The sequence below is a fragment of the Rhinoderma darwinii genome, chromosome 2 (genome assembly GCF_050947455.1).
Source record: "Rhinoderma darwinii isolate aRhiDar2 chromosome 2, aRhiDar2.hap1, whole genome shotgun sequence".
NCBI lineage: Eukaryota > Metazoa > Chordata > Amphibia > Anura > Rhinodermatidae > Rhinoderma > Rhinoderma darwinii.
The window spans coordinates 252139759-252211847 of record NC_134688.1 but is presented as its reverse complement, the minus strand read 5'-3'; the positions used below and the strand labels follow the sequence as shown (position 1 = coordinate 252211847).

The 72089-nt window shown below is 44.8% G+C and overlaps 2 protein-coding genes across 2 annotated transcripts; one reads left to right on the top strand and one right to left on the bottom strand.

Moving 5' to 3' along the window:
• The first annotated feature begins 25657 nt into the window (after positions 1–25657).
• HDAC1 (histone deacetylase 1) lies at positions 25658–53688 on the top strand. The gene is made up of 14 exons (XM_075853133.1): positions 25658–25793; positions 33999–34111; positions 42216–42333; positions 42429–42503; positions 43682–43820; positions 43942–44083; positions 46200–46292; positions 46380–46488; positions 48360–48500; positions 51692–51800; positions 51887–52017; positions 52096–52239; positions 52672–52720; positions 52866–53688. Exons 1-14 carry the CDS (start codon positions 25745–25747, stop codon positions 52891–52893), a joined length of 1440 nt encoding a protein of 479 aa, XP_075709248.1. The 5' UTR covers positions 25658–25744; the 3' UTR covers positions 52894–53688.
• Positions 53689–69188: 15500 nt separating this feature from the next.
• Positions 69189–70727, bottom strand: MARCKSL1 (MARCKS like 1). The gene is made up of 2 exons (XM_075850483.1): positions 70547–70727; positions 69189–70190 (listed from the first exon to the last, which is right to left on the bottom strand). Exons 1-2 carry the CDS (start codon positions 70610–70612, stop codon positions 69684–69686), a joined length of 573 nt encoding a protein of 190 aa, XP_075706598.1. The 5' UTR covers positions 70613–70727; the 3' UTR covers positions 69189–69683.
• Positions 70728–72089: the final 1362 nt, after the last annotated feature.

Genomic DNA, 72089 nt, shown 5'->3' with positions numbered 1-72089 from the left:
CATACTTACTCTCCTAATTTCTGAGTCGGTTCTTCTTCATCTCCAGCATTGTGCGGGTCCTGACGCCTTTTAGCGCCGCAACGTTGTGCGCGGTGGCCTGGTCTGATGAATCACGTTTTCTTTTTCCTCATGTGAACGGCTGGGTGCTGTCACGTGCGGAGTATGGGCCAACTGGGCCATACCGCGTAGCCAGGGGCGTAACTAGGAAAGACTGGGCCCCATAGCAAACTTTTGACTGGGGCCCCCCCCCTCCCCTGGGTGTCACACAACCCCCCCCCTTGTAGATAGTGCCTTTTTTACAGCCCCCCCCTGTAGATAACGCCATACAGCCCCCCCTCTGTAGATAGTGCCATACATCCCCCTGTAGAGAACGCCATACAGCCCCCCTGTAGAGAACGCCATACAGCCCCCCCTGTAGAGAACGCCATACAGCCCCCCCGTAGATAACGCCATACAGCCCCCCTGCAGAGAATGCCATACAGCCCCCCCTGTAGAGAACGCCATACAGCCCCCCCTGTAGGGAACGCCATACAGCCCCCCCCCCCTGTAGAGAACGCCATACAGTCCCCCCCCCCTGTAGGGAACGCCATACAGCTCACCCCCTGTAGGGAACGCCATACAGCCACCCCCCCCCTTGTAGGGAACGCCATACAGCCACCCCCCCCCTGTAGGGAATGCCATACAGCGTCCCCCCTCCCAAAAAAATGCGACCTCCAGTGTGTCCTACAAAATACATGTATCCCCTATCCACAGGATAGGGGATACATGAGTGATCGCTGGCAGCGATAGGGAGAACGGGGGACTGAAAGTTCCCTGAAGTTCTCCATGACTAACCTCTGACTTCCGGCGTCTGCGCAGCTCAATAAAAATGAAAGGAGCGCTGGTCACGCATGCGCACAAGCACGACCGGCGCTCCATTAATTTCTCCGGAGCTGCCGACACAGACCCCGGAAGTCCGAGGTTTGTGATGGAGAACTTCGGGGGACTTTCAGTCCGCCGTTCTCCCTATCCCTGCCAGCGATCACTCATGTATCCCCTGTCCTGCAGATATCCTGTGGAGAGGGGATACATGTCCTGTGGAGAGGGGGATACATGTCCTGTGGAGAGGGGATACATGTCCTGTGGAGAGGGGATACATGTATTTTGCTCTATTTTGCGCCTTCAGGACCAGACACCATTTAGCCATTTTTAGCACGTGTTAGTTAAATGGCTATAACTTTTTTATTTGTTGGGCTAACGACGTGATTTTTGCGATGTTTTTTTCCGTAGACAATGCAGGTTTCATTTTTTATCGTTTTTATACACACCTTTTTTGCTATTTTAGAATTTTTATTCATAAAGTTTGAAAATAATAGTAAAAAAATAAGCTTTTTTACATTTCAGCTATTTTTTTTTTGGTAATAACATCGTTTTACCCTACAATAGACCTTTTATTTGTGATCGCCATTGTCTACCGTAAATCTTTATATATTACATGTCTATATTAGGGTAATTGGGTCAGCGCTAGCGTTACAACAATGATTGGCGGGGGAGGAACGTTTTTTTTTTTGGGGTGGGTATTTTATGTGTATTTATTATTTAATTTTTTTTTGCACTTTAATTTATTATTTTTTTATTACTATGGTCTGTCCCTCAAAGGTCAAAGAAGACCTTTGGGGAACTTTATATATATTTTTTTCTTTCTTTTACACCATGTTTTTCCACTGTAACTGGAGCTGCACAGCAGCCCCAGTTACAGGGGAAATCAGCCCTCTCATAGTGACGATTGTCACTAATAGGGCTGTGCTGGGTCTCGTAAGACCCAGCAGCAGTCTGTCACTAACAGCACCCGGCGATCATGTGACCTGACACATGATCACCGGGAGGAATAGAGACAGCGCCGCTGCTGCTGTCTCTATTCCTATACACAGCGTTCATTGAACGCTGTGTAAGAAGACATCGGAGAAGACAGAAGCAGAATAGCTGCTTCTGTCTTCTCCTCAGGGTCCCCGGCAGTCACTGACAGCCGGAGACCCGACATTAAGCTGCCCGATCGCGCGGGCAGCAAGTTAAAACCCGAGCCGTAGAAAGTCTATGGCTCGGGTTTTAAGGACCCTGACCGCTGGCCGTAAAAATACAGCCAGCGGTCGGGAACCAGTTAATGGCAGAGCGGGGAGATACCTCCCTGCTCTGCCGTAGTGTTCTGTGGCGTCCCGCAGTAGCAGCCATAGCGGCTGCTAGCGGAGCCTCCGGCCATGGTGGGGGCCGTGCCGGCGGGCGACACGGGCCCCCTCATGCCCCCGGGCCCCGTAGCAGCCGCTACTGCTGCTACGGCGGTAGTTACGCCACTGCGCGTAGCGGAAAGGCAGCTGGCCAACCAGGTACAATACAATGTCTATAGTCCAGAAAGGGTACCTGTGGCAATGTAGACAGTAGCGGTGATTCAGGCTTAAGATGAGGCTCCGGTAACAGGCAGACACCCAGTGGGTGTAACACAGTAGATGCAGCGGAAGACACAATTCGACTTCAACTCTAGACGGCACAGAGGCACGGTGGCACAGGATAGAGGGTACAGGCAGCAGGAACGGGTAACACTGGGAACTGGAAAACACTAGGAGACCATTTGCAAGACAAACTAAGGTAATACAACAACGCTCAGGCAATGTTCAAAAGAGGGCAGAGCCCTTTTTATAGTCCAGCAGCATTCTGGGCTGATTGCAAATTCACTGCAACTGGACGCGTACTGGTCCTTTAAGACCATGCATGCGCAAGCGTGCGCGCCCTGCGGGAGACAATCACTGAACCAGGAAGTGAGGAAGATGCCGCCGAGAGCTCACACGTCCATGGCCGCGGCCGTCAGAGGTTAAGTCAGAACGACGGTCCACGGCCATAGACGTTACAGTATCCCCCAATTACGCACCCTCCTCTTCGGGCCAGAGCGGGAGAGAAACGTCTTCAAGAGGACAGGGGCATCGATGTTCTCCTCTGGCTCCCAAGACCTCTCTTCTGGACCAAATCTTCTCCAATCCACCAAATAAAACGTCCTTCCTCTCACTTTCATGGTGGCCAGGATCTCCCTCACTTCGAAAGTCCCTGACGAGCCGCCAGGAGCCACTGCGGAACTAGGAGTCCTGGAGTAACAGTTCAGGACCACAGGCTTCAGCAGGGAGACATGGAAGGAGTTAGCGATCTTGAGGGTAGGAGGTAGCCTAAGCTTATAAGACATAAGATTAATTGGCAGCAGAATTTCAAAGGGTCCGAGGAACATGGGAGCAAATTTGCAAGGCGGAACCCCCAGCCGGATATTCCTGGAAGACAGCCAGACCTTTGTACCTGGGAGAAACTGGGGAGGTTCTCGCCTTCTAGTGTCTGCCTTTCTCTTCATGCGGTCCACCGCCAGCAGAATAGAGGATCGGGTCTGTTGCCATATCTGCAGAGTCCCTGAAGGTAGAGTCAGCGGCAGGTACCTGGGACATAGTAGACACACAGAAAGAGGTATTCGACGATGTTGGTCGTAGACAATGAAGAACGGACTGGAGGTGGTGGACTCACTAGTATGTTTATTATAGGAGAACTCAGCCCACGGGAGCAGCCGCACCCAGTCATCATGCCGCCTGGAGACAAAGTGCTGCAGATAGTTTTCCATAATCTGGTTAACCCTTTCGACTTGACCATTGGACTGAGGATGATAGGCCGAGGAGAAGTCCAACTTTACACCGAGGAGACCACAGAGTGCTCTCCAGAACTTCGAGGTGAACAGGACCCCTCGATCCGAGACAATATGCAAAGGCAAGCCGTGCAGACAGAAGATGTGTTGAACGAAGAAATCAGCCAGTCGAGCAGCAGAAGGCAGACCAGTCAGAGGAACAAAATGAGCTATTTTAGAAAATCGATCCACCACTACCCAGACCACACTGCATCCAGCAGAGAGAGGCAGATCAGTGAAAAAGTCCATTGCAATATGTCGCCAGGGGGCATCAGGCACAGCCAGTGGTTGGAGCAGACCAGCTGGTCTGGAGTGAGCAACTTTATTTGCTGCGCATACCGTACAGGAGGAGACAAAGTCTGTGACGTCTTTCGGCAGCATGGGCCACTAGAGCTCATGGGCAATTAGGTCTTGGGTCTTACAGGCATCCGCGTGACCTGCCAGCTTGAAACTGTGACCCCAGAGAAGGATTCTTCCTCTGTCTGCCAGACATACAAAAGTCCTTCCCGGAGGAATATCTCTAACTAGCAGAGGGTTGACAAAGGAGATGCAAAAAGGGTCAATAATATTTTGTGGGGAGTCGACAGTGTCCTCTGTATCAAAGGACCTAGACATGGCATCGGCCCCCACATTCTTGTCAGCAGGTCGGTAGTGGAGCTCAAACTGGAACCGAGCAAAGAACAATGACCACCTGGCTTGACGAGGATTCAGCCGTTGAGCCGTCTGTAGATAGGTCAGGTTCTTGTGGTCCGTGATTACCAGGATTGGATGAGCTGCGCCTTCTAGTAGGTGTCTCCATTCTTGCAGAGCCAGCTTGATGGCCAGTAACTCTCGATCCCCAATCAAGTAGTTGCGCTCTGTGGGAGAAAAAATCTTGGAGTAGTAGCCACATACCACAGTCTTGCCTTTTGAACCTCTCTGGAACAAAAGTGCGCCAGCACCAACAGAGGAGGCGTCCACCTCCAACGAAAACTGTAGGGATACATCAGGATGATGAAAGATAGAGGCTGAGGTGAAGGCCTTTTTTAAGGTTTTGAACACGGCTTCTGCTTCTGGAGTCCACTCCTTGGCATTCATGCCGTTTTTGGTGAGATTAGTGATGGGAGCTGTCAAAGAAGAGAAGTTGGGAATGAATGGCTGGTAGAAGTTGGCGAATCCCAGGAAGCGTTGGCCATTCCAAGACAGCCTTTACCTTCTCAGGATCTATCTTGAAGCCCTGATTGGAGATGATATAGCCCAGGAAGGGTAGAGACTTTCTTTCAAACGCGCACTTCTCCAGTTTGGCATAAAGATGATTCTCCCTTAAACGAAGCAAAACCTGGCGGACATGTTTCTGATGAGTTACTTCATCTGGGAAAAAAATCAAAATGTCATAGAGATACACCACAACACAGACATAGAGGAGATCACGAAAAATGTAATTGACAAATTCTTGAAACACCGAGGGGGTGTTACATAGGCCAAAGGGAATACCCAGGTATTCGTAGTGCCCAGCACGTGTATTAAATGCAGTCTTCCACTCGTCACCCTAACGAATCCGGATTAGATTGTAGGCCTCCCGCAGGTCCAGTTTAGAAAAAAAAATTGCCCCCCATAAGCGATCAAACTGTACCGAGATCAAAGGCAATGGGTATCTGTTCTTTACCGTGATCTGGTTGAGACCCCGGTAGTCAATGCAGGGTTAGAGAGATCCATCTTTTTTATTGACAAAGAAAAACCGGGCTCCGGCCGGGGATGAGGATTTACGTATGAAGCCCCCCTCAAAATTCTCCTTAATGTAGGTAGACATAGACTGGATCTCCGGTAAAGAGAGAGGGTGGACTCTACCGCGAGGAGGGGATGAATCTGGAATCAAGTCGATAGGACAATCACTCGCTCGATGTGGAGGCAGGGTCTCTGCTTCCTTCTTGTCGAAGACATCTGCAAACTGAGAGTAACAAGGAGGCAAGCCTGCCAATGACTGATGCGGAGGAGGCTGAAGCGGATGTATATTCTCCAGACAGCGGTTGAGACACTTGGGAGCCCACTGGAGAACCTCTCCGGAATTCCAATCCAGGACTGGGGAGTGCAGACGGAGCCAAGGCAAACCTAGCAGCACGGGGTTGACGGCCTTGGGCAGGACAAACAGGGAGATGAGCTTGGAGTGAAGGGCTCCCACTTGAAGCCTCAGCGGCTTGGTCACGGACAAAATTGGATCAGGCAGTGGCAGTCCATCTACCGAGGCAACGGTCAATGGCCTTTCCAGCAGAACAGTGGGCAAATGAAGCAGGTCCACAAGGTCTTGGCAAATGAAATTAGCTGCAGAGCCAGAGTCCAGGTAGGCAGAGACCCAATGGGACATCTCCCCTGCGACAATGGTCACAGGAATGAACAGTTTGTAGGAGAGTTCTCTATTAAATGCTGTATCGCCCAGGGTTGTCACCCCAACCAATTGTAATGACAGGAAGGAGGTGAAGAGAACAAGTGAGCCCTAATCTACCCACCGCCCTGTCCCTGCCTACTTGCAACGACCCGCCCTAGGCGACGGGGTACAACTTGGCGGCGGTCCCTACTCTGTCTAAGTGCAAGGGAGTACAAACAGGGAACATGCAAGGGAAGGGGCAGTAGCCCACGGAACGCCGCGAGGAAACGGAGCGGTGAATGAGTCAGTCAGGATCAGGATGTAGTGGAGTATACCAACGAGAGCACGGAGCAGGAAGCAAGCCAGGGGCAAAGCGAAGCAGGATAAGCGGAACTGAAGCAAGGCAGAAGCACGGCAGAAGCACGGCAGAAGCAGGCTGGAGCAAGGCAGCAGTGGGCCAGGAATCCAAGAAGAATAACAAGCACTGAGGAAGAGAACACGGCAGGTATAAATGGACAGGGGGCGGAGCTAACTCCGACTGACCAGGCCGCGATAGGCTCTCCCACTCCTGAGCCTGCCACCCTGGTTGGTGGGAGCCGGTGTCAGTCTAAGAGGTCTGGCCTCAGGTGTCGACTGATTAATCCCGGGAGTATACACAGACGTAGTACCCGGCAGATCCTTTACAGTACTCCCCCTTTTATGAGGGGCCACCGGACCCTTACTAAGAGGACCCGGTTTAGTGGGGAAGAGAAGGTGGAACCTCCTGATCAATACCCCAGCGTGAACATCACGAGCAGGTACCCAAGTCCTCTCCTCCGGCCCGTATCCTCTCCAATGGACCAGGTACTGGAGGGAGCCCTGGATCATCCTACTGTCCATAATCTTGGCCACCTCGAATTCCACCCCCTCAGGGGTGAGAACGGGAACAGGAGGTTTCCTCGAGGGGGACCAGGACGGGGAGCAGCGTTTAAGGAGGGAGGCATGGAAGACGTCATGTATGCGAAAGGATGGGGGCAGTTCCAGACGGAAGGATACAGGGTTGAGGACTTCAATGATCTTATAAGGTCCAATAAATCGGGGAGCAAACTTCCTGGACGGGACCTTAAGGCGCAAGTTCCTGGACGACAACCAGACCAGATCCCAGACGACAAACCGGGGGTTAGCAGAACGTCTACTATCAGCCTGAATCTTTTGTACGCTCTGGGACGCCTCTAGGTTCTTCTGAACCTGGGCCCAGACTGTGCACAGTTCCCGATGAACGTCCTCTACCTCTGGATTATTGGAACAACCAGGAGAAACGGAGGAGAACCTTGGGTTAAACCCGAAATTACAGAAAAACGGGGAGACCCCTGACGAGTTACTGACCCGGTTATTCAGGGAAAATTCAGCGAGGGGAAGGAATGAGACCCAATCAAATTGACAGTCATAGATGAAACACCTTAAATATTGTTCGAGGGATTGGTTAGTCCTTTCCGTTTGGCCATTAGTTTCGGGATGGAAGGTGGAGGAGAAGGACAGATCAATCTCCAACTTTTTACAAAAAGCTCTCCAAAATAGGGAAACAAATTGTACCCCTCTGTCAGAAACGATATTGACTGGGGCCCCATGGAGACGCAGAATGTGTTTAACAAACAAAGAAGCTAACGTCTTGGCGTTAGGTAGTTTCTTAAGGGGCACAAAGTGGCACATCTTGCTGAAGCGGTCTGCTACCACCCACACCACCGACTTGCCCTGAGATGGAGGCAAATCTGTGATAAAATCCATGGAGATATGGGTCCAAGGTCTCTGGGGAATGGGCAAGGAACGTAGTAAGCCCGCAGGTCGGGACCTAGGGGTCTTGGACCTAGCACAAACCTCACAAGCGGCGACGTAAGCCCTAACGTCTTTAGGCAACCCAGGCCACCAATAGTTTCTGGTAATGAGGTGTTTGGTACCCAAGATGCCAGGATGACCAGATAGTGCAGAGTCATGGTTTTGCCTGAGTACCCTTAGCCGGTATTGCAGGGGGACAAACAGTTTGTCCCCAGGGAGGTTCCCGGGAGCTGAACCTTGATCAGCCGCGATGTCAGAAGCTAAATCAGAATCAGTGGCAGAAACGATTATACCAGGGGGTAAAATACAAGCAGGATCCTTCTCGGAAGGAGGATTGGCCATGAAACTACGTGACAGTGCATCAGCCTTAATATTTTTGGACCCAGCCCTATAGGTAACCAAGAAATTAAATCTGGTAAAGAATAGTGCCCAACGAGCTTGTCTAGGATTAAGCCTCCGGGCAGATTCTAGGAAAACCAGATTCTTGCGGTCAGTAAGGACCGTTACCTGGTGTCTGGCCCCCTCCAGGAAGTGACGCCACTCTTCAAAAGCCCATTTAATGGCTAAAAGTTCGCGGTTGCCAATATCATAGTTACTCTCCGTGGGCGAAAACTTCCTAGAGAAGTAAGCACAAGGGCGGAGATGGGTGAGGGAGCTGGTACCCTGGGACAAGACGGCCCCCACTCCCACCTCGGATGCGTCAACCTCCACAATAAATGGCTCCCTTTGGTTGGGCTGAACCAGCACGGGGGCCGAGATAAAGCACTTCTTGAGGGTCTCAAAAGCCTGGACGGCCTCAGGGGGCCAATGGAGGACATCAGCACCCTTGCGAGTAAGGTCCGTAAGAGGCTTAGCGACGACCGAGAAGTTGGCAATAAATCTCCTGTAATAGTTAGCGAACCCCAAAAAACACTGTAGCGCCTTCAGGGAGGCAGGTTGGACCCATTCCGCCACAGCCTGAACCTTGGCAGGGTCCATGCGGAATTCATGAGGAGTGAGGATTTGACCTAAAAATGGTATCTCCTGTACCCCAAACACACATTTTTCGGTCTTCGCAAACAGATTATTTTCCCGGAGGACCTGGAGGACCTTCCTGACATGCTCCACGTGGGAGGACCAGTCCTTGGAAAACACCAGTATGTCATCAATGTACACTACAAGAAAATTACCCAGGTAATCTCTCAGAATTTCATTAATAAAATTCTGGAAGACGGCAGGGGCATTACACAACCCAAAGGGCATGACCAGGTATTCGAAATGACCTTCGGGTGTGTTGAACGCAGTTTTCCACTCATCCCCCTCTTTGATGCGGATAAGGTTATATGCCCCCCGTAGATCGAACTTAGAAAACCATTGGGCCCCCTGAACCTGATTAAAAAGATCCGGAATTAAAGGAAGGGGATACTGGTTCCTTACGGTGACCTTATTCAGGTTCCGATAATCAATGCACGGCCTAAGACCACCATCCTTCTTCCCCACGAAGAAGAAGCCAGCACCTACAGGAGAAGTCGAGGGGCGAATGAAACCCTTGGCCAGGCATTCTTGGATATACTCCCTCATAGCTTCACGTTCAGGACATGAAAGATTAAATATCCTACCCTTAGGAAGCTTGGCACCAGGCACCAAATCGATGGCGCAATCGTAATCTCTATGAGGGGGCAACATCTCGGAGGCCTCCTTAGAAAACACATCAGCGAAGTCCTGAACAAACTCAGGAAGCGTGTTTACCTCCTCCCGGGGAGAAATAGAGTTAACCGAAAGACATGACATCAGGCATTCACTACCCCATTTGGTGAGATCCCCAGTATTCCAATCAAACGTGGGATTATGCAGCTGCAACCAGGGAAGACCTAATACCAAATCGGACGATAATCCCTGCATCACCAGTACAGAGCACAGCTCCAAATGCATGGAGCCAACAAGGAGTTCAAAAACAGGAGTATGCTGAGTAAAATAACCATTAGCAAGAGGAGTGGAGTCGATACCCACTACCGGGATAGGATAAGGCAAATCAATAAAAGGCATTTTTAGAGACATAGCAAATTCCACAGACATGATATTAGCAGATGAGCCAGAATCCACGAAGGCACTGCCAGTGGCAGACCGGCCAGCAAACGAGACCTGAAAGGGAAGAAAAATTTTATTGCGTTTCATATTAACGGGAAATACCTGTGCGCCCAAGTGACCTCCCCGATGATCACTTAGGCGCGGAAGTTTTCCGGCTGTTTATTCTTGCGCCTGGGACAGGTGTTCAGTAGATGCTTGTCATCCCCACAATAGAAGCAGAGACCATTCTTCCTGCGAAACTCTCTACGTTGTCGAGGGGACATGGAGGCCCCGAGTTGCATAGGTACCTCCGAGTCCTCCGTGGAAGAGCGAGGAGACGGGACCTCGGGGGGAATCGCAGGGAAGTCAGAGGGGAACACATTGAAACGTTCAAGCTGACGTTCCCTGAGACGTCGGTCAAGTCGTACTGCTAGGGCCATAACCTGGTCTAGGGAGTCAGAAGAGGGGTAGCTAACCAGCAGATCCTTCAGGGCGTCAGATAATCCTAACCTAAACTGGCACCTTAGGGCCGGGTCGTTCCACCGAGAAGCTACGCACCACTTTCTAAAATCAGAACAGTATTCCTCAACAGGTCTCCTACCCTGACGTAAGGTCACCAGCTGACTCTCGGCTAAGGCAGTCCTGTCAGTCTCGTCGTAAATGAGTCCGAGGGCAGAGAAAAAACGATCAACGGAGGAAAGTTCAGGGGCGTCAGGAGCCAAGGAGAAGGCCCACTCTTGGGGCCCTTCCTGGAGTCGGGATATAATGATACCCACCCGCTGGTTCTCGGAACCTTAGGAGTGAGGTTTTAGGCGGAAATAAAGTCTGCAACTCTCCCGGAAGGAGAGAAAAGTCTTACGGTCCCCTGAGAACCGGTCAGGTAACTTGAGGTCGGGTTCTAGAGGTGAGGTGAGCGGTACTACTAAGGCAGGTGGACCTGTAGGGAGAGGCCCTGCATCTGCTGGGTCAGGGTCTCAAGGGGGTCCATGATAGCGTCAGCGTAGGAGAAATGGTAGACTAGGTATGGGCTTGTTATTATGTAATGGCAGGAAGGAGGTGAAGGGAACAAGTGAGCCCTAATCTACACACCGCCCTGTCCCTGCCTACTTGCAACGACCCGCCCTAGGCGACGGGGTACAACTTGGCGGCGGTCCCTACGCTGTCTAAGTGCAAGGGAGTACAAACAGGGAACACGCAAGGGAAGGGGCAGTAGCCCACGGAACGCCGCGAGGAAACGGAGCGGTGAATGAGTCAGTCAGCATCAGGATGTAGTGGAGTATACCAACGAGAGCACGGAGCAGGAAGCAAGCCAGGGGCAAAGCGAAGCAGGATAAGCGGAACTGAAGCAAGGCAGAAGCACGGCAGAAGCACGGCAGAAGCAGGCTGGAGCAAGGCAGCAGTGGGCCAGGAATCCAAGAAGAATAACAAGCACTGAGGAAGAGAACACGGCAGGTATAAATGGACAGGGGGCGGAGCTAACTCCGACTGACCAGGCCGCGTAAGGCTCTCCCACTCCTGAGCCTGCCACCCTGGTTGGTGAGAGCAGGTGTCAGTCTAAGAGGTCTGGCCTCAGGTGTCGACTGATTAATCCCGGGAGTATACACAGACGTAGTACCCGGCAGATCCTTTACACCAATACTAGGCGTTTTTGGCTTCTGGGGACACAGACGCACGACATGGCCAGCGAGGCTGCAATATAGGCAGAGTCCAGAGGTGCGCCTGCGCTGTTTCTCCTGGACTGACAGTTTAAGCAGGTCCACCTGCATAAGGACATCGGGTGGAGCAGTAGAAGAAGGCAAGAATGGTTGTTGGAAGTTGGGCGCCAATCTAGTAAGCCGTCTCTCTTATCTTTCCTTGAGCCTTATGTCCACTCGAGTAGCAAGTAGAATCAGGTTGTCCAAGATAGATGGTAGATCCCGAGCAGCAAGTTCATCCTTGATCTCGGGTGAAAGGCCATGCCAGAAGGAAGCTACCAACCCCTCGTTGTTCCAGGACAGTTCTCCTGCCAGGGTCCAGAACTGGATGGTGAACTCGCCCACGGAGGCGTCCCCTGGCAAAGGTTCAGCATGGCAGTGGCTGCCGACGAGACCTGTCCAGGCTCCTCGAACACCATACGGAATAACCGCACGAACCCCTGGAAGTCTTGGGTCTCAGGTCCCTTTCGTTCTCAGATTGGGTTCACCCACACCGGGGCCTTACCGGCAAGTAAGGAGATAATGAAGGCAATCCTGGCTACGTCTGAAGGAAATGCTCTGGCGTGCAGGGTGTAGTGGATATGACTGGTTAAGAAATCCCCTGCACGCGCTTGCATCTCCATGGAAACAAGGTGGCAGTGAGAACCGAGGATCAGAACCGGAGCTGCCAGGAGTTGTAGCAGGAGGGTCAATCGCAAGAGCTTGAATAGGAGCAGAGACGGAAGCAGCTAGCGCCCCAAGCTGCTGTGCCATGGAATCTACTGCCACAAGAAGTTGATCCTGTCGTGCTCGCAGATCCTGCAGGTCCGCATGCATGGCTTGAGAGGGTGACAGACCTTTGAATTGACCAGCGGGGTCCATGGCCTGTGCGTACTGTCACGATGCGGGGTGTGGACCCACTGGGCCATACCGCATAGCAGAAAGGCAGCTGGCCAACCAGGTACAATACAATGTCTATAGTTCAGAAAGGGTACCTGTGGCAATGTAGACAGTAGCGGTGATTCATGCTTAAGATGAGGCTTCGGCAGATGGCAGACACCCGGTGGGTGTAACACAGTAGATGCAGCGGAAGACACAACTTGACTTAGACTCTAGACGGCACAGAGGCACGGAGGCAGAGGATATAGGTTACAGGCAGCAGGAACGGGTAACACTGGGAACTGGAAAAAACTAGGAGACCATTTGCAAGACAAACTAAGGTAACACAACAATGCTCAGGCAATGATCAAGAGGGCAGAGCCCTTTTTATAGTCCAGCAGCATTCTGGGCTGATTGCAGATTCACTGCAACTGGACGTGTACGGGCGTGCGCAACCTGCGGGAGACTGTCACTGAACCAGGAAGTGAGTGCCGGCGTCTCTCAGGAGGGAGATGCCGCCGAGAACTTACACGCCCATGGCCGGGGCCGTCAGAGGGTAAATCAGAACGACGGTCTGCAGCCATAGACGTTACAGTTAGGTGTGTGTTTCTTACCTCGTAAAAAGATGGCACCAGGATGCACTATGGGAAGAAGGAAAGCTGGCGGAGGGAGTGTTATGCACTGCTGGTAATTCTTGGGTCCTGGAATTCAGGTAAATGTTACTTTTAAATGTATCACCTACCTGAATATTGTTGCAGTCCAAGTGCACATTTTTATTTCAATGGTATTCCCGTTGCAATGAACATTTTCAGCAGAATAATACCACACAGCAAAAATTGTTCCGGAATGGTTTGAGGAACATGACAAAGAGTTTAAGGTTTTAAATTGGCCTTCAAATTCCCCAGATCTCAATCTGATCGAGCTTCTTTCGAATGTCTTTGAAAAACAAGTCCAATCCATGGAGGTCCCACCATTTAATTTATATGACTTAAAGGATCTACAGTTAACCTCTAGGTGCCAGATACCACTGAACACCTTCAGAGGTTTTGTTGAGTCCATGCCTCGATAGGTCAGAGCTATTTAAGTGGGACATGGGAGCAGTGGCGTAACTACCGCCGTAGCAGCAGTAGCGGTTGCTACGGGGCCCGCGGCATGAGGGGGCCCGTGTCGCCCGCCGGCACGGGCCCCCACCATGGCCGGAGGCTCCGCTAGCAGCCGCTATGGCTGCTACAGCGGGACGCCACTGAACACTACTGCAGAGCAGGGAGGTATCTCCCCGCTCTGCCATTAACTGGTTCCCGACCGCTGGCTGTATTTTTACGGCCAACGGTCAGGGTCCTTAAAACCCGAGCCATAGACTTTCTACGGCTCGGGTTTTAACTTGCTGCCCGCGCGATCGGGCAGCTGAATGTCGGGTCTCCGGCTGTCAGTGACTGCCGGGGACCCTGAGGAGAGGATAGAAGCAGCTTTCACTGCTTCTGTCTTCTCTGATCACTTGTACACAGCGCTGAATGCGCGCTGTGTATAGGAATAGAGACAGCAGCAGCGCCGCTGTCTCTATTCCTCCCGGTGATCATGTGACTGGTCACATGATCGCCGGGTGCCGTTAGTGGCAGACTGTTGCTGGGTCTTACTAGACCCAGCACAGCCCTATTAGTGACAATCGTCACTATGAGAGGGCTGATTTCCCCTGTAACTGGGGCTGCTGTGCAGCTCCAGTTACAGTGGAAAAACAATGTGTAAAAGAAAGAAAAAAAATATATAAAGTTCCCCAAAGGTCTTCTTTGACCTTTGGGGGACAGACCAGAGTAATAAAAAAATAATAAAGTCAAGTGCAAAAAAAAATGTAAATAATAAATACACATAAAATACCCACGCCCAAAAAAAAAAACGTTCCCCCCGCCAAACATTGTTGTAACGCAAGCGCTGACCCAATTACCCTAATATAGACATGTAATATATTAAAATTTACGGTAGACAATGACGATCACAAATAAAAGGTCTATTTTAGGGTAAAACTATGTTATTACCCAAAAAAATAGCTGAAACGTAAAAAAGCTTATTTTTTTACTATTTTCAAACTTTATGAATAAAAATTCTAAAATAGCAAAAAAGGTGCGTATAAAAACGATAAAAAATGAAACCTGCATTGTCTACGGAAAAAACATTGCAAAAATCACGTCGTTAGCCCAAGAAATAAAAAAGTTATAGCCATTTAACTAACACGTGCTATAAATGGCTAAACGGTGTCTGGTCCTGAAGGCGCAAAATAGAGCAAAAGACATGTATCCCCTATCCACAGGACATGTATCCCACTCTCCTTAGGACATGTATCCCCTCTCCCCAGACGATAAAGCTGCCGCCAACAGCTTGTGTTCTTCCAGGAATGGTTGCAGGGTGTTTGTTCTCTAATGTTTTTCGCCTGACACGACAACAGCCAGCCGTTCGATGAAGCAGAGAACGTGACTCATTGGAGAAGGCAACTATTTGCCAATCATTAGTGCTCCAATTTCGATACTGCCTTGCAAATTGAAGACTTTTTTCCAATGCACCTTTGTTAGCATAGGAGCAGTGACCATCCGTCTGCTTTGGAGTCCAATAGGCAGTAGGGTTCGCTGAACTGTTGTTTAAGTGAAAAAATTTAATTAGTGATTGTGCAACTCATAATGTTGCCTGTTGGTCATGTGACATATAACATAAAAGTACCATCAAGTCTAATAAATTTCCATCAGATAGATGGACACATTAATAGCTAACAAGTGCATAAACATACATTGGTGGTGTGTTGTATATACATCAAGAATATAAATATTGAAGTGGGAGGGGGGGATGCTACTAACCTCTGGACGACACTATTGATAATTGAATACCAAGGGAATAAATATTTAATAACTTCACCTAGGGGAATAATTGACACAATACATGTCATAACTTGGATGAAATGGATGAAACATATTGAAATCAGAGAATCTGGCTGTAATACAGTAACACCAAAGAAAACCTGTTAATAATGCAATAGCGGATAAATCCATATATCCAGGTGGAAATTACAAAAACCATGTACGACATTCAAGTCCAGTGTGAAAGGATACAACCCGTCGTAGGGACCCAATGTCATGGGGAACTCAGCTGGGGGTATAAAAGGTCGGGAGACAAGTCCCCTACTGTTACATAAGTAAACTACCCCCTACCCAGTATCCCAAATTACAACAGGTGATTGTCCCTACCGGGCCTATTTTAGCCTCTTTTGATGTTGTTAGCCTGTACACATCGATTGAACACCAGAGGGGCCTTGATACAGTAGATCAATGTTAACAGAACAGTACCTTTTCAGATAAGTGTAGATTATGTTTACTCTCTCTCCTCAGCATTATCTTACATTTCATTTACTTTTCAAGATACATTCTACATACAACAACAGGGCACTGCTATGGGCTCGAATATAGCACCCATGTATGCCAACATTTATATGGCTCTGCTTGAAACAGTACACATCTACCCATCATTACACTTCCAGCAGGTTTTAAAATGGTGGCGATATATTGACGATGTTTTTCTTATTTGGTCAGGCTCAAAGGAAGATTTATTTTCATTTCATAATTTTCTCAACACCATTGATCCTAGTGTTAAATTTACACTGGTACACGCCTGTGCATCTGTAGTGTTTTTGAACACCATGGTTTCTATATTGGAGGATCGCCTGTCCACAGATTTATTTGTCAAAGACATGGATGTCAATAACCTACTCAGGTTTGACAGTAGTCACCCAGGAGGTATGGTTCATTCCTTACTCTACAGCCAGCTCTTCAGGGTCAAAAGGATTGTCGCTGACAAACCAACCACCACATTGAGACTTAAAGAATATGGGCAAGAAATTTAGGCAGAGGGGTTACCCCAAATCGATCATAGATGCTAATATGGATAGGGCCACTGAGGTCTCTAGAGAGACACTTCTTTCCAATACTTTAGCAAACTATGTAGGAACTGGTAAGGTGAACAGGGTCCCCTTCGTGTCGACCTACCGAACAGAGCGATCATATAGCCAAAATCATCAGGAGACATTGGCCCATCCTTAACAGTAGTCTGAGACATGTCCCTGATTTTGAGATACCCCCACTTTTCTCCTATCGACGCTCGCCCAATCTTAAGGACAAACTGGTTACAGCAACTATTGAACCGTCTAAACAGACAGGACAGCGCTACCGGGCCACGCGCAAGATGGGCTGTTACCCTTGCCTGTCTTGCATCAATTGCAACTCCATGATTTAAGGCCCAGTTTTCAACCATCCCATTACCGACAGGGAAACTAAAATTAAACATTATTTAAACTGTAATTCGTCCTTTGTAATCTATCTTTTTGAATGTCCATGTTAGCTTTGGTACATTGGAGAAACCACATTAGAACTTAAAGAGAAGGTGTCATGATTTTTTTATTTTATTATTATATTGCTTTTAATATGATATTAATATAAATTTTATTTATTTGTGTTCTCATGTTCTACTTTTTACTGTGTTCTTACTTTTACTTCTCTATGGGGGCTGCCACTTTTTTTTCATCTCTGTGTGTGGCGATTAACGACACATACAGAGATGCTATACGGCACATACAACCCCATAGAGAATGCAAACGGGAGCCGTTCCATTCTCATAAGCTTGCGCTGTATGTGTGGGAATGGCGCATGCGCCGCTCCCACACAGATCAAAACGAAGCTCGTTCGTAGAGCGAAATCCGGCGACATTTTCAGTAAGATGACGACTTCCGGCCGCCGCTTCTGGCCATATGTTCAACGAAGCGAAGGCGCAAGGAAGAGGAGCGTAGACCAACGGAGGCAGGAGCAGGTAATTTATGTTCGTGTATGATGTGTGTATTATGTTCGTGTATGATGTGTGTATTATGTGCGTGTATGTTCGTGTGATACGGTCTGCTGAGCCCTTATCTAATCCTCCTAGCACTGTGCAGTCGCTCAGAAAATGGCGGCACACAGTGTAGGAGGTTTGACGACATTCAAACCCCTCCTTCTCCTGGCAATAGCCAGAAGAAGGGAGGGGGGATTGTGTGAGGACACTAGAGGAGAGTGTGTCCACCCCAAATTTGCAGCATAAATCAATGAGGTTGCTTTACCACAGTGACCATGCTGCAATTTTGGGAACTGCTCCCTCTAGTGACCAGCACATGGAAATGCTATAAATTAGAATCTAATTTATAATATTTCCTGACTTGTGAAAAAATTAAAACAATGTGTAATCACTTAAATACTAATTAACTGAAAAAAAATTAATAATTTCTAGCGACACATTCCCTTTAAAGTACGTCTAAACAATCACCGGTTTACAATTAGGAACAAAAGACTAGATCTACCTGTCTCCAAACATTTCACTGACCTTGGACACACTGACAAGCAGCTAAGGTTTAGGATAATTGATCATATTCTACCGCTGAAACGAGGTGGTGATAGAGTGGCATCACTCAAAAAAAGAGAGCTCGAGTGGATATTTAGGCTCAATACACTTAGACCTTATGGACTTAAAGAGACTCTGTCACCACATTATAAGTGCCCTGTCTCCTATATAAGGAGATCGGCGCTGTAATGTAGGTGACAGTAATGGTTTTTATTTTAAAAAACGATCTTTTTTCACAACGTTAGGAGCGATTTTGGTTTATGCTAATGAGCTTTCTTAATGCCCAAGTGGGCGTACTTTTACTTTCGACCAAGTGGGCGTTGTACAGAGGAGTGCATGATGCTGACCAATCGGCATCATGCACTCCTCTCCATTCATTTACACTGCACTAGCGATATAGTTATATCACTATGTGCAGCTACATACACAAGCCCTAACATTACTACAGTGTCCTGATAATGAATACACATGAAATCCAGCCTGGACGTCATGTGTACTCAGAATCCTGACACTTCTAAATCTTTTTTTGTGAGATTCCGGCAAGTGAAACCAAATCTCGTTTAGCTCCGTGATCTCGCGAGATTTCGTATCCGTTGCTGGAATCTCACAAAAAAGAGTCAGAAGTGTCAGGATTCTGAGTACACATGACGTCCAGGCTGGATGGTCATGTGTGTTCATTATCAGGACACTGTAGTAATGTTAGGGCTTGTGTATGTAGCTGCACATAGTGATATAACTATATCGCTAGTGCAGTGTAAATGAATGGAGAGGAGTGCATAATGCCGATTGGTCAGCGTCATGCACTCCTCTGTACAACGCCCACTTGGTCGAAAGTAAAAGTACGCCCACTTGGGCATTAAGAAAGCTCATTAGCATAAACCAAAATCGCTCCTAACGTTGTGAAAAAAGATCGCTTTTTTAAATAAAAAGTATTACTGTCACCTACATTACAGCGCCCATCTCCTTATGTAGGAGACAGGGCACTTATAATGTGATGACAGAGTCTCTTTAATGTAGATTTTAAAGGGGTTTTCCCACAAGAGACATTTATGACATATCCACAGAATGTCATATAGATGCAGGTCCCAGCTCTGGGACCTGAACCTATCTCCACAACTGGGCCCCCTAAACCCTGTTAAGCCTCTGTGTTGCAGCTGAATGAGGTGAATTTCAACCATGAAAAAAGGTTTTATGTTCGTGAGTTACGTAAACAGCGTAGCTAGCTGAGCTATGCTGTTTCCGAAAGTCTCATTGAACTGAATGGTACTTATGGAAACAGCTTAGCTCGCATGCTACGCTGCTTCAGTAACTGCCATTCACTACTATGAGTTACGGAAACAGCGTAGCTCAGCGAGCTACGCTGTTTACGTAACTCATGACCATATAACCAGGAAGTGGCCGGGTGTCTGCGAGATCAGACAAAACTAGAACGGGATTTAAGGTGCCCCATTCTAAAGATAGTTGCAGATCCCAGAGTTGGGGCCAGCATCTATCTGGCATCTATGACAAATCCTGTGGATATGTCAAAATGTCAGTCGTGGGAAAACCCCTTTATATTAGGTGGAACAGGCCTGGGATGAGCGACCCTCTGGTCTATTGCAGTATGCCCTCTTTCTCCCCCTCTGTATTAGCTTGACAAGTACTGACATTTATATGTTTTTAATTTCATTTTATGCTTTGTTCCTAGTGACTTAGGATCTCCACTCAAAATATTGGAGGATGAATTCTCACCTGTTTTGGACACGGAGCTTTTCAGTATACTTTGGTTTTGATCCTTCTTTCGGTTTGGCTACTGTACTTATCTATTGTTTTTTAACATTACACCAAGATCATGTATCATTGCCCTCTTATTCTTGATACTATGTTCTCCTCAATAGAACCAAATCGAAACAATATGGGAGCATGACAACCATAGATAAAAAATATAATATACTTTATTTAAAGGAACAGTGTCATCACAAATTTTTTTTTAATATGTTAAAGATGTTAGTGCTTTATTAAAAACGTTTGGATTAATCTGTGTTTGTGTGTTACTTTTTCTTATTTTTACACTTTTTCTTCCCTATGGGGGCTGCCATTTTTTTTTCCATTTCTGTATGTGTCGATTAACAACACATACAGACATGGAATACGGCAGCCACAGTCCCATAGGGACTGCGAACGGGTCCCGTCCCATCCACTTCTGTGTACGCCGTCTGTGTGGGAACTGCGCATGCGCCGCTCCCACACAGTCCAATTTGAAATGCGCGCCGTCCGACGCCATTTTCCTGTGGACCGGAAGTCGCGGCCGGACAGTAATATTACTACTTCCGGTCGCGGCTTCCGGACTTGTGCACATGGAGCAGCGGCAGCAGACGGAGCGGATGGGCCGGAGGGAGCCGCGGCGGCAGGAGCAGGTAAGAGATTTCTATGTATGTTCGTGTTTGTGTGTGTTTACTACTGTATGTAAACCTACTACACTATGTGTTAGCTCAAAAAATGGCGACACACAGTGTAGGAGGTTAGACCGTTCAATCCCCTCGTTTATCCCGGCACTAGCCAGGATAAAGGAGGGGGGGATTCTCAGAGCTCACTAGAGCGAGTGCTTTTTTCCAAATTTTGCAGCAAAAAGCAATGTGGTTGCTTTACCACATGCAATGCTGCAATTTTGGGAATAGCTCCATCTAGTGACCAGCACTGGGAAATATTATAAATTAGAATCTAATTTATAATATTTCCTGACTCGTGAAAAAAATAAAAAAAATTTGAACAATGTTTAATCACCTATACACTAAATGTTTAATAAAAAAAATAAAAAACATGTTTTGCTGGCAACACATTCCCTTTAACAAAAGAAGAGACATACAATGAGTTAAAAAATATGCGATCAACAAAATATACATACAACCTTCAATGTAATCAATGATGACTGCCTATTGCTCATAATGGATAAATGTTAAATATTGACAGAACATGTTTACAATGGTGTATCATTAACCCCTTCCCGTCGCAGCCATTTTTCAGATCTTAATTTTAGTTTTTTCCTCCCCACCTTCCAAAAGCCATAACTTTTTTATTTTTCCGTCTATATAGTCCCATGAGGGCTTGATTTTTGCGGGACAAGTTGTAGTTTTTCGTAGCACCATTTATTGTGCCATATAATGTACTAGTAAACGGGAAAAAAAATATTTGTGGGGTAGAAAATGAAAAAACAGTGATTCCTCCATGGTTTTTTGCACTTTGTTTTTACGAAATTCACTGTGCAATTAAAACAACATGTTAAATTTATTCTGTGGGTCAATACGATTACGGTGATAATAAATATATATAGTTTTTTCTATATTTTACTACTTTTACAAGTTAAAACCTAAGTGTAAAAAATAAAATTTATTTTGTGTCGCCAAATTCTGAGAGCCATAACTGTTTTATTTTTCTACGTCGATTAAGCGGTATGGGGCTTATTTTTTGCGGGATAAGCTGTCATTTTTAATTATACCATTTTGGTGTACATGCGACGTTTTGATCACTTTTTATTTCATTTTTTTGTGGGAGATTAGGTGACCAAAAATAGAGACTCTGGCGTTTACATTTATTTTTTTTACGGCGTTCACCGTGCGGGTTAAATAATTATATAGTTCAGACTTTTACGGATGCGGCGATACCAATTATGTTTATTTTTATTTTTTTTACTATGCTCTAGGGGGAAAATGGGAAAAGGGGGGTTTTTTGAACTTTTAATATTTTTATTTTTTTGACATAAAAATAACAACTTTATTTTACAAATTTTTACTTTTTTTTATTTGTCCCCTAGGGGACTTCAATCAGCGATCCTTAGATCGCTTACACTATATACTGCAATACTAATGTATTGCAGTATATCGTGATTCTGACAGGCTTCTATTAAGCCGTGCCGGAGGCAGGGCTTAATAGGAGAACAAAGATGACAGACCTTGGGGCCTTTATTAGGCCCCCAGGCAGCCATAGCAACCATCGCCACCCCACGATTGCATTGCGGGGGGCGCGATGAGCTGTTAGAGGGTGTCGTCCCCCTCTTTCTAACGAGTTAAATGTGCTCATTACCCTGAAGTGTCGGCTGTTACATACTCCGTGAGCCCGTTCCATATTTCCCCTACCCGACTTTGGCGTATGCATAAGTCAAATGTCAGGAAGGGGTTAAAGAAAAATGCACCAAAATACGCAGCATAAAACCGCACCTATTTCCGTATCAAAGTGCAAATTCCGCACCTAAAAACACATTAAAAAAACGCACCATTAGGTGTGGTTTTAGATGCAGAATTTTGTGCATACATCTGCGGTTTTGGTGCGGATTTTCCGCATTAAATTATGCAACTTGTGAATGTAGCCTAATGCTGGGTTCCCACATAGCGTAAAAGCTGACGAATTTCCACTACGGAATTCTGTGTGGAAATTCCAAATCATTTACAGTAGAAGTAAAGTTAATCTCATGCCCACACTGTGGGAAAAAACGCACAAAAGTCATGTGGAAAGCGTTCAAGCGTTTCAATTCCGCAGCATGTGAATTTATGCCGCGTGTTCTTTGCGGAGATGCTGCGTGTTTGGCCCATAGACTTCAACGGGGAGCAGAAATTCCACAACAGATTTATGTTGTTGCGGTTTTTAGTGTTTACGAAGCGGAAACGCAGCAAAAACGCTGGAAATCCTCAGGCGCACATATACTTCGCCATAACCAATGTTTAACACTAAATCCGCAAGTAAAACCCCGATTTACCAGCGTTTTTCTGGAGTTTCTGCTGCAGAAATACCCTAAGGGCCTGTTCATAGGAGGCCAAGTTCACACTAGCGTTTCTATACGTTTACCTCTCTTCCATCAGAGGAAGAGAGGATCAATACATTAAACGGAAAGCAACGGTTCCAATTAGAATACCATTGATATCAGTATCAGGTATCGGTTGCTTTCTGTTTGTCTCCGTTCGCTAGGTTTCCGTTTTTTTGAACGGAAGCAAAAGTGCAGTCTGCAGAACTTTTGTTTCCGTTTAAAAAAAACTAGTGAACGGAGACAAACAGAAAGCAACTGACACAAAAGAATCACCATTGAAATCAATAGTAATTCTAACGGAACCGTTGCTTTCCGTTTAATGTATCGATCCTCTCTTCCTCTGACGGAAGAGAGGTAAACTTAGGGGGAGTTCACACTAAGTTTTTTGACGCGGAAACCGCGTCAGAAAACGCGCCAAAAAACGGCCGAAAATGCCTCCCATTGATTTCAATGGGAGGCGGAGGCGTTTTTTCCCCGCGAGCGGAAAAACCGTCTCGCGGGAAAAAGAAGGGACATGCCCTATCTTCGGGCGTTTACGCCTCTGACCTCCCATTGACATCAATGGGAGGCAGAGAAAGCGTATTCTGCTGTGTTTTTTGCCCGCGGCGCTCAATGGCAGCGGGCGAAAAACGCTGCGAAAATCGGCGTGCAGGCAGAGCAAAATCTGCCTCAAAATTCCAAACGGAATTTTGAGGAAGATTTTCCGTCTGCAAAAAACTCTGTGTGAACCCACCCTTATAGTAAGGCCATATTCACACGGACGTGTCCGTTTGGAAGCACGCGCAAAAAACACTGCGTTTTGTGCGAGCAAAAGGTCTGTGTGGCATCAGCATATGGTGCGTGGCTGCGTGATTTTTGCGCAGCCGGCATCATTATGACATTCTTGTTTTATGTTGACAAACAGAAAAGCACGTGGTGCATCACGCGCGGCACCTGGAAGTGCTTCCGTGTGCCGTGCGCAATTTGCACGAACCCATTGACTTAAATGGGTGCGTGCTGCGCGAAACACGGGCAAGTATAGGACATGTCGTGAGTTTTATGCATGCGCTGCGTGAAATTCACTGACAGTCTAAACGGCCCCATTCACTAACATAGGTCCATGCGACGCGCGTGAAAATCACGCACTTAGCACGGACGTATAACACGTTCATGTGAATAAGGCCTAACGGTAGTGTGAAAGAAGCCAGATGTCTATATATCCTTTTTAAGGCCTTATTCACACGAACGTGTATTACGTCCGTGCTACGCACATGGAAATCACACGCGTCGCACAGACTTATCTAAGTCAATGGGGCCGTTCTGACAGGTCGTGATTTTCACGCAGCGTGTCCACTGAGTAAAACTCACGACATGTCCTATACTTGCCTGTGTTTCACGTAGCACACACCCATTGAAGTCAATGGGTGCGTGCAAATTGCGCACTGCACACGGAAGCACTCCCGGGTGACGCGCGTGATTCGCGCTACAGTTGTTAAAGAAGTGAAGGGAAACATAAAAGCCCCTCCTTCTTTACTGTGTCGTAACATAAAAACAGTGTCATAATGATGCCGGCTGCGCGAAAATCACGCAGCCACGCACAATATACAGATGCCACACTGAACTTTTGCGCGCGCAAAACGCACACGCTCACGTGAATCCGGCCTAATAGTGTGATTTTTGTTTTTTCAAATGAATCCATTAATGGATCCATGGGTTTTTAATGTCATGGTTAAAAGTGTTTTGTTTGTCTCCATTTGACAAGTTTATTTTAGGATCCATTTGTTCAACAGGACAGACATCAGACAAATGGAGAATCATTTTTCTTTTGAACAACAGGATCTCAACAAATCCGTTTTTTGTACAACGCAAATTTATGGCAACAGGATAGGCATCCTGTTTGACATCCGTTTTTTTTTTTCAATAAACCTGCAATCGTTTAGATACGGACACAAACAGATACAACAGATCCATCAAAAAAAGAAACTATTGTTCTTAAAAAGTTTTCTGTTTAAAAAAATAAATAAAAAAAAGGATGTTTCAATAGGATGAAAAAATGTGGCGTAAACCTATTCTAAGGGCCTGTTCACATCAGCGTTGGCTTTCCTTTGAGGGGTTCCGTTGGGAGAACCCCTCAACGGAAAGGCAAACGGAAACCTTAGCTTCCGTTTGCATCACCATTGATCTCAATGGTGACGGAAACGTTGCTAAAGGTTTCCGTTTGTCACCGCTGTGACAGGGTTCCGTTGTTTTGACTGAATCAATAGCGCAGTCTGAGCTTTCCGTCGGAAGGGGGCCCTGACTGACACAAACGGAAACCAGAGGTAGATTTCAATGGTGAAGGATCCGATGCCAATGGTTTCCATTTATCTCCGTTGTGCAAGGGTTCCGTCGTTTTGATGGAATCGGAGGTATCGATTCCGTCAAAACGGCGGAAACCTTGAAGAACGGAGATAAATGGAAACCATTGGCGCCGGATCCGTCACCATTGAAATCAATGGTGATGGAAACCTATGGTTTCCGTTTGTGTCAGTCCAGGCTTCATTCCGACGGAAAGCTCAGACTGCGCTATTGATTCAGTCAAAACAACGGAGCCCTGACCCAGATGTGAACGACGCCTTAGGTGCTTAGGAATTGAAAATAAAAAATCTCTTTCACTCTTTGTAGACAAACTGAATTTGTTGTTATCAGTTGCTCATGTGTTCGATGATAACCAGGTCGTGTCCTAGCTGCGAGACAAAGGGCGGGAGTTTAATCTCGCGATAAATTCATAGTACTCTGCAGCAGGAGGGATAAAAGGGCACACGAATAACTACCAAAAGACAACCTAACTTAACTTCAGACGGCGCCAAACTTCCGCCCATCCATTGTTCATTATAACTGCTTATTGGATGCTTAGTTGTCCATCTAAATGCCGACTCACGAAACAGTGCTCTGATTGGCTGAACCGGTATCGTGCCTCAACCTAAACCTTTTTTTCTGACCAGCGCGGAAGGCTCCGCCTTCTCATTGTTCGTTCGAATTGCTTATTGGATGGCGAGCTGTCCGTCTAATCCCGACTTTCGAAGTCGTGCTGGGATTGGGTAAAGTAAGTGTAGCACGTAGGCGGACGCTGGGTCTCAGAACAGGAGTGGATCCGGAGCCCAGGAAGGAAAATGGCGTACACCCAGGGAACAAAGAAGAAAGTGTGCTATTACTATGATGGTAAGGGATTCATTCAGGACATATAGTGAATGAAGGGGAGACCGCTTTGGTGGGGGAATAAAGGGTGATGTGGAGGCGAGAACCGTGCAAGGAATTGGCGTGGGCAGCAGGGGCTAGCAAGATCGGGGTTCAAAGTGAGGTACAGTGGGCTAGATGTGCCAGGGGTTATCGGTGTCATATTCGCTTCCTAATAGTGATTTCCCTGCGTGTCAGCCAATCGTCACGGTGAGGTAACGGGACGTCGGAATTGCGTGTCTTCCAAGGAGAGAGAGCCGGGAAAATCAGTTTACGGAAGCATCTCCATGAATCGTGTCTGCGCATCTGGCCTGCGCACGCGGTGGATTTACATCCCCGGATTGAAAGTATGAGACACTGCATCTTCTTGTTTGCAGATCTTTACTTGGACCAGAGACAGGGTGGGGGGATTTATTAGAATTGGTACACGGGTGAAATGGAGCAGTTGCTCATAGTAACCAATCAGTTTGTTGGTTTCATTTCCAGCTAAAAAAAATGTGCTTGAAGCTGATTGGTTGTTGTTGGGAGTTGCAGCACTCTTAGTTTTGATAAGCCCCTGCCAGCAAATCACAATCGAGCACAATCCCATATCTTCAATTGTGGAATGTTTGTCCACTGATCTATTTTCTCACATGTTTTGCTTATCGTCAGATTTGGAATAACTGCGGTTGTGCGTCCTCTCATCCGAAACTCTCATGTTTACTAAATGCTATGATTGTAGAAGTAATGACAATCTGGTCTACACATTTTCAATCTATAGAACATTTTTCCATTAAGTCAAACTGGCACCATAGATGAGAAAACCCATCACTGCATCAGGTGCTCCAGTGTGTTGGCTCCATCAAATGACTTTCAAATATGTTGTAAAACATCTATAAAGTAAAAAAATGCCCCGCAAACAGCTGATATTAAAGGGGTGTTCCAGAATCAACAAAAAAAAAAGGTAAAGGGAGGAGATGGCAATAAAATATAAAAGCAGAATTACTTTTTAAATCCAGTGCTCCACATCGGCTTGTTTACGGAGCTGCAGCCATGACGTCCCATCCACACATGTGACCGCTGCAGCCAATCATTGGCCTCATCGGTCACGTGTGTTGATGTGATGTCATTGCTGCAGTAAAAGATCACTGTGGTAAGCAATGGTGCTGGAAAGCAGGGGATATAGCAGGTAAATTATGCTGCTTTCATTGTTTTATTGCAAACTACCTTATCAGAATTTGGACTTGAATCTCGATTCTTAGCGTAGTATTGCGATACGATACCAAAACAATACTTTGCCAACGTTAAAAAACCCACAAAAATCCTTACATTTTCTGATGTGAGGCACATGGTGTGTGCCTCACATTAATAGTAGTTAACCAGATCATATACCTAGCACCATAGTTATCTATGATGGGAGTCACTGCCTCCCCGCGGGACAACTGTCCCGTACTGAAAACATGAAACGGTATTCCCGCAGGGAGGCAGTGACTCCTATCATCATAGATGACTATGATGCTCGGAGTCTGGCTTTCTGAACTGTTGGGTCTAGGAAAAGCGGGCGACATACGGTCCATTTCTCACGCGGCCATGTGAATTAAAGAGGCTCTGTCACCAGATTTTGCAACCCCTATCTGTTATTGCAGCAGATAGGCGCTGCAATGTAGATTACAGTAACGTTTTTATTTTAAAAAAACGAGCATTTTTGGCCAAGTTATGACCATTTTCGTATTTATGCAAATGAGGCTTGCAAAAGTCCAACTGGGCGTGTTTAAAGTAAAAGTCCAAGTGGGCGTGTTGAAAAGTACAACTGGGCGTGTATTATGTGCGTACATCGGGGCATGTTTACTTCTTTTACTAGCTGGGCTTTCTGATGAGAAGTATCATCCGCTTCTCTTCAGAACGCCCAGCTTCTGGCAGTGCAGACACAGCCGTGTTCTCGAGAGATCACGCTGTGACGTCACTCACAGGTCCTGCATCGTGTCAGACGAGCGAGGACACATTGGCACCAGAGGCTACAGTTGATTCTGCAGCAGCATCAGCGTTTGTAGGTAAGTAGCTACATCGACTTACCTGCAAACGCTGATGCTTCTGCAGAATCATCTGTAGCCTCTGGTGCCGATGTGTCCTCGCTCGTCTGACACGATGCAGGACCTGTGAGTGACGACACAGCGTGATCTCTGGAGAACACGCTGTGTCTGCACTGCCAGAAGCTGGGCGTTCTGAAGAGAAGTGGATGATACTTCTATACACAACGCCCAGCTAGTAAAAGAAGTAAACACGCCCCGATGTACGCACATAATACACGCCCAGTTGTACTTTTACTGTAAACACGCCCAGTTGTACTTTTGCAAGCCTCATTTGCATAAATACAAAAATGGTCATAACTTGGCCAAAAATGCTCGTTTTTTAAAAATAAAAACGTTACTGTAATCTACATTGCAGCGCCGATCTGCTGCAATAGCAGATAGGGGCTGCAAAATCTGGTGACAGAGCCTCTTTAACCACATCATTTCCCTCACACATTAGCTCCGTGTTGCCCATTATAATCATAGTAAGTGATCCCATAAAGTACCTTGCTCAGGCATAATGGGCAACATTGGGTTAATGTGTGAGGTATATGATGGGTTAATTGCTATTAATGTGAGGCACGTAGAGGTTCATAATACCATGTTCCTCATTAATAAGTGACAGTGACTTCACCATTTCCCTCACATAATGGCAATGTTGGGGTTAATGTGGGTAACATTAACCCCAATGTTCCTCAATGGCTGCAAAAAATACTGGTGCCAACTTGTGTGCCTTTATTTCAAGCTTTTGCTCTGCTCTAACACCTGCCTTGGGCTGGTCTGTCACTTCACTGCAGCGCGAGCGGCACAGGCACATCAGGAACCCTGTGCTGCTCGCGACAGTCTCCTCTTTCCCTCAAATACTCAGATTATCACTGGTGGTAGTGGAGGAAGGAGCGTTCCTCCATCCTACTGTGACACGTCCGGCACTAACGACGAGCGGGGAGGTCACTGAAGGAAGAGAACATTGGTTATACACGGCAGTGTTCAGAAGTGTAGGAGAGCCATTTGTAATGTATAGTGGATTCACCCCAAAAGTGACTCCATTTGGGAAACCACACCCCTTGAGGAATTAATCTACGGGTATAGTGAAAATTTCAACCCCAAAGTTTTTTTTTTTGCTGAATTAGAATCAAGCCATGAAAATTAAAAATGTTATATTTTTTCAATAAGATGTAGTTTTATATCAACATTTTTCATTTTCACAAGGAATAAAGAAAAAGCCCCCCAACATTTGTAAAGAAATGTCTCCAGAGTATGATTATACCCCATATGTGGTAATAAACTGCTGTTTTGAACATATGGGAGTTTTCAGAAGAAACGGAGTGGCATTTTACTTTTGGAGCATAGATTTTTTTTTTTCTGAAACTGTCTGCAGACGCTACGTCGCATTTGCAAAACTCCTGATGTACAAAAAAAAAAAAAAAAAGTGACCCCATTTTAGAAACAGCCCTAAAGGCATTTATCAAGGGGTGTACTGAGAATTTAGACCCCACAGGTGTGTTTTTTTTAGAAATAAATACGCAGCGGATGCTGCAAAGTGAAAATTGCAATTTTTCCACAGATTATGCCATTTCACCATACAATATGTTGTGCCACTGGAGAATCTTACCCCATAAATTGTTAAGCGGGTTTTCCTGGGTATGGCAAGGCCATACATGTGGACATAATCTGCTGTTTGGGCACGCTGTAGGGCTTAGAAGGGAAGGAGCGTCATTTGCAGCATGGATTTTGCTTAGTAGTAGTAGTTATGTTTGGAGATTTACTTGTGTTTCAGTTTATAATGCAGGGGCATATGTAATCTGTGCGGAGTACATCAGGGCATAAGAGGGTATAATAACAGGGTAAATAATAAAAATATCCATAGATGTGTGGTACCCTGTAAGGAATCCGTTATACACAGGCCAGTGTAGCACTGATAAACAGTATGCGTGCGTGCTCTTCAGCTTTCAAGATGTCACTGCTACGGACAGTGTAACAGCTGGGGAGTGCTAACACTTTCCGCAGCCGACACACTCCCCCTTGCCAGTTCGGCAGAAGGCTGATCTTGAAAGCTAAAGAATGAGAGCGTGCACTTGCTGTAACATGGTCCATATCTGATTGGACAGTGTCACAGCCATAGTAACACGCCCCCTTGCCAGTACACGCCCCGTTGACAGTTCAGGGGATTATTTCAATATCGGACGCCAAATATAATGGCACCGATATCTAAATAACGGAGGGAGATAGAATTTTTTTTTTAAAAGTGCCCCAGGGTTTGTGCAGCCCTACCCATTACATGCTGCACATGTATGGGGAGGTGAAAAGTTATCTTTAACCCGTTAGTGACCGCCAATACGCCTTTTCACAGCGGCCACTAATGGGCTTTATTCTGATGCAATAGCCTTTTTACGGCGCTGCATCAGGATAAATAAACAGTGCAGGGAGCTGTTAAATCTCCCTGCTCTCGGCTACCTCTGGTAGCTGGGGACGTCCCTTCTCGAACGTGTGAGATCGGTATTAGTATCGATTTCACCTGTTTAACCCCTCAGATGTGGCGCTCAATAGCGAGCGCTACATTAGAGTCGTTTTGGAGAGGGGGAGGGAGCTCCCTCTCATCCCACTGACACCCAGCGATAAGATCGCCAAGTGTCTGTCTCCGATGGCAGCCGGGGGCCTAATAAAGTCTCCCAGGTCTGCCTGTAGTGAATGCCTGCTAGGTCATGCCGGAGGCATATCCTAGCAGATGCCTGTCCGTTTTAAACGGACAGTTTGCAATACTTTTGTAGTGCAGTTTATTACTGTGTATTATAAAAGCGATTGGATGATCGCATATTAAAGTCGCCTAGTGGGACTAGTAAAAAAAAAAATGAAAAACCCACTTTTTCCCCTTACAAACTGCTTTACTATTAAAAAACCTAAAATAAAGTAAAAAAGTTACGCATATTTGGTATCGCCGCGTCCGTAATGACTCAGAGTATAAAGCTGTTACATTATTTAACCCGCAGGGTGAGCGCAATAAAAAATAAAATAAAAAACAATGGAAAAATTTCTGTTTTCTGTGAATCCTGACTTAAAAAAAAGTGATAAAAAGTGATCAGTCGCATCTACTCCAAAATGGTACCAATAAAAACTACAAGTCGTCCCGCAAAAAAAAAAAAGCCCTCATACAACTGCATAGGCGGAACAATAAAAAAGTTATGGCTCTTCAAATATGAAGACGCAAGAACAAATAACTTTGAAAAAAAAGCATTTTTACTGTGTAAAAGTAGTAAAACATACAAAATCTATACACATTTGGTAACAACCCGCTGAATACAGTTATTGTGTTATTTATACCACACGGTAAACGGCGTAGATTTAGGACGCAAAAAAGAATGGTGAAATGTCAGTTTATTTTTCTATTCCCCCCCCCCCCCCACCAAAAAAAAAATATAATAGTTAATCAATAAATAATATGTACCTCAAAATGGTGCTATTAAAAAATACAACTTGTCCCGCAAAAAACAAGACCTTATATGGCTGTCAATGCAAAAATAAAAAAGTTATAGCTCTTGGAATGAGACCATGGAAAAACGTAAAAAATACCTTGGTCATTAACCCCTTAAAGGAACAGTGTCATCACAAATAATTTGTTTATATGTTAAAGATGTTAGTGCCTTAATATAAACGTTTATTTTCATTTGTGTGTTTGTGTTTTACTGTTTCTTATTTTCACACTTTTTCTTCCCTATGGGGGCTGCCATTTTTTGTTCCATTTCTGTGTGTGTCGATTAACGACACACACAGACATGGAATACGGCAGCCACAGTCCCATAGGGACTGCGAACGGCTCCCGTCCCATTGACTGCCGTGTACGGCGTCTGTGTGGGAACTGCGCATGCGCCGCTCCCACACAGTCCTATTCGAAATTGGCGCCGTCCGGCGCCATTTTCCTGTGGACCGGAAGTCGCGGCTGGACAGTAATATTACTACTTCCGGTCGCGGCTTCCGGACAAGTGCACATGGAACAGCGGCAGCAAAGGGAGCGGACGGGCCGCGGCGGCAGGAGCAGGTAAGCGATTTCAATGTATGTTAGTGTTTGTGTGTGTTTACTACTGCATGTAAACCTACTACACTGTGGGTTACCTCAAAAAATGGCGACACACAGTGTAGGAGGTTAAACCTTTCAAACCCCTCGTTTATCCCGGCACTAGCCAGGATAAAGGAGGGGGGATTGCTGAGAGCTCACTAGAGCGATAGCTTTTAACCCAATGTTGCAATGCTGCAATTTTGGGAACTAGCTCCAAACAGCTCCATCTAGTGACCAAAAATGGGTAGTATTATAAATTTGAAAAAATTTATAATATTTCCTGACTCGCGAAAAAAATAAAAAAAATTTGAACAATGTTTAATCACCCACACACTAAATGTTTAAATTTAAAAAAAAAACCATGTTTTTGGGGCGACACCATGCCTTTAAAGGGAAGGTGTCATTCATTATTATTTTTTATCATATTGCTCTTAGTATGATATGAAAATAAATTTTATTTGTGTTCTTGTGTTGTACTTTTTACTTTTTTTTTTTACTTTTACTTCTCTATGGGGGCTGCTATTTTTTTTTTTTCATCTCTGTATGTGTCGATTAACAACACATACAGAGATGGAATATGGCACATACATCTCCATAGAGAATGCGAACGGGAGCCTTCCATTCTCTGCAGTGTACGCCGTCTGTGTGGGAACGGCGTATGCTCCGCTCCCACACAGCCCAAAACAAAGCTCATTAGCAGAGCGAAATACGGCGCAATTTTCATGTGGACCGGAAGCCGCTGCCGGACAGTAAGATGACTACTTCCGGACGCGGCTTCCGGCCATATATTCAAGGAAGCGAAGGCTCAAGGAATAGGAGCAGGCGGTGGCAGCTGCGGCAGGAGCAGGTAATTTATATTCGTGTATGTGATGTGTGTATTATGTTCATGTGTTATACTGTCTGCTGAGCACTGTATCTAATCCTCCTACACTGCAGGAGGCTCAGAAAATGGCGGCACACAGTGTAGAAGGTTTGAAGATTCAAACCCCTCCTTCTCCTGGCACTAGCCAGAATAAGGGAGGGGGGATTGTCTGAGGACACTAGAGCGAGTGTGTCTACCCCAAATTTGCTGCATAAAGCAATGGGGTTGCTTTACCACATTGACCATGCTGCAATTTTGGGAACTGCTCCCTCTAGTGACCAGCACATGGAAATGTTATAAATTAGAATCTATTTGCGCCGAAACGCGCGTTGGGGCGGACTTCTTGCTGTGCACTCCACTCTGGCACCTATCATGGGTATGCTCAATCATTGCTACTTACCTTAAATATTGTTTCAAACTGTCAGCACTGTCTATTTCCTGCTGTTACCTTTATACGCATTTTGTTACCCACCTGTACACCATTTTATATGGTAGATATATACCTTACTTTGTGTAACTTTTGCGGGCAATATACTGTTTGCAGACGCATACAGTGTTGGGTAATGCCATTATTCACATATACTCTTTGCTTACATGGTATATTTATCTTGTGAGTTGCACGGCTTGTATGTCCTTTTTAACCTGTTGGTTTGTGGATTCTTTTTTAACATTGCATATTTATGTGTCATCTTGAATAAAGTATTTTTCTATTTTTCGTACATCCTTTGTCTATTGGCATCCTTCTCTTTAGGTTATATAAAATCTAGATTTAGTTTTTTGGCAAAATCGGCCAACCCTATTCTGTCCCCAAAAAAATTGCATCCAAGTAAATGTTTGTTTGGCTTCGGTGTCCTCGGTTTTTCTCCCCTGCAAGCACTTCCTGGTTTCACTTCTTCTTTTTTTTTTTTTCCTCCTGACCTGCACAAAGATGCTATCCGTTTTTTTTACGCACTCATAGACTTCAATGGGCGTGTCTGGTACACAAAAAATGGACCATACTATGGCATTCTGGGAGTTTCTCACAATGGTGTCAAGCTCTGTTGAAAAAACTGATGTGTGAATAGCCACACTGACTTGTATGGATCAGTGTGCTGTCCATTGTTAAAACTGACAGCACACGGACAAGAAATAAGTGTAAATATGTTCTTATTTTTCTCATAAGTGTTTATGGTACAGTGTACTATCCATTTTCATGACCTCTTGTTTTTTGTTTTATTTTATTTTTATAGGGGACGTTGGCAACTATTACTATGGGCAGGGACATCCCATGAAACCTCACAGAATTCGTATGACACACAATCTGCTTTTGAACTATGGACTCTACCGCAAGATGGAAATCTACGTAAGAGCTTGGTATAAATTGAGACTGACAAATTTAGTTTTTCACAAAGTTTACTGCTTCCGTTTTTATAGTGGCAATTTGCATTAACTCTAGATTGTTATGGAGTGATCAGATAAATTGCAATTAATTGCAAAGTCATTCCTTGCCATGAAAATTAAGTTAATCACAACAAATTTCCTCTGCAATTCAGCCCTGCCACAAAACGACCTGCAAATATTATTTCAGTGATCTTCTCGTTAGCTCAGGAGAAAGTGTTAGGCCTTATGCACATGTCCGTGCCTGTACAAAGTATGGGCGCACAGTCCATAAAAATAAAAAGATAGGATATGTCCTATCTTTTGAGGTACACTTCTATGGCCCGGACACTTTCCCGTAAAAAAAACAGGATGGTGTCCATGGATAATAGAAGTGGACGATTTTTACGGTCGTGTACATGGGGCCTTACTGAGGGCAAGGCAGCTGATCTCACTCTGTGATGCAGATTGAATTATAAGAGCCAACTGGTTGCTTTAAAACGGGTCTCAAACATGCGGGCCGCATGCGACTCCTGGGGCAGTCGTCTGCGGCCCGCAGGACACAGAGCCGCTAGTATAGGCTCTGTTCCGGAACTCTGTGGAATTCCCTGACATCGCTGTCCACATATGGACAGCGATGTCTGGGGCTTCCATAGAGCTGGAGACCCGGGCAGAGCGCTAGTATAGGCTCTGCTCCGGGTCTCTGGAATCCCCTGACCACATATGGACAGCGATGTCTGGGGCTTCCCCAGAGCTGGAGTCTCGGGCAGAGCGCTAGTATAGGCTCTGCTCCGGGACTCTGGGGAAGCCTCTGATATCGCTGTCCATACATCGACAGTGATGTCAGGGGCTTCCCCCGAGCAAGAATCCCGGTGATTTCAGGAGCACAGCTGTAGTCCCAGGAAGAGCCTACTAGCGCTCTGCCTGGGACTCCAGCTCTGGGGTTGCCCCTGACATCCATGTCCATATATCTACAGTGACGTCAGGAGCAGAGCTGGAATCCCAGGCAGAGTGCTAGAAGTGGCTCAGCTCCTGGACCCCAGCTCTGGGCAAGCCCCTGACATCACTGTCCATATATGGACACTGATGTCAGTGGCTTCCCCAGATTTCTGGCGCAGAGCCTATACTAGTGCTCTGCTCCGGGACATCGGCTCTGGGGTTGCCCCTGATATCACATTCCTGTCCAGGAGGATCCTCTGAAGTCAGTGTATGGACAGTGACGTCAGGGGCTCCCAACAGTAGAGGAATCCCCAGCCAAAGCGTCGGCAACGCTCTGGTTGGGGATTCCACTCCTAGAGGGAGCCACAATGGAGCTATCTACTTGGGGTGTGTGTGCCATTATCTGCGAAGGGCACTGTGGCAGCATCTAAAAAGGGGCTTACCCAATCTTGACATGTGTCTGCCAAACGCTGCCAACTGAGCCGCCGGACTGCATTTAGCGACACTTAAACTGGATTGTTGAAATAAGCACGTGGGGGAATTCTCTCAAATTTTAAACCTAGCGGTTTTATTATATTAATGTAGCATTATAGTGTTTATAGTAGTTCAAATATCTAATTGATTAACAATAATTTTGTATTGTATCAAATTTAAAAGTAATGCGGCCCGTCAACTTCCCATTTTTTCTATATGTGGCCCACTTACCCGGCCGAGTCACTCCTTGAGCCGTTTTTGGAGCAGTTTTTCATTGTCTATAGAAATACAGCTCCAAAAACGCATCAGAAAAAACGTTTGCTTTAACCCGTTAGTGACCGCCCCATAGTGGTTTTACGTTGGTTACTAATGGGCTTTATTCCGATGCGATAGCCTTTTTACGTCGCTGTATCGGAATAAATAAACCGAGCAGGGAGCCGTTAAATCTCCCTGCTCTCGGCTGCCAGAGGTAGCTGAGGGTTGGGGGCGTCCCTGCTCGAACGTGTGAGATCGATATTCGTATCGATTTCACCCGTTTAACCCCTCAGATGTGGCGCTCAATAGCGTGCGCCGCATCTGAGTGGTTTTGGAGAGAGGGAGGGAGCTCCCTCTCTCTCCCACCGACACCCGGTGATAAGATCACCAAGTATCTGTTTCTCCGATGGCAGCCGGGGGCCTAATAAAGGCCCCCAGGTCTGCCTGTAGTAAATGCCTGCTAGGTTATGCCTCTGGCATGTCCTAGCAGATGCCTGTCTGTTTTACACGGACAGGCATAATACACTGCAATACAGAAGTATTGCAGTGTATTCTAAATGCGATCAGAGGATCGCATAGTGAAGTCCCCTAGTGGGACTAGTAAAAAAAAACTGTTACTATGGACGCTTTCGGCGTTCAGGAACCCTCACTGGTTGCTAGGTCCGGGAGAGCCGCCTCCGGCACGTCACAGGTTGGCGTGTAGGACGCGGATTGGTGGCTTTCCCTGGGGACGACCTTTTGAGGGCGGGCTCTCAGCCTTTTAAACCATGGGTCTTTTCGGCGCGTGTACGGACAGTGCATTAGAGCCGTGCATACGCCTGGAGGCTAATAATCAGCACAGGAACAGTGCTATCCAGTGCTGTAACATTGTAATCATTGAAACACTTTAGAATTTAACTTACAATTTATATCTATGAATCCCTGAGGAAACATCACTTTAGTGTGATGAGGAAACGCGTAGGATCTATATAGATAGTGATTTTTGGCAAGGATACAGCGGAATTTATACTATTAGCAGGGGAAGTGTTATTTAGGTGTGAGATACATCAATCACTCTGAACCAATTTCTCCTGTCGCTAATCGCTTGCTTATGCCTGGTCTGGTATCAGTGGCTGGTTGAGCCACAATTTTTATAAATACTATTAATAAACTTTACATTTTAATCGTTCTTTCAGGCGGTGAACTATATTCTATAATATTAGAACGACATTTATTATCAATTTTTCAGTGAATCTAGTAAAAAAAAAAAGTTTAATAAAAAGTGTTAATTATAAAGCAGTTTGTAAGGGGGAAAAGTGGGTTTTTCAAACAAGTTCCACATATGTGGTATCGCCGCGTCCGTAACGACCCCAACTATAAACTTATTACATTTAACCCGCACGGTGAACGTCGTAAAAAATAAAATAAAAACCATGCAAAAATTGCTGTTTTCTTTGAATCCAGCCTTTAAAAAGTGATAAAGTCACATCTACTCCAAAATGGTACTGATAAAAACTACAAGTCGTCCCGCAAAAAAAAGGCCTTCTACAACTGCATCGGCGAAAAAATAAGAATTTTACAGCTCTTCAAATATGGAGACGCAAAAACAAATAATTTTGAAAAAAAAGTGTTTTCACTGTGTAAAAGTAGTAAAACATACAAAAACTATACAAATTTGGTATCGTTGCAGTCGCAACAACCAACTGAATAAAGTTATTGTGTTGGGGTATGTTCACACGTGCACGTCCGTTACGGCCGAAATTACGGGGCTGTTTTCAGGAGAAAACAGCCCCGTCATTTCAGCCATAACGGCATATGCAGGCGCTTGAACGCCGCGTCCATTACGGACGTAATTGGCGCTGCTTTTCATTGGAGTCAATGAATAACGGCTCCAATTACGCCCCAAGAAGTGACAGGTCACTTTGACGCGGGCGTCTATTTATGTGCCGTCATTTGACAGCGGCGCGTAAATATACGCCTCGTGTGAACAGACAAACGTCAGCCCATTGCTTTCAATGGGCAGATGTTTGTCAACGCATTCAAGCCGTAATTTCGGACGTAATTCGGGGGTTAATACGCCCGATTTACGTCCGTAATTAGTGTGTCTGAACTTACCCTTATTTATACCACATGGTAAACGGCGTAAATTTAGGACGCAAAAAAGTGTGGTGAAATTGCCCCCCCCCCCCCAAAAGTTAATAAGAGTTAATCAATAGATTCTATGTACCCCAAAATGGTGCTATTAAAAATTACAACTTGTCCCGCAAAAAACAAGACCTTCTACTGCTGTGTCGACGCAAAAATAAAAAGTTTGATCCAGACAGCCATTTTTTTTTTCTTCATCCTACAGCTGTCCAGTTTTCTCTCTTCCCTAGTATCGCCTCCAACATACAACCTGTAGTAGTGGTGATGCACTTTGCTTACAGTCACTGTATCAAAAATTTCTAGTCTAGCCTTTTCATGCCCTTCCAGAATGTGGTGCTTCTCCCTTCAACTGTCAGGTCCCAGGCCATAGGGGATCTTTTCAGAGCCTCCCATCCATGGTACAGTCTCTAGAAAGCCTGCCATCCCTTGAATCTTCTCAAGGGAGAATGCATTCTGATCCCATTCATCCGCAGTATCTTCGTTGCATTTCCTTGTCTGATCCAGAAGGGAAATTCCGTCGTTCTCTCTGTCTGCATACTCTAGGGAGTTCTCTAATCTAGGTCCTGAGTCCGACCAAGAGACCAATTAGCGTCAGCAATTCACTACTTAAATCATGCTGTTCAGGAGACCCTAAACGTTAAGGATGACTCCTCCACACCATCTCAGGAAAAAGTATCTGCCACCACAGGCGTCAATCACTATAGGAATGGAAGCACCCTGATTGACGCTTGTCCGTTTCTAAAAAGACTGATATGCTATTTTCATTTCTTGAGGATTTAGTGAGCAAGTGGTAGGTTTCCTTATCTGTGGGATCCCCCTGTATTGCGGCTTTCCAAGACAATCGCCTTACTACTGTCACTGTCCCTTAATGACTCTCTGGACAAGAAACTGGACTTTCTAAATTTGTCTTTATGGCGATAGGTTTTACTTTGTGTGCTGTTTTGCCTCTTCCTGGGTCTGCAAGGCCTCTTCCATCTGGGCCAGACCGTTTCAGTAGGGCATTTCGGAGGTAGCACTACAAGAAGATTCATCTGACTTAGTGTCTCAAATTCCTCACGCTTCAAAGTTTTTATGCGAGGCATCTACCTCAAATCGGCCCGTTTTTCGCTGCTAGAGCAACATTTAATTGTCACACATTTTTTTTCCAGACTATCCACACTCCTAACCAGCCATTTCTCTGAGACGGTCTTTCTTGCCTCTCCATTGGTTGGTCATCTTGATAGATGCCAGCCTCACAGGTGTTTGGTTTACACACCGTTCAGGGCTAGTGGTCCAAAGAGAGCTTTACTACAGATCAATCTTTTGGAACGGAGATGCAGTTTTGTAGCCCTCTCACATTGGACCCCCCTTTTTAGGTCTCATACTGATAATTCGATGGTTGCTAACCTGAACCATCAGTGAGGCACCAGTAGCCCGGTGGCAATGTGGGAGTCTTCTTGGATTATGCATTGGGCGAGGGAAGACCCACCTGGGAGGGGAAAATTGGGCTGCATACTTTTCTCCATCGGGAGAACATGGACCTGGTGTGCTTGTCGCTCCACCTGGAGTTCTTCAGAAGTGGGACACCTCTGACATGGCCCTTTTGTGTCTCATCTGAACCACAAAGTTCAGTCTACACGACCAGGACTCGTGAACACCTAGCCCGTTCGGTAGATTCTCCAGGCTGCCCTTTTTCCACTGCAAATAAACCTCCTTTCCTAAGGTCTGCTATTCCATACAACTTCACCTCTGCTGCATTTAATGTAGCTGTTGTGGCTGTGGTCTTTTTGAGTCGGTCATCCTGACGATTAAAGCACAAAGCGGCAATCGGCGAAGATGTATCCTCGTACATGGAATGCCTGTTTTCGCAGCTGCGAGCAGTGCAGTTTCCGTTCTTTTGGTGTTCTCTACTCCCTCCAATCCGGTGTGAAACAAGGACTTTGCCTTGCTTTCCTAGAGTGTCAAGCCTCTGCTATCTTGATTCTCTTAAAATACACTCTGGCTTTCTGTTCCCAGGTGAAAGCTTGGCGGTTGTGGCTCATTGTGCCCCCTCCTTATCGCAATTGCACGAATGCCTAGAATCTTAACCTGGTACTGAAAGTCCTTTTTAAAGAGGCTCTGTCACCAGATTTTGCAACCCCTATCTGCTATTGCAGCAGATAGGCGCTGCAATGTAGATTACAGTAACGTTTTTATTTTTAAAAAAACGAGCATTTTTGGCCAATACAGAAGATATGTGGGAGAGATCCTCCAGCTCACCTGACACTTGACGTGTGTGTCGTAGACATCGCACGGAATCTCGTGTCGGCGCACGATGGGTAAAGACAGGCAAAGGGTTGAATCCAGCGATGTAGAGGATAAAATGGAAACTTATTCCAAGTTTACTGGTATCGAGGTTTAAAAAGGTCCAATAAGATGGAGTCCTGGTGTGCAGACAGGAGTGTGTCGGTCCAGTCGTGAAGCCATTTTATCCTCTACATCGCTGGATTCAACCCTTTGCCTTTGCCCATTTTTGGCCAAGTTATGACCATTTTTGTATTTATGCAAATGAGGCTTGCAAAAGTACAACTGGGCGTGTTGAAAAGTAAAAGTACAACTGGGCGTGTATTATGTGCGTATATCGGGGCGTTTTTACTTCTTTTACTAGCTGGGCATTCTGACGAGAAGTATCATCCACTTCTCTTCAGAACGCCCAGCTTCTGGCAGTGCAGATCTGTGACGTCACTTCCGCAGGTCCTGCATCGTGTCAGACGAGCGAGGACACATCGGCACCAGAGGCTTCAGTTGATTCTGCAGCAGCATCGGCGTTTGCAGGTAAGTAGCTACATCGACTTACCTGCAAACGCTGATGCTGCTGCAGAATCATCTGTAGCCTCTGGTGCCGATGTGTCCTCTCTCTTCTGACACGATGCAGGACCTGTGAGTGACGTCACAGCGTGGTCTGGCAGAAGCTGGGCGTTCTGAAGAGAAGTGGATGATACTTCTCGTCAGAACACCCAGCTAGTAAAAGTATTAAAAACGCCCCGATGTACGCACATAATACACGCCCACTTGGACTTTTACTTTTCAACACGCCCAGTTGTACTTTTGCAAGACTCATTTGCATAAATACAAAAATGGTCATAACTTGGCCAAAAATGCTCGTTTTTTTAAAAATAAAAACGTTACTGTAATCTACATTGCAGCGCCTATCTGCTGCAATAGCAGATAGGGGTTGCAAAATCTGGTGACAGAGCCTCTTTAAGCTTTCCCTTTTGAGCCACTCCATGATGTCTCGATTAGGTTCCTTTCTTGGAAGGTTGCATTCCTTGTGGCCACCGGTTTTATCCAATGGGTTTGAATTTGCTGCTCTTTTCTGCAAATCTCCTTTAATTGTGATTTTTAACAAGGATACAGTACTGATCCAACCTGTCCTGATGCCTTCTCCCAAAGGTAAGGTAATCTCTGCCTTCCACATCAACGACGTCATCGTCCTTCCCTCCCTCCTATCTTTCTCCCTCTCATCCACGAAAGAATTCCGGCCGCTGTTTCAGCATGGTTAGGACTGTACGCATCTATCTTGCGGCTGAGTCGTTCAGTTGCTCTGATTCGCTTTTGATCATCCTTGAAGTGCCTCGTAAGGGCTTTCCAGCCTCCATAAGTAAGCTTTTCTGCCGGATTTAGTTTACAAGGCTGCTAAACGGGCTATTGCATACGTTCACGAAGTTCTACCAGATTCATAGCTTGACTTCTTCCTTAGCCACTCTGTGTCGCAAGGTACTCTACGCTGCTGTGCACTAAGCAGGTCGCATGGCAGGTCCCTTCTTTTACCCACCCACTGAAATGGACTTCCTATGGAGCCAAGTCCCCCAATGACATTAACAAGAACATTTTATTTTTGTACTCCTTGCAAAATCCTTGTTGGCTTTATTAGTGGACACCGATCCTGCCCGCAGTTATTTTGACCCGGGACACTTGTTCTGATTTTGTTTCGGATACATTGATGCTGCACAGTTATGAAATGTCTTTCTCCTATGGCTTTCTGCACAAAACGGACTAGTCTAGTGTTGGCGGGAAGGTATGTCCTGCATGGGCGGAGAACCCTTTTATTTTTGTATTTCTTTCTTCCTTGCTTGAGCCAGGTAGTAGTGTTGACCACTGTACTAGTGTTTCGATCTTTGTCACACTAGAGCGTGTGCTACATGATAGGACTTTGATCTACAGAGGATTAAAACCAATAAAATATGTAAAACAAAAAAATACAACGTTTCTTTGAAGATTACTTTAAAAGTTCTAGGTAGTAGGGTGCTGACCTTTTTGTACTGATCTTCTTTTCTCAGAGACCTCACAAAGCTAATGCAGAAGAGATGACAAAATACCACAGCGATGATTACATCAAATTTCTTCGCTCTATCAGGCCAGATAACATGTCAGAATACAGCAAACAAATGCAGAGGTGTAAGTGCTGAAGCCCCTTGTAATGAAGTAGAATGATTATTTTGGAAAGGTATTCTGTTGTGCAGTCACACACGTTTCTCTTCGTTTTCCTACAGTTAATGTTGGGGAGGACTGTCCAGTGTTTGATGGACTATTTGAGTTCTGCCAGTTGTCAGCCGGTGGCTCTGTAGGTAAGTGTTAGCTTTAACCCTTTTCACTGCCAAGGGCTTCAAGACTTTTACTCCTGACATATCAAAGTTTGAATTATAAAATTAAAAAAAATCATATTGTACCCGAATAGCAATATATTTTCTGAAAATAGACACAAGGCACGTTGTGAAATTGGCACCTAGAACTTCACTCTTAGGTGCCTGCAGGCAATTTTGTATCAAACTGATGTCTGCAAAAAAAACTACCAGGATCACGATTTCCTTTGTTCCTGTTGTCAGTTGCAGGTTCTCCTGCTTTGCCCTCGTTCCCTACACAAAACCAGCAAGTGAAACTTTTTATCCTGCTTCCTGAATATTGCAGCGAGAACTTTGATCCTGGTCTCATTTGATAGCTCTGATAAACGAAGCTATATCCCTTAAATTCTAGTCCTGTCAATTGATTAACATCATGACGTGTTACATACATCCCTGGCAGTCATGGTTTGGGTACGTTCACACGGTGCGGTAAAATCTCCACTCCATAACGCAAAATTACACACTTTTGGCGAAATTCCATCAAAACCGGGGCGTTGTGCACTAATTTTGCAACCATCGAGGCAATAAACCGATTTGACCACAATGGTAAACGCACAATTAGCGAGGATCTCAGGTGTGTAGTTCACTGTATGCTAATCTGGGCTTTACTCATCCCTCTTGTGAGTTCTTTACCACCTTCTCTATAATAACATCGACATTGGCATACAGAATGCTTGTATTAACAGCGATCATTATGTATTATTGCTCGGAACTAAAAATCAAGCCTGCTGCCCACTGTTGCTTAGTCTATAACCGTTCTCAATGATTTTAAGCTTGAGATGCATATTGGGCTGTAGCAGGCTTTAGAGGCACGTTAAAGAAAAATATGGGTGGGGGGGTTCAAGACGCAATAAAAACACACATAAATTAGTGAATGAGCTTTCCTGTCATCAATATCTATTAGTTCACAAAAGTAACTGCTGCTACCAACAGCGAAGGAAGCCTAGTCGGACCATTGGTCTATAAAATGCTGTCCTTTATTTATTTATCACCAGTCTGGCCAAGGATACCCAAATTTTTTATAGTCCATTGTCGTGGAAGAGGAAGTTTCAGCTTTAACAGTTCAACTTTTTTCTTTTAGAAAATGCCTTTTTATATTTTTCTTATGTTTTTTTTCTTGGCAGCAAGTTCTGTGAAATTAAACAAGCAGCAAACGGACATCGCGGTAAACTGGGCAGGTGGACTACATCATGCTAAGAAATCTGAGGCCTCAGGATTTTGTTACGTCAATGACATTGTCCTTGCCATTCTGGAACTATTAAAGTATGTCTGCAGTGTTATACTTGTGCATTTTTGCTTGATATAGAGCTGTTTAGTTTTTTTTGGTGTTTATTTTCTCTGTTTATAATTACTATTTTTTAATGCTGTATTTTACTTAATCCAGATATCATCAGCGGGTACTGTACATAGATATTGATATTCACCATGGTGATGGTGTGGAGGAAGCTTTTTATACCACTGACCGAGTCATGACTGTCTCTTTTCACAAGTATGGAGAGTATTTTCCAGGCACTGGGGACTTAAGGGTAAGTGTGAGAGGCACCAGTGGGGGGAAAAAACAAAACCAAACACATTAATGTTAACATAGCCATTCAAACCTTTAGTTGCCAGGGGTTTTGGGCCAATTTTACACTTGATATACCTGAATTGTAACATTAAAAAAAAAAAACACACACCCATCCCGTACATTTTTCTGGAAGTGGACTCCTGGCACATAGTGAAAGTACCATGTGGCATGAATGAAAGTGTAACATTTTGTAATAAATGCATAAAAAAAAAAAGCACGTTTGACCCAAGCAGATCTTCTAAGTATAAAGTGTGCTCATATCTTCACAAAATCAACCAAACAGCAGAGACCAAAAGTCTCAGCGATCCAGATGCCTGTTTAGTATTTGAGTCCTAGTCGACAAATAGCCAGATAGACCCAGATTCATGTATCACACCCCTTGTGGAAGTCCATACAGGGGAAGCGATGACTGTAACAGGCTGTGATAGATCTTCCTGCTGGCACTATCCGATTCCCCTCTTCCACCCTCCCTTGCACGGGGAACTAGTAAGACTTTTTCATCCTTCTCCCCCACTTCAATCAAGTAGATCTTTCATCCTAGAATCTTTTGAAAGACTTGTTTCTGGGCTGGCTACAGCAATCTCCCCTTTAAGCATGCACGTGCACGTTGGTCTAGTATGCCTGTTTATTGCTATAGGGGGGAAAGGGGCTAAACGGCTGCCACAAACTTCTGCCTCTACTTATCTAATAGGGGAACAGGGGATTGTGCATGATAGAATCCAGTAGCTGGGGCTGGGCGATTTTATCGAATTAAGTCGCCATTTCAAGTTGGCACGATTCTGGATTTGCCCAGAATCGGGAAATCGTTACTGGCCCAGTCCTCCTAGCAGGAGAGAAAAGAAAAGCTTTATTAACAAGCAGATACGCTGCACAGCGCGTTTAATTTAATGGAAGCCGACAATGAACAGGAGCAGCAGTGAGGGGACTGGGGTTTACTAACTGTAACGGCGAGTCCAGAGATTGTTTTATATGGAGTCCCGTTCTCCTGGGCAGCTTCTTAACCCCTGCTGCATTTCAAGGCTTAAGAATCTATAGCCACCCTATATCTTAAGCCTGGAATGCAGCAGAAACTGGGTAAATGAAGTGGTTTTCTTTATCTTCAGTTATAAGGCTGTAGCAGAGAGCAGTGTCCGTGGAGGGGCCTCAGTGCTGGTGATATACAATGCGGCAGGGTTACTAGTTCTGTGTAGTACTGCTGGTAATAATTCTAAGAGACTTGCCACAGAAGTTGTGTCTAAAGAGCAGTCATAACCTTTTTACACCAGAAAAGTCACAAAAGAGCCCAAAAGTCTCAATTTGCTGTCCAAATTGCGCCACCCACTACACTTTTGTAGACAGGGGCATGACTAATTTATTAAAGTTTACGCCAAGCTAATTGTAACATACGGACACGTTAAAGGGCCTATTGCAACGACCAATTTTGGCTGGTGCAACGATCGCCGATCAACAAGACAGCTAGCTCGTTGATCGTTTGTTTGCTCCAGTCAAGGAGCTATGGATGGGGATGAGCACTCCTTACTCTGATCACTCGTCCCCATACATTATCATGTCGGCATATGTGCTGCCAAGAACGACGATGATAGTTTTTTTAAAACCATACGATCAGCTGATGAACGAGCGTTTTCTCGTTCATCTGCTGATCACAGCCCGGTTCACACAGGGCAATTATCGGCAATGAGCGTTCTATGAATGCATGTCTGGCCAATAATTGCCCTGTGTAAAAGGGCCTTACGCGTGTGTCTGGATCTTTCCACGTGTACGGAAAAAATTGATGTAAATGGAACATTGTGTAATTTACCTGCGTTCTCACTGTTCTGCTACTCATATGCACCACACCATATATACTGTACATTGTTTACTAGCAATGTACCATATATACTCTCTCTTGTTTGGTTTTTTTTCCGTTTTATTTAACAAAAATCTGAAAATCAGGATTCAAATCGAAAATCGTCCGTAGTGTTGAAAAAAAAATCGATTCTATTTTTTTGCAAAATCGCCCAGCCCTACCAGTAGCATTAAATTCTGCCTTTAACGTTTTCTTTGATCTTTTATTGTTTTTAATTTCATTTTATTAGGACATTGGAGCTGGGAAGGGTAAATACTATGCAGTGAATTACCCACTTCGAGATGGTATTGATGATGAGTCATATGAAGCCATTTTCAAACCAGTAAGTTTCTGGTTAATAGTATAGTAGAATTGTATTTGGTTATGTAAAATGATTATGCACAATCCTAAGTCGGTCTCTTTTTACCAGGTAATGTGTAAGGTTATGGAGATGTACCAGCCCAGCGCTGTGGTTCTGCAGTGCGGTGCAGACTCGCTGTCTGGAGACCGACTCGGCTGCTTTAATCTAACGATTAAAGGTGAGTTCCCGAAGAAAAAAGCAATCATTATATGTAATATGTGGTACAAGGGCTAATTGACAAATTGGGCACCATTACGAACGGCGCAACTATCACTAGAACGGCGGAGACTACAGCTAATTCAAAGTGCCCCAGCGTCTGTGCAGCAGCACCTATAAAATGTTGCACTCATTTGCACACTTATGGGGTAGTGAGAGGTTCTCTTTAAAGGGAATGTGTTGCCAGCAAAACATGTTTTGTTTTTTTTAGTTAAACAATTAATGTGTAGGTGATTAAAAATTGTTCTAATTTTTGTTATTTTTTTCACGAGTCAGGAAATATTATAAATTGGATTCTAATTTAGAATATTTCCCATTGTTGGTCACTAGATGGAGCCATTCCCAAAATTGCAGCATTGCATGTGGTAAAGCAACCACATTGCTTTATGCTGCAAAATTGGGTAAAAATCCCTCGCTCTAGTGAGCTCTCAGCATCCCCCCCTCCTTTATCCTGGCTAGTGCCGGGAGAAACGAGGGGTTTGAACGGTCTAACCTCCTACACTGTGTGTCGCCATTTTTTGAGCTAACACACAGTGTAGTAGGTTTACATACAGTAGTAAAACACACTGAAACACGAACATACATAGAAATCACTTACCTGCTCCAGTCGCCGCCGCTGCTCCATGTGCACAAGTCCGGAAGCCGCGACCGGAAGTAGTAATCTTACTGTCCGGCCGCGACTTCCGGTCCACAGGAAAATGGCCATTTAAAATTGAACTGTGTGTGAGCGGCGCATGCGCCGTTCCCACACAGCGGCGTACATGATAGTGGATGGAACGGGCCCCGTTCGCAGTCCCTATGGGACTGAAGCTGCCGTATTCCATGTCTGTATGTGTTGTTAATCGACACATACAGAAATGGAAAAAAAAATGGCAGCCCCCATAGGGAAGAAAAAGTGTAAAAATAAGAAAAAGTAACACACAAATTAATCCAAACGTTTTTAATAAAGCACTAACATCTTTAACATATTAAAAAAAAAATTGTGGTGACACTGTTCCTTTAAAGACAGGTTCTTTTTAAAAACAGATGAAAATGTTTTAAAACTAAATAGAATCCATATTCGCCTTCTTTCCCCAGCGATTCAGCGCTGGCAATACATGTGGAGTTTGTTCACAAGTTAGGCAGCATGTGACCGCTGCAGCCAATCGGAGGCCTCAGCCATTACGTGCCCATATTCCTGGCATCATGACTTTCTGTGTTGAGAGATGATGCCAGGAATCAACCAGCTACCGCAGTGGCCTCTGATTTGGCTGCAGTAGTCACATGCGGGCATCTGCTAAACAAATACCCAGATGACCGCCAAAGTTTCAGCGCTGGATCGCCCGGAGATACAAGAGGTGAGTACTTACATTTTTTTTTTTGTCACGTTTTCAGCTGTCTTTATAACATTTTTACAAGATTGATAACCTTTTAACATTCCCAGCTGTCTGACTTTTTTTTTGTTTTGGGAAGTGCTTTGTTTAACTTGGTGGCGCCAATTGTATGATCATCATTACTGATCCAACTGTGTAAAAAATCTGTTTTTCCTGATTTACAGTGTTTGCTTGGTCAGAACAATTTTTTTTTAGCTTGCTTTTAAACTATTAATGGTTGTGATTGGGGCAAGAAGCTATAAACCAGTATATTTACAACTGTGGAAATTTATTTAATTTCATGATCAAATAACTATTCATTTACACCCCTTTTTTAAAGGGTTAATCCCATCACAGATCGTGATGGCATATCGCTAGATGTTCATTGTAGGTTGTTTTGATGTTGGCCTTATAAATATTTCCAAAGTTTAGGTACTTATAAATTGTTTGCTAAACCTGACTAATGATTGCTTATTTTTAGGACATGCTAAGTGTGTGGAGTTCATGAAGACGTTCAACCTTCCATTGTTGATGCTGGGTGGTGGTGGCTATACGATAAGAAATGTAGCCCGCTGCTGGACATTTGAAACTGCTGTAGCACTAGACACGGAAATCCCCAATGGTTTGTACAGTTTCTGTTTGGAGGATGGGTTGTACTTGACGTGTTTCTCTTGGCCCTCTGATCCCTTACATGGTGCTTTAAAGGGGTATTCCGGTTAGAACAAGTTACTCCCTATCCATAGGATAGGGGGTAACTTGCTGATCGGTGGGTGTTTGACAGCTGGGAACCCCACCGATCACGATCAGGGGTCCCGTACTCCCCGTTTTGAGAGGAGCGGCAGGTCGCTCGTGTGCTGCCGCTCCATTCATTCTCAATGGGAGCGCCGGATATAGCCAAAATACAGTTTTATTGCAACAGCACAATAAAGAGGTGTGTGTTTTTGTTTTATTTTTATTGTGCACTTATTTTTTTAATAAATGTTAAAGGCTATGTACACCTTTTTGAAATAGTTGTGTTTTTTTTGTTTTTTTTTTATAAACCTATATCCGTGCGGTTGGTGCAAATTTCAAAATGCTTTTTTTTATTTAAAAAAATTTTTACTTTTTGAGATACATCTGCTTTGTATTTTGTATAGAGTATACAGAGTGCGCGAAGACCTGATTCCGTCAGGTCCGCGAGACATACAAGTTCAGTGACAGCGGGTCCTGTGTTGATCGAGCTGCTATCGATCACATCTTCAGAACTTAGATGTGATCAATTACAGGTGGATCCTGCGTGTCAGACACGCAGGACCCGCTTTCACTGAACCTGACTGATTCAGGTCTTGGCGCATGATACTGCTGTTCTGTGTACAGAATACAGAGCAACTATATCTCAAAGTAAAAATAATTTTTAATCAAACTTATTTTGAAAGTTGCGCCAATCAGACATTTAATATAAATGTGAATGTGTACATAGCCTTTAACAGTTACTTTTTTTTTTTCTTTTTTTTTATAGTTTTACAAAGTAACTTGACAATGCAATATCCTGATCGCTGATATAATTCTTTGGTATACTCCGGTATATCAAAGCATTACTGTCTGTCAGTGTTAAACTGACAGGCAATCTATTAGGCCATGCCACTGGCACGGCCTAACAGGCATATAGTCGTTGCAGACTTGGGGGCCTTTGTTAGGCAGCTGGCTTTCGCAGGCCGTCGATGGGTGCCAGAGGGAGGCCCCTTCCTCTGCCAAATAATTTAAATGCCACCGTTGCGATTTATCGCAGCATTTAATGGGTTAAATGTACTGGATTGGCGGTTTCTCCAATTCCAGCCATTGCACCTGGAGCTTGGCTGTCAGTCACAGCCAGTCTCCCGTAGTGATCCCCATCGCGTATATGCACGACAGAATGCCGGTAGGGGACCCTTCCCATGACCTGCATGTATATGTAAATACTGGAAGGGGTTAAGTAGTGACACATGCTGATTTCAACGGTCTGTCACTTCGTAATACTCTTTATTTGGGGAAAACTTTTTATATTTGCACGCGTTTGACAATGCAGGGCTTGAGTTCAATGCTATTCATGCTCCCCATGCCATCGAAATGCTGAATGACCTATTTCTCCCTATGCACCGTATCCGGAAGAAATGTGGAAATCAGCGACTGGAGGGCGGGGGAGTGTGCACATCATGAATATTATTAGACTTAAAGAGGCTCTGTCACCAGATTTTGCAACCCCTATCTGCTATTGCAGCAGATAGGCGCTGCAATGTAGATTACAGTAACGTTTTTATTTTTTAAAAGCGAGCGTTTTTGGCCAAGTTATGACCATTTTTGTATTTATGCAAATGAGGCTTGCAAAAGTACAACTGGGCGTGTTGAAAAGTAAAAGTACAACTGGGCGTGTATTATGTGCGTACATCGGGGCGTGTTTACTACTTTTACTAGCTGGGCGTTAGGAATGGGAGTGTATGATGCTGATGAATCAGCATCATCCACTTCTGTTCGTTAACACCCAGCTTCTGGCAGTGCAGACACACAGCGTGTTCTCGCCAGATCACGCTGTGACGTCACTCACTTCCTGCCCCAGGTCCTGCATCGTGTCGGCACCAGAGGCTACAGTTGATTCTGCAGCAGCATCAGCGTTTGCAGGTAAGTAGCTACATCGACTTACCTGCAAACGCCGATGCTGCTGCAGAATCAACTGTAGCCTCTGGTGCCGATGTGTCCTCGCTCGTCCGACACGATGCAGGACCTGGGGCAGGACCTGTGAGTGACGACACAGCGTGATCTGTCGAGAACACGCTGTGTGTCTGCACTGCCAGAAGCTGGGCGTTCTGAAGAGAAGTGGATGATACTTCTCGTCAGAACGCCCATCTAGTAAAAGTAGTAAAAACGCCCCGATGTACGCACATAATACACGCCCAGTTGGACTTTTACTTTAAACACGCCCACTTGGACTTTTGCAAGCCTCATTTGCATAAATACAAAAATGGTCATAACTTGGCCAAAAATGCTCGTTTTTAAAAAATAAAAATGTTACTGTAATCTACATTGCAGCGCCTATCTGCTGCAATAGCAGATAGGGGTTGCAAAATCTGGAGACAGAGCCTCTTTAAAGAGGACCTATCACTGGGTCATATAAGTTTAACTGGTTAACTGACCCAAATAGCGCTGTCTCCCTGATTCCAGCACTGTTTTCCTGACCCTTCACTTCCAGAGATATAGCCTACTTTGTTTTGGCTTCCTATATGCTAGTTTGCTGTAGTTAGCCAAAAGGGTGGAGCTAGATTCCCTGCATCTGATGCTGACCAATCAGCACAAGGCAGCTTGAGGGTAATTCATGCCCTGTTTGCGAACTACAGCAAATTAGCATAGGGGGAGCCAACACAACAGTGGTCCATATCTCTGGAACAGGGGGGGTCTAGGTAAAAAAAAAATCTGCACTGGAATCAGAAGGACCGCGCAATTAAGGTCCGTTAACAAGTTTAAATGATATGACCTAGTGACCAGTCCTCTTCAAGCCCTGTATGACCGAACGCACGCCGCGAGTATAAAAAGTGTACGTACTCCCTTCTAAGGGCAGTTTTGTAACAGTAATTTTGGAATCGGCCTGTAGTGTGAAATAAGTGCAGTGTGTGGGTTTTCACTTATTTTACTTTGTTAGGCGTTCCTGACAAACGTTGCTTTTTGCTTAGTATTTTCCTTTGCCAGTCAATTTATATAAACCTGCTACAAACGTTTAAAGTACCGTGCTAGTTGAAGTACATTTCAGCCTTTCTTATTAATAAATACCCAATTACATTCCTATTTTATTTTCCCACTCTTTAGAGCTGCCTTACAATGATTATTTTGAATACTTTGGCCCCGACTTCAAGCTTCACATCAGTCCTTCCAATATGACAAACCAAAATACAAATGAATACCTGGAGAAGATCAAGTGAGTAACTTTAACGATTACATACTTTGTTTTTATTCTACAGTATTTCATGTAAATGACCTGGTCTCCATGTATTTCTGTTTCAGGCAGCGACTTTTTGAGAACTTGCGTATGCTTCCACATGCACCTGGAGTCCAGATACAGCCCATCCCTGAGGACTCTGTGCAGGATGATAGTGGTGATGAAGACGAAGATGATCCAGACAAACGTATCTCTAGTAAGTATCATAACCGTATAGAACGTTAATCATTCAAACATGTAGCAATGTGGCACTACAATTGTGACTTCCTTGCAGTTCGATCTTCAGACAAGAGGATTGCTTGTGACGAAGAGTTTTCAGATTCAGAAGATGAAGGGGAAGGAGGACGCAGAAATGTCTCAAATTTCAAAAAAGCAAAACGTGCCAAAACAGAGGATGAAAAAGATGAAGATAAGAAAGGTGAAGCACATTAACAATCTGTTGGTTGTAGTGGAAACTTGTCTCTAAATGAACACCATGTCTGTTACATAGCCAACAATATGTGACGTTCACACTGAAGTTAAGATATAAAGTAATGGAAGTGATCTGTTATCAAATTTTGGTATCACTGATCTAATATTACATCCTTATATGCTGACAAATGCCCAAGATTGGATTGACAAATATAGAAAGCTCTGATAAATGTAGTTTTTCACCAAGAAGATCCACATTGTCCAGCTTTCTCTCCTGCTCCAATTGGGTAGAAAAGTCATTTTATGGTCTTTATCATTTGCTACGTACAAAAAAAAAAATTTCCTCCTAAAATGAAGTGGCTGGGTTCAGGTAGTCAAGTCTAGTGGAGGCTCATGTATGTTTTTACTAGCATGATGACCGTTTACATTTTTTTTGTAGATGTTAAAGAGGAGGACAAGCTAAAAGATGATAAGCCAGATACTAAACGGTAAGAATATTTGATCAAATATCAGCAGCAATACTTGACGTACCCTGGTAAATGTCAGCTGAATGTCTGTATATTTACTCTTTGAATTCCTACCCAAACACTTGTGTTTAATGCTGACACCTTCTCCTTCAATATATATCCACAGAGTAAAAGAGGAGACCAAAACAGCCTGATACTGACCGGTGATAAGCAACTTCTGAAGACCAAGAGATCTTTGCGGTCTTAACTTTTATATATGCCTTGTACAGTGACTTAAAAAATAGACCACCGTGGACTAAATTATTACTGAAACTCTGGTTGGGGAAGGAGGGAATTAAACCAGACGGAGCCTTCCTTCTCGATTTAGTTTGTCCTGTGCCCCTTCCTGCGTTGGGTGGTGACTAGGTTTTACCTTCACTTTACTCTCGAAGCCTGATGAACCCCTTAAGTTTTTACCCTGTGTTTTTAAAGTATTCTAGTGCACCGATGCTGCAAGTTAAGTCTGCAGCCGCTGTCCTGCACCACAATGTTGGTTCTCTAATGGTGAGAATGCTTTACTCTTATACATCGGTAGAGCATGTGCACCTCCATGATCAGGATCTGTGGGGAGAGCGAGAGATAACCCAGTCGTCTTCCAGTTGGGGCTTATAATAACTTTATGGGAAAGGGACATTTAGGTCTCCTTTTAATTTTTTTCCCCCAATCTTCAGGGATTCCCTGTTGGGGTAATGCTGCTACACCCTCCCACTTTAAGGTTTTTGAAAAAGATGGGGAAGCCTGGTCAGCAGTTACCTGTTACCTCAGAGGGGTTAATATTTGGGTTTCTACATGTAATCTTACTGTGGGACTTGAGGGTTATACTGATGGCGTTCAGGGGGTTTGTATTTGCGTTTTTGTTTTTTTTGTGACTGGGTTTTGTTTTAATGATGATTTCTTTTTTTTTTATGGTTAAGTTGTGGAGAAACTTTGTAATAAAACATTATACCACAGATGCTCACACTTTCCTCTTTCCAAAGCTGCCTTTAAAGTAGACTATTATATATATAAAATAACCTGTAAAATGTGTTTTTCAAACACCCACTTAGTAGCCGCAGAAATATTTTCTCCAGTTTGTTAGATTGAAGATGCTTAGAATTTTTTGTGGTCCCTCTTGCTGGTATAATTAGACATTCCCCCAGGAAAGTCACATGATGTATATGCTGAATAATGGTCACATTGTATAAGAATTTCTAATACTTCAGATACCAAGTTGAAATGGAAACCTATTTTGCGTGTTTAAGTTTTATGTTCAAAAGGGTTCTACCGGATTCTGAAAGGCTGTCAATTGGTTAAGTGCCTCATATTAAAACTTGACTTCTTGGCTTAGCACTCAGGACTATAGGCTAGAGCTGTTCCTCTAAGCATTCATGTGTATATTATCAGTTTGGCACTGCACATATAACAAACTGCAAGCAACCGCAGTTCGTGGGAACCAAAGTGGCCCATAGACATTAGATTCTTGTCCGTAGATCCACTAACAATCTAAGGCCTAATTTACACGAGCGTGTTCGGTCTGTGATATACGGTCCGTATGTCGGCAGTATTTCCCGGACCGAACACAATGCAGGGAGCCTGACTCCTAGCATCATACTTGTGTATGACGCTAGGAGTCCCTGCCTCGCTGCGGGAAAACTGTCCTGTACTGTAATCATGTTTTCAGTACGGGACAGTAGTTCCGCGGAGAGGCAGGGACACCTAGCGTCATAGATAACTATGATTCTAGGAGCCCGGCTCCCTGCAATGTTGTTCGGTCCAGGAAATGCGGCTGACATACGGACCGTATATCACGGACCGTACACTCTTGTGTGAAGTAGGCCGAAGTCCTGGAAAACACTGAGATCTGACGGCCTTTGGTGAAACGTGGATTGGGCAGGTTGAATATTTCCTGTGGAGTTGTCTTAATTCGCTGCAGATACTCTGTACCAGAGTTCTCCTTCTGCCACTTTTTTAATAAAAAAGACTGCTTATCGACTTTCATTCATCCTAAATCTATAGCCACTTTATTTTACAAAGAACTAAACATGTCCCAAGTTACATGTCAAAATATAAACCGCATTTCTTAAAATGAAAGATCTGTAATGATGGGAGCACTTTATGCCTCACAGCACCTGGTATGCTGGATAAAATCTTTTATAGTTAATATAATTGGGGACACAGCACCATGAAAATATGTGCCCCTTCCACTAGGAGGCTACAGCGATGTAGGAAAGGTAGTGTCTGTAGGAGGCAGACATGACCTGATACTCCAGACTACAGCTATTTTAAAAAAAAATATATATATATTTTTTATATAAGTGACTTGTCAGCCTGGTCACCAGTTTTAGGTAGTTCCAAGGTGACAGAAAACAGCGATTTTGCCATCTAAATTCTTTATTTTTCACGTGAGACGCTCCATACATCACCCCCCACGCTAAGACATGCTATGTCATGGTGTGCGAAGGGGTTAATTCGCAGCGCATGGTGCGGAGTGAAAATTAAAATTTTCCACTCATGCCATTTTAGTGCACTATATTTTATGCCCAGTTTGTGCCACTGAAGACAAATACCTCATAAAATATTAACCGGGTTCTCCCGGGTATGGCGATGCCATATCTGTGGACGTAAACTGGTGTTTAGGCACGCTGCAGGGCTTAGAAGGGAGGGACGCCATTTGGCTTTTGGGGCGCAGATGTAGCTTGGTAGTTGTTCGGTTTGGGGTTTTACTGGTGTTTCAGTTTATAATGTGGGGGCATATGTTATCTGTGCGGGGTACATCAGGGTATAATAAGAGGGTATAATAATGGGGTAAATAAATAATAATCCGCAGATGTGTGGCCGGCGTCGCACTGATAAATGGCGCCCGATCTTATCCGCTTTTGGACACTGCACATTTTGCATCGCCATATTCTGAGAGCCAGAACTGTTTTATTTTTTCACCACCGGAGCTGCGTGAGGGTTTATTCTTTGCGGGACAATCTGTACTTTTCATTGGTACCATTTTGGGGTACCAGAAATTTTTTTGATCACGTTTTATTCAATGTTTTGGCAAGCAAGGGGACCAAAAACCATCAATTCTGACAATGATTTTTATTCTTTTTTTTTTTATGGCATTCACCCTGGGCTATAAATGACTATTATACTTTATTTTGCGGGTCGGTACGATTACGGCGATACCATATGTATATAATTTTTTTATGTTTTGCAGCGTTTGTGCAATAAAATCACTTATTTATAAAATAAATAATCTTTTGTGTCACCCTATTCTGAGAGCGATAACTTTTTTATTTTTCAGTCAAAAAAGCAGTGTAAGGGCTTGTTTTTTGCGGGACGGCATGTAGTTTGTATCGGTACAATTTTGGCGTACATGCGACATTTTGATCACTTTTTATTGTATATTTAGGGAGGGTTGGTAACCAAAAAATTTTGATTTGGGCACGGTTTTTCGTATATTTTTTTCGCAGTGTTCACCGTGCGGGAAAAATAATATTAGTTTTATAGTTGTGGTCGTTACGAACGCGGTGATACCAAATATGTGTACTTATTTTAACGTGTTCATTTTTTTCCTATAATAAAAGACTTATAGGGAAAAAAAGCATTCTTTGTTTATGTCACTTCTAACTTTTATTTTTACACTTTTTAAAACCTTTTTATTTATTTTTTACTTGTCCCACTAGGGGACACTTAGACTTGCAGCTCTGATCGCTGCTGGAACACATTACACTACACATGTAGTGTAATGTGTTCTAACTGTCATTGTGACGTGACTGTCACACTGACAGGAAGCATCGGAGGACCGGCCGGAGGCTGATCCTCCGAGGCTTCCGTACATGGCAACCCGGAGGTCATTGTCTGGCCTCTGGTTGCCATGATAAGGATCGCCAGCCCCCGCAAATGCATGTGGGGGGCTACCGATCCGCTGTAAACCTCTTCGATGTGGTGATTGCGGCGGTTAACTGTTAAAGCGCGGACGTAACTACACGCCCAGGTGCGCGAAGTTACTGCTCACCTGGACGTGCATTTACGCCAAGGTGCGGGAAGGGGTTAAAGAGGCTCTGTCACAACATTGACAGTGCCCTATCTCCTGCATAATCTGATCGGCGCTGTAATGTAGAAAAGTGTTTTTTTATTTTGGAAAAACTATCATTTTTGAGCAAGTTTTATGTGCAATTTTAGTTTTTTGCTAATTAGTTTCTTAAAAAACACCCAGTTGGGCATTAACTTTTGACCAAGTGGGTGTTATAAAGAGGAGTGTATGACGCTGACCAATCAGTGTCATACACTCCTCTCAATGTCCATTTGTACTATATTGTCTATATTTGTCCCAGCGCTACATGTGACGGTCCTGTTTGTTGCTCGTTCAATGTCACTGTGCTAGCCTCCCCTCACTAGTCGCACACTGCTGCTGAGTATTCCCTCTGTGATTGTCCACACAATGGGCGCGCTCGGGGTACATGCAGTACACAACAATGAGAGCAGCGGCCGCTTGTTGTGATTGAGGGCTGAACCCGTGAATGGGTGGCGGGCAGGGAGGATCGGCACGTCCGGGCTCCGCATTCCTTTGTTCTCCTGCAGGGAAGCATATAGCCGTGCCCCTGCCATGTGTTCTACTCTCTAAAGCACTGGTGCTGGGGATAGCCTTAAACTTGGGATGGGTATGTACACGGATGCTGAGTGTGTGTGTGACCTGAGGTAGATAGAATACCAACTCCATTCCCTGGAGTATAGGAGCTAGTTCTTAATGAGCAGCATGCCGTCATTCACAGCGTGATCACGCTGTGCATTAATTAAGTCCTGCACAAACTTTACTGAAGTGTCGGGAGTGTGAATAGACATAGCGTCCTGGCTGGTGGTTGATGTCTATTCACTCTCAAGACACTTCAGTAAAGTTAATGTGGGTGTATGTGACAGCACTACGGTTTCTTATCAGTTGTCTGCGTGCCGTTCCCATCTCCCTTGTGACATAGCGTCATCCCGGAAGTATATCACCAGGCAGCTGGCACAGGTGGGCACGACTATAATATTAAGCTTGTGCTGGGTGTAATGAAATGTTTACATGTGCCCAGCCTACCCCATTCTGTTTAAAGTGTGCAATTTAGCCCCCCCCCCCCCTCCCTAGAATGCTGTTCCACTCCAGGATGTGGTACCTCCTGAATAGGAAAAGTCCTTTGCTCTGGCCCCAGGGAATATTTTCAGACTCTAAGGGTATGTTCACACGAGGGCGTCCGTTACGGCTGAAATTACGGGGATGTTTCAGCCTGAAAACATCCCCGTAATTTCAGCCGTACCGGCATGTGCAGGCGCTTGAACGCCGCGTCAATTACGGCCGTAATTAGCGCTGCTATTCATTGGAGTCAATGAATAGCGGCTCCAATTACGGCCAAAGAAGTGACAGGTCACTTCTTCTACGCGGGCGTCTATTTACGCGCCGTCATTTGACAGCGGCGCGTAAATATACGCCTCGTGTGAACAGACAAACGTCTGCCCATTGCTTTCAATGGGCAGATGTTTGTCAGCGCTATTGAGACGCTATTTTCAGACGTAATTCGGGGCAAAAACGCCCGAATTACGTCCGTAAATAGGCCGTGTGAACATACCCTTAAACTATAGTTGTCTTTTGGAGCGCTTGCCTTCTCAGAAATCAGCCGAGCTCAACCAGGAGTCAGACTGCTCTTTGGGAGTGTTCTCTGATCCTTTGACATGCCAAGTGTCCTGTACCAGCAATGCCGGCTGTGTACATACCAGGAGTGTACAACTGCGTTGCAGGCTTCCGAAGTAAAAAATAAAAGAAAAATATAACTCCAGAGAGTGGTTTCTTCACCCAGACGTATTAAATCAACTTTGCCGGTGGGGCACCTCGGATGTGGATCTCTTATGTCGGGCCTCAACCACAAGGTTCCAACCTGTTTGGCTAGGGCATGGGCTCCTAGAGCCAACTAAGTAGACACCCTGGTCACTTAGTAGGATGAGTTCTCCCTCCTGCATATTTTCCCCACCTTTTTGCTCTTGCCAAGAGTGCTCAAGAAGGAAGGCATCCCTGCAATTCTGATTTGCATTGGATTGCCCCCACAGGGCCAGGTACGCCCTAGTCTACCTACTCGTACCTTGGTGTCCTACAACTCCACCCGACCTCCTTTCCCAAGGTCTGGTATTCCAGCCAACTTTACCACAAATACATTTGATGGCGTAGCTGCGGTACTGAGGACCTGGAGTCTTTCTGAACCTGTAATTCAGGCAATGTTGAAGGCCAGGAAACCTAAATCAAGTTGTACCACTGTACATGGAATGCTTATTTCTGCTAGTGTGAACAGTGTCGTTTCAATCCTATAGAAGTGTCGATTTCTTAGGTTAATCTGTTTTACCTTAGTCCTAACAGAATGCTTGTAAAATGAATAAAAACATTTAAAAAAAATAAATCCACCAAACCTCCCCTAGGTAGAATAAGTGTAGAGGCTAGTAGACTGGCTTACATTGGTAGAACTCTGATCCACCTAATTTTTCTAGAGCCCACTCTACTAGAGCAGTGTCAACCTCTTGGGCTGAATAAAGTCTGATCGTGCTGGACAAGATTTGTTGTGCTGCCTGGAGCTTGCACTTAATGTTTATCAACCATTATAGGCTGGTTTTTTGGTTCTCCGTGGAGACAGCTCTTAAATGGTTAATTTTAAGTTCCACCAGACGAGGGCTGTCCCTATGTGGTTAATTCTTGCTAAATCCCCATTATTGTGCGCCTGGTAGGACGTAAGGGTAGCGTAGATTTTGAACGTTAAACTGTTGGCCTTAGTCCTAACAGCAGCACAAGCATCCCGCCCTGATTAAGGCTACTACTTTATAATCAACACAATGTGGGAGGGGCTAGATGTCCTTTTGTAGGGAGGGCGCTCTAGTTGATTCGTGTTTTAGTTTGATTAAATTCCATCTGTCCTATTACACAAGGACTGAAATACCCCATTATTGTGCTGCTAGTAGGATGTAAAGGAAAGTACCACGCTTAAGATCCTGTCCGTTCTTTAATCAGGTACTGCGCCCATCTTCCCCTTAGAGTCAGGTCTCTATGTTCATTCTTTTACAGCATGTTTTTGACCTTTTTGTTCTCAGGTGAAGACTTTTTTTTTTTTTTTTGCCTGTTGTGTTTTCCTGTGGGGGCTCCTTTCAAGCCCTTGAAGGAAATTTTGCTTGGTCTCCTTCATTAAAAGACTGCGTTCCTGGTGGCTGTCTCCTCCATCAGATGGGCTTTTGGAACTGGTTGCCTTGTCCTACAAGTCTCCCTTTTTTTTTTTTTTTTTGTCATTCATCGGGATAAAGTGGTTTTCTGACCAGTCCCATCCTTTCTCCTGAAGGTGGTCTCTGCCTTCCATATCCATGAAGGGATTGCTATCTCCTCCTTTTGCCCCTCCCCATCACATCTGAGGGTGCAGGCTTTGCAATGTCTCTTGACCGAACAGGAGACCTCATCTTTTATCTGCCTGCGACAGAATAGTTTTGGCACTTCGATTATTATTTTTTTGTCCTACCTGTAGGGCCACGCAGGGGATCAGCAGTGATTTAGGAAGCCTATCGGTCCAAGGGTAAATTTCTTCACCTAATGGTTTACTGCCCATTCTACAAGGGCTGTTGGTGCCTCCTGGACGGTGAGGCATTAAGCTGCGGTTATTCAGATCTGCAAGGCTGCTGCCTGGGCTTTGGTGCACACTTTTTACCAGAAAGCCAAAACCAGATGTACATTATAAAGAGAGAAAAACGTAAAGGACAGATTCTACTTCTCCACTTTTTTTTTAATACAATGCTTGTTATGGCTTGAAAATCTTCTTGGAAAAAAAAAACTTGATTAAAACCTGCAAGTATATGGGCAGCCTAAGGCTGGGTAACCATGAAGCGTAAACGCAACGGAATTGTGTGCGAAAATTCTGCAGCGTTTACAGTAGCGGCAAAGTGGATGAGATATAGAAAACGTCCAGGCTGTGGTAAAAACCCTAGCATAAACATTAAGTTCACCTGCGGTGCGGAATTTAATTCCGCAGCATGTAGATTTTTATTTTTTATTTTTTTATTCTGCGTTTCTGGTTTTCTGTTGTGGGTTTTCCCCATAGAATTCAATGGGGATGCAAAACCTGCAACATAAAGCGAAGTGTTGCGAACTTTTGCGGCGTAATCACGCTGCAGAAATTGCAACTCTGGGAAAAAATAATAATCATACTTACCCAGAATGCTCTCCTTCCTGCAGTCCGGCCTCCCTGGATGACTTTTCATCCCACATGACCGCTGCAGCGTCACCTGGCCTGCAACGTCTTTGTAGGAGGCCGGACTACGCGCAGAGAAGACGAAGGGTTTAAGTATGAGTGCTTTCTGCCTCAGTGGAAATTCCGTTAGAAAAACCGCATAACAATGTGGTGCAATATTTCGGGCGGAATGTACTGTGGGTTCCAGGTCGGAACCACGCAGCGTATCAGACCCGTGGGAACCCGACTTTCGAGAAACAAATTCTTTTATTAATTGTTACAGGATTCTGGTGAGAAAATAGCTTTAAGAGTAAGGCTGGATTCACACGAGCATGTTCGGTCCGTAAAGGACGGAACGTATTTCGGCCACAAGTCCCGGACCGAACACACTGCAGGGAGCCGGGCTCCTAGGATCATAGTTATGTACGACGCTAGGAGTCCCTGCCTCTCCGTGGAACTACTGTCCCGTACTGAAAACATGATTACAGTATGGGACAGTTGTCCCGCAGCGAGGCAGGGACTCCTAGCATCATACATAACTATGATGCTAGGAGCCCGGCCCCCTGCAGTGTGTTCGGTCCGGGACTTGCCGCCGAAATACGTTCCGTCCATTACAGATCGAACATGCTTGTGTGAATCCAGCCTAAATGCACACGGATCAGAATAGATCTGCAACAAATCCGCAGTGTCAAGTCCTCACCAAATTGTGTGAATTTTCCTTTTGTGGGAAAAAAATTAAGTATACTTACCTTACGAATCTCCTGGCACTCCCATGATGATGTTTCCCTGTCCCCTGCGAGACTGGGGACCTTCAGTGATGACATATGTGACCGCTTTTAACTTCCCCAGTCAACGACTGGAATTGACATGCAGATCAATTTCTATACGGAAAATTTCCACAGTACGTGGATGAGATTTGTTAATCTTGTCCACTACTGTATTCGACTGGATTTTCCAACCGCAAATCCAGAGGCAAAATCCACAGCATTTCTGTCCTGTGTGAACGTGGCCTTAACCCCTCGTTCACGCTCCATGACCTAATAGTACGTCACTGGTCTAACGGCCGTTCCGGCCCCCCTCCTGGCACATACAGGAGCTGTGATCACTGCTGTCTCGTACAGCGGTTGCTGCTGTGTGAGCATCAGGGACCGATCTCTGTGGTCCCTGCTGGTTAACCCTTTAGAAGCTGGTTTCAATGGCGATTGCGGCTTCTTGGGTTAAAACACCATTGACGTCCTGCAACATATTCGCGGGCGGCGATGTTTGCTATGGCAACCAGAGGCCTAACAATGGCCTCCGGCTATGCCATCTACGGAAGCCTAGTGGGTCCTGACAAAGGCAGGACTCACTATGCTTGCAGTCAGTGAGTAGCTGACAGCTCTAATACACTGCACTACGCATTTAGTGCAGCGTATTAGAATTACGCTCAGGGCCTCTTGCCTTCAAGTCCCCTAGTGGGACAAAAAAAAGTTGCATAAAATTAAAAACAATAGAAGTTTATAGGTAATAAAGTAAAAATCCCGCTTATCAGTCCTTTTTATTATTAAAATAAAATAAACATAATTGGTATTGCTGCGTCCGTACCAGCCTGAACTACAAAAGTATTGTTATTTATCCTGTGCAGTGAAGAAGCACAGAATTCTGGGTAAGTATAAGCTTTTTTTTTTAGTTGCGATTTTTGCTGTGGAATCGCAACTTTTCTGCTGCAAATATCGCAACATCTGTTATTTGTTGCCGGTTTTACATCCCCATTAAATTCAATGGGGAAAACCCGCAACATAAAAAGCAGCGATTACACAAATACAATTAACGTGCTGCGGATTAAAAAAAAAAATGTACCGCAGGTCTATTTCTGCTTATTTAAGCAGCATGTGGATGAGATTTGTTAGAATCGTATCCACTCTGCTGCTACGGTTTATGCTGAGGATTTTCCGCAACTAAATCCATTGCGGAGAATCCTTAGTATAGATGCTACATGTGAACTTGACCTGTAGCTCAGTGTCCATTCACATCACGTTTTTGGTCTACCTTTGGTGTATATGTTAAACGCATGCTGACAAATGGCAAATAGTGGCATCCATCACCTAGGCTCAAGACATATGTTTAAGGGATGCCTATGACATATACCATACAGTAGCATACATCATCCATTGGCTCCCATGTTTAAAAAAGGGAACATACTGCATGGTAGGGATGCACGATGCATCAAAACTTCGATACTGTTTCGATACTTTGCATCCCCAAACGGTTCGATACCGTTATTTCATGTATTTCGATACTTAGCTGTGCGGCTGCACAGCTCAGTATAGTAACACATGAATGTATGAGAGTGGGGCAGCGGCTGTGTGATACAGTCATTGCCGCGTTCCTGAGTCCTGATAACAAGTGCGTGGGGTCAGAATGATGCAATGCGGCCAGCGCTGCACTAATGAGTGGGGGCTCTGAAGACAGAACATGGCGGATGCACTACAACACACCCCCATGTTCTGTCCGTGCCTGAACCGCCGCTCATTCGTGCAGCGCCGGCCGCATCACCTCATGCTGACCGCGCACGCACTTCCTGTCAGGAGCGGGGCAATGACTGTATTACACAGCCGCAGCCCCGCTGGCGGAGATCAGAGAAACCTCTCATCTCCGCCGTTATTCTGGTGAATGCTGCGATCACAGCGGACTGCAGCATTCAGTGGAAAATGAGAAGGGGGATGCCCCTTGGATCGCGTCACAGGGAATTCCTGTGACGAGATTGAGGGACATACCATATATGGGCAGACAGCCCAGGGTCCATTGAAGGACCCCAGGGCTGTCTTACCATATTTCCTGTTGTTAGGGCATACTTGGGTATGTCCTAACAACTGCCTGTGTACTATCTGTACACAGGCTAATGTACTGGCATATAGATATATGCCAGTACATTAACGTTTAAAAAATAAAGTAAAAACATAAAGTAATGTTAAATTAAAAAAAAAAATACACATACACCTTTTTTTACAATAAATATTAAAATAAGTCTCAATACATAAAATATACACATTCGGTATTGGCGTGGCCGTAATAACCTGCAAAACAATTTTTTTGCATCATTTATGATGTGTACGCTGTTAAAGAATTAAATAAAAACTTTCTATCACTTATTGTGGGGCACAAGGTGTGATGAATGGGGTTAATTACTATTAATGTGAGGCACACGGAGGTTAAATTCATCATCACACCTCGCGCCTCACATCAGAAAATGGAAGAACTTTTTTTTTTTTTATTACTGTTGGCAAAGTATCGAAATTGCAATACTAAACGAAGTATCGGTATCGAAGTCCAAATTCTGGTATCGTGACATCCCTACTGCAAGGTATATAAAACCAATTTTTATTTATTATTTTGTGGAATCCTGGATTAGAGTAATCTACTATGCGATTACATCCTTAAAAGTGTCTCTAATGGGGTGTCTATTAAATTAATAGAATATGCCTTTGACATCTGAAACTTCTTTGCATTTTGGTATCTTTGGTTTGGAAAGAGCAAATCACAGCATTGAATTTGGCCCTGACCCCCTTGACTAGTAACTCCGTTTGACTCCCACAGTAAACTATAGTATGGATGTTTACCACCATTTTACAGAAGCACCCTGCTTGACTATGGTCTTAGTCACACGAGCGTATTTCACGGATGCCACATGGACCTATGAAAATCAATGGGGCTGTTTAGACAGGCGTTTTTCACGCAGTGTGTGTCTGTTTGTGTGGACCTCACTGCACGTCCTATTTTGGTGCGTTTTTCAGCCCATTAATGGGTGTGTGAAAAAAAAAAAAAAAGACAGCACACAGATGACATCCGTGGGCTGTCCGTGATTCATGAAACCGTTGCTAAAGAAATCAAGAAAAAAAACCTTCGGTTTTTATTGCCAATTTAGAAACTTATGACATACGTGTGTAAAAAAGGCAGACGTGCACCTTACACTGATGTTACACGGAATTGCAACGCAGAAGCAATGCTGTGGTTTTTTTATACGTGCGAATCTGACACGTTTGTGTGAATAAGGCCTAATTGTTGCTCCCCCCCTTTAGGGTATGTGCACACGTAGTGACCAAAAACGTCTGAAAATCCAGAGCTGTTTTCAAGGGAAAACAGACCCTGCTTTTCAGACGTTTTTTTGACCAACTCGCATTTTTCGTGCCGTTTTTCGCGCCGTTTTTGCTGCGTTTTTTACGTCCGTTTTTGGAGCTGTTTTCATTGGAGTCTATGAGAAAACAGCTCCAAAAACGTCCAAAGAAGTGTCCTGCACTTCTTTTGACGAGGCTGTATTTTTACGCGTCGTCGTTTGACAGCTGTCAAACGACGTCGCGTAAATAACAGGTCGTCTGCACAGTACGTCGGCAAACCCATTCAAATGAATGGGCAGATGTTTGCCGACGTATTGTAGCCCTATTTTCAGACGTAAAACGAGGCATAATACGCCTCGTTTACGTCTGAAAATAGGTTGTGTGAACCCAGCCTCAAAGGTGACAGCACACTGATCTATTAATGTTATTTAAGTGAATCCTCTATAAAGTCCATGTGTAGCTACCAGCTTATGTGGTTTTTGTAAGTGGGTACTCACCCCTGGAGCTGAGCTGCTCTCCACATAGTCGAGTTTTATTTACCCTGGCAGCAGTGGCTGCATACTTCTGCAGAGTACATAGTGGCTAGGCACTTCTGAATCTGTCGTAGCAAACGCCAGACGGTGAGGGCTCAACAATGTAGGTAAGTTTTGGCTGGGGCCTATGTTGTATTCCAGGTACTGGCTGGTGCTGTGGCTAGTGTGTGTCACCACAGAGATTTTGGTGGTGTATTATGTTACTTTACTGTAAAAGTTATTTTGATTTTTATATTGTTCAAAGACCACTTTTATCTTCTAAAAGTTAAGCATATTTGAACTAGCCGTATGTTTGAGATGGCTGTTGCCGGCTATTCCGCCATAAACATGCATGCTTGGCTGTTATGCTTTAGACTGGTCAGAAATTGCACCTGTTTTAGAATGGTCTTTAGATACATTTATTTAATTGACTTTTTTTTTTTTAACAAGGTGTCTGAACATTGCTACAGTATTGATAAAATGGTATGTACTCATTTATCCAGGCCTTGGTCCACCATTCTGTGTTTCAGCCGGCTCTAAAATTTAGAGTAGATCCGTGTACACACCATAGACCTAATATAGCGGCATGCAAGTACTGAGAGAAAATGGCTTTTATTATCTAGGTAATCATTCTAACCAACTGCAGTCTTTTCCCGATTGATGTCCAGAAGACTGTGCAGGTGGGAGTCTCATGACTGTAATAGATTTTGTACTGACACCAAGTATGTGCATTCAGGAACGTCTTTCCTAAAGGACACAACAGCATTCGGTTCAATTCTTTGCATTAAAACAGGACCTGCATATTTAGTGCTAATACAGGAATGGATTTCCAGGGAGGTTGAAGGATACTTACCTCAGGAATGTTTTTATATTTCCCCCTTTAAGTGGTGATTAACCCCAAAATGTTAGTAAACGGCTCCAGTTGTGCCATCTGATAAGTTTCCCAACACATTAGGAATCCGTTGTGGTTCCTGTGCGATTAGCTTTACACTAGTGTGGAGAAAGCCCGTATACATTCTGGTACACTACAAAGCACTGATCTCATTTGCACTAGTGTACAATTGTTTAGCACTTGTATATGAAGTGGAGAATTGAGAGGACACATCGGTGTCATGAAGCTAGACTTCATTATGCTTCTCAAAGGTCTTTTAGTCATGTAATCAGCGTGGTAATCAGTGCATACTGAAATCATAGCATTGTATAGTCTTAAAGGGAAGGTGTCACATTTTTTTTTTTTATATAATATTGCTTTTAATATGTCATTAAAATACATTTTATTTATTTTTGTGTTGTACTTTTTTACTTCTCTATGGGGGCTGCCATTTTTTTTTTCATCTCTGTATGGGTCGATTAACGACACATACTAAGATGCTATATGGCACATACAGCCCCATAGAGAATGCGAACGGGTGCTGTGCCATTCACTATAGCGTACGCCGTCTGTGTGGGAACGGCGCATGCGCCGCTCCCACACAGACCAAAAGGCAGGTCTTTGGCAAAGCAACATCCAGCGCCATTTTCATGTGGACCGGAAGTCGCGGCCGGACAGTAAGATGACGACTTTCAGCCATATGGTCAAGGCAGAGCAGACGCCAGGACTAGAAGCGGCAGCAAGAGTAGGTAAGTTATGTTTGTGTATGTGATGTGTATTATGTTTGTGTAAGGGTCTGTTCACACGAGGGCGTCCGTAACGGCTGAAATTACGGGGATGTTTCAGCCTGAAAACATCCCCGTAATTTCAGCCGTACCGGCATGTGCAGGCGCTTGAACGCCGCGTCAATTACGGCCGTAATTAGCGCTGCTATTCATTGGAGTCAATGAATAGCGGCTCCAATTACGGCCAAAGAAGTGACAGGTCACTTCTTCTACGCGGGCGTATATTTACGCGCCGTCATTTGACAGCGGCGCGTAAATATACGCCTCGTGTGAACAGACAAACGTCTGCCCATTGCTTTCAATGGGCAGATGTTTGTCAGCGCTATTGAGGCGCTATTTTCGGGCGTAATTCGGGGCAAAAACGCCCGATTTACGTCCGTAAATAGGCCGTGTGAACATACCCTTATACTGTCTGATTACCACTGTATCTAATCCTCCTACACTGTGCATTCGCTCAGAAAATGGCAGCGCATTGTAAGAGGTTTGAACATTCAACCCCCTCCTTTCTCCTGGCACTAGCCAGAATAAAGGAGGGGGGATTGTGAGGACACTAGAGCAAGTGTGTCTACTCCAAATTTGCAGCATAAAGCAATGAGGTTTGCTTTACCACATTGCCAATGCTGCAATTTGGGGAATTGCTCCCTCTAGTGACCAGCACATGGAAATGTTATAAATTAGAATCTAATTTCGAATATTTCATGACTTGTGAAAAAATGAAAACAATGTTTAATCACTTAAATACCAACTGTTTAACTGAAAAAAATAAAAAAATTCTAGCGACACATTCCCTTTAAAGTTTCACCGGTAAGGCGCAGTGTCACAAAATCTTATGAATGCTTTCACCTTGCTGTGGTATGAGTGGTCTGTTTTTAAAAAGGCCATATAATACAAAAGTCGTGGAGTTGCCCTCTGCACCCAGTTGACTCCACAGGTAAACAAAACTCGTGTGGCGTTACACCTGCAGTTTCAAAAGACTATCCAAAGTCCATGTCCTAGATTTCTCTTGAAGAAAAAAAAAAAAGTTTAACCATGTAAAAATTGGACAAGTTCCCACTTTGCACTGTGGTGGACCAGAAAGCCACATAACATGCCAAAGGTGGAGCAGAAAGCCAAAAGACCAGCAGAAATGCAGTTGACCATGTAATAAGTCGTTTTATAAGAGATTATTGCAGCTCATATCCTTGCACTTGAGTGGAGCCAAGTTGCAACACCAGACGAGTCCATGTACAAGAAGAGTGGCAATGTTTCAAGGAGGCAAGAGATTTATATTAAATGGGTTGTCCATCATATGATCTGGTGGGGGGGGGGGGTCCAGCACCCACACCCAGCATTGATCAGCCTCTCAGGTACTGGACATCCATGTGGAAGCAGACGGCTGTGGTCACAGAATAGCGGCCGAGCTGCAGCTCCGCTCTTATTCAAGTGAATAGGAGCGGTTCTGCAGCACGACCGCCATGTAGTGTACAGAGCCATCTGCTTCCGGCTCCATACTGTGTAAGGACATCCGGTGCCCGCAGGCAGCTGATCAATGCAAGGGTCTGGGTGTTGGACCCCACAGATTATGTAATGATGGCCTACCTATCTGGTAGATAACCCCCTTAACTTTGCAAAAACACTAATCATTTAACTATATAAAAAGTTTGAGATACAGGGAAACAATTGGAGTGGTCTGGATTTCTGGTCAGCATCTCCCCCAAACCAAAATGGCTGATAAAAGGGGAATAAATTACACAGCAAATTCATTTCAGGCCCCATTCATACGACCGTAGATCCTTACGATGCAGTGTCATAAAACCCACTGTTGGGCCAGGACTTACGGCCACATTACGGTGGTGTGAATGAGGCCTAAGATACACTACACTGTGGGTTTAGGGTCCTTTGGAGAGAAAAAATAAAAATTAACCTCCCTGTATCCAGGAGATTGCGGCTACCAGATACTGAACAATATCCTCCAACAAACATGTAGCGATTTTGAATAAATAACACACTGATGTAAAGGGGATTAAAATTTATTTTTAAAATATCACAATGGGAAAACAAAAACACAACTGAAGGAATTTAGAAAAAAGTCACCACAGAACTAGACCATAAAAAAGTATTTACAGAAATACACAAGATTCTCTCAAGTGACAGTCACACCAGAGCACATCCTGAGGAAGAGTCAGCAACACACACAGATGCCTCTGAACAGGGACACCTCGAAGAGGAGGGGGTCCAAGAACAGCAAAATCCCCCCTTATCCTGCTACATATTCAACAATGGATGCCCCAACGACTATGATTGTCAGTGGAATAGGCAGAGGGCGGTCAGTCTGTTACAGTTCACCTCAGCAGGACATGAGTTAACACCTAATGAGGGCAGTGAATATTATCATGGAGGGGAAACGTTCTGCACACTGGTCTGTTACACCCTGCACAGGCTGTGGTGAGGACAGGTGTAAAAAAGGGCTCAGCGCAATACAGTCTATGGAGGACAGCAGTGCCCCTGGTTACTCCTCCTTCTGAGGCTCGGTGGGAGTCTCCGTACTGGGCACGGACTCCTCGCTCTGGGGGGTCTGCTCCGGAGGTGTGACGGCCGGCTCAGGTTGAGCAGCAGCTTCCTCAGCGGGTGCTGCAGATTCAGGGTCGGGGTTCTCTGCAGGGCTGGCGGGCTCAGCATTTTCAGCTGAGGACTCGACAGGCTTGGTGGATTCTTCTTCTTGCGTGGGGGCAGCGGTATCTTCTCCAGCAGAGGGCGCCTCTACAGCCGCGGCATCTTTTTTGGTCTTTCTGAAAGGCAGCTTGAAGTTCTTCTTGAATGAGAACCTCTTCTTCTTCGCCTGTTTTCCTGGGGGCTCCTCTGGCTTTGCCTCCCCATTGGTTGGTGGAGCTTGTTCGATAATCTCTCCTGATCCCGCTTCCTCGGTTATTGGCTCTGCAGAGCCATTGGCAGCGGCTGCATCCCCGTTAGTCTTTGGGAGAGTATCACCGTTGCTTGCTTTTACATGACCATTTTCCTGCGTAAAAGAAAAAAAAACATGGATTAGCATTTTTATTAACTTTGTATTCTAACAAAAAATCAATCCCATAACCTCATTCTTACATAAACCCCAGAACAGACCAATGAAAATCGTGTTAGATCCGAATCAGCTGCAAAAATAACCACACCCCTTCCCTTGTAAGATAACTACGGCTTAATGGGGCATCATAGTCACGAAGCCCCCATTAAAATTCAGTCCGCTCCCCACTTATGAGCCGCCATTCATTCCCGTTCACTTCTAGTGATAACCCTTCTAGCGCAGCGACAAAACCTGCATTTAAAGAGCCAAACCGAGGTCCCATAGAGAACAATGCAATGCGAGAATCTTCTTACCTGTTGTTCCGCAGTCTTACTAGTGGTGATGTCTGCGCTCTGGCTCTTGGACGCGGTGCTGCCCATGTCTGCTAGTCAGGCTTATTCAGTTATATACAGCCGTAACAAGATAAAGCACGAAGCCGCAATCACACACGCTCCGCCGTATCCGCCTCTTGATTTGAGCCCTCAGCCCTCCCTTGTCTTTTATATAGCTGTTCAGGGGCACGTTACAGCCAATCGCAAAGCCGCAATCAGCAATGGAAATGAGGGCTAAGCCAATCAGAAAGCAGGAGGGGGGGCGAGGGCGAGGTCCCTGTGTTGCGCACAGGGCAGCGACAACGTGATTTAGGGTAAATGGATCCCTCACTGGGAAGAAGTGTCCTTGCTGGAAATTGACTGTAGCGAAGAGAAAATGGAAACATAGGGAAATGGAAAGTTAGAGAAGGAGAGAGGACGCGGGGATTTACTGTGAAGGGGAAGTGTGGAGATAAGACAGCGGGCGGTCTTCGTATGGCTAGAGGAGAACGGGACTGGAAATGCATTCAGAAAAAGGAGGGGGTTAAATGGCGGCACATATAGAGATAGTGAAGCGGCTGCAGTGGTGACTGTAACACAAGATGGTGACGTCGAATTCTGAGGAGTTCGGAATCCAAAGCAGATTTCACTAAAGTGATAACGTGTGATCAATGACATAATTTCTGAGGAATTTGCAGGAAAGTTCCCAAGCAAATGTACGTGAATGAGTAATGTTTATACATGAAAGTGAGGAGACAAATAAAGATCTGTGTCCAGATATCAGAACACCAAATCTTTCTCAGGGAGTTGGGAGGGGGTGACCAGAATTCGCATTCCAGGGGTTAACATGTGAAGGGATGAGATGCATTCCTAAATTGTGGACACTTCCTGTCTCATGTCTGTGGGATAGATTTTCTCATTCCTAGTCCACGTCTGATAAACTAGTCTTTAGCACAGAGGTCACTTAAACCCAACATTTATGACGGTCTCTTATACTGGTATAAAGTTGGCATACAGCAACAGACAAACCATTTGGGAGTGCCCATGCCCACTTGGTACGGGAGCACTGGAAGTAAGTGCAAAAAAAGTGTGCCCTGAAAATGTTTTTTACTGACCCAACTCGTGTTTTTTTGGACTATAGTAGTAAGAAATGGGCCCATGACCATCCCAAGATCGCTCAGCCAGCCCCTGTTGGCATGTATTGGAGGACATATGCCATGATGGGAATGATTTTCCATGTGGAAAACTGTTCTTTATCTTGAAAATCTCATTCATATGCCATGTGTATTCCCTCATAAGATACTTCATCACATTCCTTCATTTTAGCGCTTCTCAGTATAAATCAAGAAAAATTGGAAACAAGGACTAGGCTTTTTCTGACCCAGAACAGATTGACATTGTTTCAGTATAAGGCTATGTTCACATTACGTTTGTCTGACGTGCATATTTGTATACTGGGACTCTCCCATAAGTTTCTATGGTGGTAGTGTCCTTATTTCATAGCGTTTTTGGGGTTTTTCTGGATAACTTTGCCTGCTATGCTATT

Coding starts and splice junctions, on each gene's coding strand:
- MARCKSL1 (XM_075850483.1), bottom strand. CDS start 70,612: ATGGGCAGCACCGCGTCCAAGAGCCAGAGCGCAGACATCACCACTAGT. Junction 70,191..70,546: donor GTAAGACTGCGGAACAACAG/GTAAGAAGATTC, acceptor TCTTTTACGCAG/GAAAATGGTCATGTAAAAGC.
- HDAC1 (XM_075853133.1), top strand. CDS start 25,745: ATGGCGTACACCCAGGGAACAAAGAAGAAAGTGTGCTATTACTATGAT. Junction 34,112..42,215: donor ACCGCAAGATGGAAATCTAC/GTAAGAGCTTGG, acceptor TTCTTTTCTCAG/AGACCTCACAAAGCTAATGC. Junction 43,821..43,941: donor GCCATTCTGGAACTATTAAA/GTATGTCTGCAG, acceptor TACTTAATCCAG/ATATCATCAGCGGGTACTGT.